This window comes from Hypanus sabinus, chromosome 17 (genome assembly GCF_030144855.1).
Source record: "Hypanus sabinus isolate sHypSab1 chromosome 17, sHypSab1.hap1, whole genome shotgun sequence".
NCBI classification, from domain to species: Eukaryota; Metazoa; Chordata; class Chondrichthyes; order Myliobatiformes; family Dasyatidae; genus Hypanus; species Hypanus sabinus.
This window is the reverse complement of record NC_082722.1, coordinates 53,397,385-53,469,473: the sequence shown is the minus strand read 5'-3', so window position 1 is coordinate 53,469,473 and position 72,089 is coordinate 53,397,385. Positions and strand designations below refer to the sequence as shown.

At 43.0% G+C, this 72,089-nt stretch overlaps 1 protein-coding gene across 4 annotated transcripts; it reads left to right on the top strand.

Annotated features, from left to right (window-relative positions):
• The first annotated feature begins 12,329 nt into the window (after nucleotides 1–12,329).
• Nucleotides 12,330–62,874, top strand: chst6 (carbohydrate sulfotransferase 6). 4 transcript variants are annotated; one of them, XM_059993095.1, is made up of 2 exons: nucleotides 12,330–12,676; nucleotides 61,012–62,874. In XM_059993095.1, the coding sequence occupies exon 2, from the start codon at nucleotides 61,041–61,043 to the stop codon at nucleotides 62,226–62,228; it is 1,188 nt and encodes a 395-aa protein (XP_059849078.1). In that variant the 5' UTR covers nucleotides 12,330–12,676; nucleotides 61,012–61,040; the 3' UTR covers nucleotides 62,229–62,874. The 4 variants fall into 4 exon arrangements, with proteins under 4 accessions (XP_059849078.1, XP_059849079.1, XP_059849081.1 ...); XM_059993096.1 differs by lacking the exon at nucleotides 12,330–12,676 and adding an exon at nucleotides 20,078–20,212; XM_059993098.1 differs by lacking the exon at nucleotides 12,330–12,676 and adding an exon at nucleotides 24,312–24,358.
• The last annotated feature ends 9,215 nt before the right edge of the window (nucleotides 62,875–72,089 follow it).

Sequence of the window (72,089 nt, the reverse complement as noted above, 5' to 3'; positions counted from 1 at the left end):
GAGGCTGAACTCTCTCAGTGCGGCAGGCCCTGAGGGAGTACCTGGTAAGGCTCTGAAAACTTGTGCCAACCAGCTGGCGGGTGTATTCAAGGACATTTTCAATCTCTCACTGCTATGGTGGGAAATTCCCACCTGCTTCAAAAAGGCAACAATTATACCAGTGTCTAGGATGAGCTGCCTAAATGAATATCATCCAGTAGCACTCACATCTATGGTGATGAAGTGCTTTGAGAGGTTGGTAATGCTAGAATAAACTCCTGCCTCGGCAAGGACCTGGACCCACTGCTATTCACCTATCACCACAATAGGTCAACGGCAGGCGCAATCTCAATGGCTCTCCACACAACCTTAGATCACCTGGACAATACAAACACCTACATCAGGATACTGTTTGTTGACCATAGGTCAGCATTTAACACCATCATTCCCACAGTACCGATCAATATGCTACAGAACTTGGGCCTCTGTACCTCCCTCTGCAATTGGATCCTTGACTTCCTAATTGGAAGACACCAATCTGTGTGGATTGGTGATAATATCTCCTCCTTGTTGGTGATCAACACTGACTCACCTCAGATGAATGTATCCAGCCCTCTGCTCTACTCCCTCTATACCCATGACTGTGTGGCTAGGTATAGCTCATATACCATCAATTAATTTGCTGATGATACAACCATTGTTGGTAGAATTTCAGATGGAGATAAAAGGATGTACAGGAGCAAGATATACTGGCTAGCTAAGTGGTGTCACAGCAACAACCTTCACTCAATGTCAGTGAAATGAAATAGCTGATTGTGGACTTCAAGAAGGTAAGATGAGGGAACACAAACTAATCCTCATAGAGGGATCAGAAATGGAGAGAGTGAGCTATTTCAACCTCCTGACTGTCAAGAATTCTGAGGATCTAACCTGGTCCAAGTATATTGATGTAGCTATAAAGAAAGCAAGATAGTGGCTATATTTCATAAGGAGTTTGAGGAGGTTTGGTTTGCCACCTAAAACACTCGATAACTTCTATAAATGTACTGCGAAGAGCATTCTGACAGGCCGCATCATTATTTGGTACGGGGAGGGGGTCTACTGCACAGGACCAAAAGAAGTTGCAGAGAGTTGTAAAATTAGTCAGCTCTAACTTGGGTACTAGCCTCCATAGTATCCAAGACATCTTAAAGGAGTGGTGCCTCAGAATGGCGAAGTCCATTATGAAGGACCTCCATCACCCAGGACATGTCCTCTTCTCATTGTTACTGTCAGGAAGGGGTACAGAAGCCTTAAGGCACACATTCAGTGATTCAGAAACAGCTTCTTCCCCTCTGCCACACAACTCTTAAATAGCCGCAGGCTTTTTCCACTGAGGCTAGGGGAGAAAAAAACCAGAGGACACGGGTTAAGAGTGAAGGGGGAATAGTTTAAAGGGAATATTAGGGGGGGCTTCTTCGCACAGAGAGTGGTGGGAGTGTGGAATGAGCTGTCAGATGAAATGGTAAATGTGGGCTCACTTTTAACATTTAAGAAAACTTGGACAGGTACATGGATGAGAGGGTCATGGAGGGTCATGCAGGTCAGTGGGACTAGGCCGAAAAATGGTTCGGCACAACCAAGAAGGGAACCCATGAACAATACCTTACTTTTTAAAATATATATTTTAAAAATATATTTAAAAATGCGTTACCTCAGGCGGAGCGGCCTGTGAAACGCGGCCAGTGAGTGAGTAGGCCAATGAAGGAGTGGAGATTTGAGGCTTTGACTCGAGAGATTCTGGCAGTTTTGGCGGTTGGACTGTGCAATCAAGTCAATCAAGATTTGAATAGCTCAGCAGAAAGCCGTTGATTAGACGATCAAGGTTTGAATAGCTCAGACTCAGCAGAAAGCAGCTGATTGGGCAATTGAGGTCAGGTGACCAATCAGTTTGGAAAGCTCAAACAAATAATTAGAGGGTTACCTCAAGCGGAGTGGCCTGTGGAAAATGGCCAGTGAAGGAGTGGAGATTTGAGGCTTTGGCTTGAGAGGCTTCAACGAGAAGAGGCGGAGGATGAGCTTGTTCCCAGTTAGTCTTTACAATGCCTCCTGTGAGATGTGGCAGTCTTGGGGGAGCTCCCCTCTCCTGCAGAGTCACATCTGCCAGAAGTGCATGCGGCTGGGTGATCTGGAAGACCATGTGAGGAATCTGGAGCAACAGCTGGATGACCTTCGATTCATAAGGGAGAATGAGGCAGTCATAACTGAGAGCTACAGGGAGGTAGTCACACCTAGGCTGCCGGAAGAAGGTCGTTGGGTAACAGTCCGAGGGGGGAAAGCGAAGGAGAGTAGACAGGTAGTGCAGAGCACCCCTGTAGCCATTCCCCTGAATAATAAGTTTACCGTCCTGGATGCTGTTGGTGAGGACGACCGACCAGGTGTGAGCCACGGTGGCAGGGCCTCTGGCACTGAGTCTGACCCTGTGGTGGAGAAGGATGGGACGGAGAAGAGGAGAGCTGTCGTCATTGGAGACTCTATAGTCAGGGGAGCAGACAGGAGATTTTGTGGACGTGAGAAGGACACCCACATGGTTTGTTGCCTCCTGGCTGCCAGGGTCCAGGATGTCTCTGACCGGGTGCATGACATCCTGGTACAAGAGGGGAAGCAACCAGAAGTCGTGATACAAGTTGGGACCAATGACATAGGCAGGAAGAGGGATGAGGTCCTGAAGTGTGAGTTTCGGGAACTAGGGAGAAGGCTGAAGAACAGGACCTCAAGGGTGGCGTTCTCAGGATTGCTGCCAGTGCTATGTGATAGTGATGGTAAGAATTGGAGGAGATGGCAGTTGAATGCGTGGCTGAGGAGTTGGTGCAGGGGGCAGGGTTTTAGATTTTTGGATCATTGGAATCTCTCCTGGGGAAGGTGGGATCTGTACAGATTGGATGGGTTGCACCTGAACTCGAGGGGGAGTATATCCTTGCTGGTAGGTTTGCTAGCATGGTTCAGGAGGGTTTAAACTAATTTGCAAGAGGGATGGGACCCAGAGCGATAGAGCAGTGAAAGAAGTGCATGGAGTAAAGCCAGATCTAACATATAGAGAGGCTTTGAGGAAAGAGCAGCAGAATAAAGAGTGTAAAGGTAGTAAGGTAGAAGGGCTAAAGTGTGTGTACTTCAATGCAAGAAGCATCAGGAACAAAGGTGATGAACTGAGAGCTTGGATACATACATGGAATTATGATGTAGTGGCCATTACCGAGACTTGGCTGGCACCAGGGCAGGAATGGATTCTCAATATTCCTGGATTTCAGTGCTTTAAAAGGGATAGAGAGGTTGGGGGGGGGGAAGGGAGGAGGGGTGGCATTACTGGTCAGGGATACTATTACAGCTGCAGAAAGGATGGGTAATGTAGCAGGATCCTCTTTTGAGTCAGTATGGGTAGAAGTCAAGAAAAGGAAGGGAGCAGTTACTCTTCTGGGGGTATTCTATAGGCCTCCTGGTAGCAGCAGAGATACCGAAGAGCAGATTGGGAGGCAAATTTTGGAAAGGTGCAAAAATAATAGGGTTGTTATCATGGGTGACTTTAACTTCCCTAATATTGATTGGCACTTGATTAGTTCCAAGGGTTTAGATGGGGCAGAGTTTGTTAAGTGTGTTCAGAATGGATTCCTGTCACAGTATGTTGACAGACCAAATGGGGCGAATACCATACTAGATCTAGTATTAGGTAACAAACCGGGTCAGGTCACAGATCTCTCAGTGGGTGAGCATCTGGGGGACAGTGATCACCTCTCCCTGACCTTTAGCATTATCATGGAAAAGGATAGAATCAGAGAGGATAGGAAAATTTTTAATTGGGGAAGGGCAAATTATGAGGCTATAAGGCTAGAGCTTGTGGGTGTGAATTGGGATGATGTTTTTGCAGGGAAATGTACTATGGACATGTGGTCAATGTTTAAAGATCTCTTGCAGGATGTTAGGGATAAATTTGTCGCGGTGAGGAAGATAAAGAATGGTAGGGTGAAGGAACCATGGGTGACAAGTGAAGTGGAAAATCTAGTCAGGTGGAAGAAGGCAGCATACATGAGGTTTAGGAAGCAAGGATCAGGTGGGTCTATTGAGGAATATAGGGTAGCAAGAAAGGAGCTTAAGAAGGGGCTGAGAAGAGCAAGAAGGGGGCATGAGAAGGCCTTGGTGAGTAGGGTAAAGGAAAACCCCAAGGCATTCTTCAATTATGTGAAGAACAAAAGGATGACAGGAGTGAAAGTAGGACCGATTAGAGATAAAAGTGGGAAGATGTGCCTGGAGGCTGTGGAAGTGAGTGAGGTCCTCAAAGAATACTTCTCTTTGGTATTCACCACTGAGAGGGTACTTGATGACGGTGAGGACAATATGAGTGAGGTTGATGTTCTGGAGCATGTTGATATTAAGGGAGAAAAGGCTGCTCCACAAGGCAAGGGAAGAGATTGCTGAACCTCTGGCTAGGATCTTTATGTCCTTGTTGTCCACGGGAATGGTACCAGAGGATTGGAGGGAGGTGAATGTTGTCCCCTTGTTCAAAAAAGGTAGTAGGGATAGTCCAGGTAATTATAGACCAGTGAGCCTTACATCTGTGGTGAGAAAGCTGTTGGAAAAGATTCTTAGAGATAGGATCTATAGGCATTTAGAGAATCATGGTCTGATCAGGGACAGTCAGCATGGCTTTGTGAAGGGCAGATCATGCCTAATAAGCCTGATAGAGTTCTTTGAGGAGGTGACCAGGCATATAGATGAGGGTAGGGCAGTGGATGTGATCGACATGGATTTTAATAAGGCATTTGACAAGGTTCCACATGGTAGGCTTATTCAGAAAGTCAGAAGGCATGGGATCCAGGGAAGTTTGGCCAGGTGGATTCAGAATTGGCTTGCCTGCAGAAGGCAGAGGGTCGTGGTGGAGGGAGTACATTCAGATTGGAGGGTTGTGACTAGTGGTGTCCCACAAGGATCTGTTCTGGGACCTCTACTTTTTGTGATTTTTATTAACAACCTGGATGTGGGGGTAGAAGGATAGGTTGGCAAGCGTGCAGACGACATAAAGGTTGGTGGCATTGTGGATAGTGTAGAGCGGGGGTCGGCAACCCGCGGCTCCGGAGCCACATGTGGCTCTTTTACGTCTGTGCTGCGGCTCCCTGTTGCTTTGGGAAATAATTGGTTGTGGCGACCCTTTTCCTGGCACATCCGAACCGACTCACAATTAGATAGCCTACGGGGTTTTGCAAGCACAGAGCTTTGGAGCCTCTGCGCCATGGGGGGGCAGGTTGAGGGAGGCTTAAAAGTGAGGCTGAAGATTTCGAATAAAGTTTTTTCCTTCGACTGCAGTTACCGACTCCGTGTCTTAATTTTAGCGCTGCGTGTAGCACACCGCTACATGGTCAGTATTTAATTAAAATATATTTTATGTTAGTTTGTTAGTTTTTGAAATGTAAATCTAAATTTGAAGATTATGGTGATCTTGTACAATCTAAATAAGACGTCGTGGCGACCCATTTCCTGACACATCCGAACCGGCTCACAATTAGCCAGCGTTCAGGCTAAGGGAGATAGCCTACGGGGGTTTGTGAGTACGTGTCTTTTGCAGCATCCGCGCCCATGGGGGGCGGGTTGAGGGAGGCTTAAAAGCAAGGCTGTTTAGTTCGAATAAAGCTATCTTTGACTGCAGTTTACTGACTGCGTGTAGCACACCGCTACAACGTGTTTTTATCGCTGGCTGTCCAGAGGGGAGGTGCTGAAATGCTTTGTCGCGTGTCTGGAAGAAGTGAAAACTTTCCTGGGCAGCAAAGGGCTCACCTTTCCTGAGCTGGAACAGCCAGAGTGGCTGGAAAAGCTACACTTCATGGTAGACATGACAGTGCACCTGAACACGCTGAACACAGCTCTTCAACGGGGTAAGGACGTACAGCCCTGCACATGTTGGAGGATGTTTTGGCATTCGAGCGCAAGTTGACAGTGCTTGCCAGAGATTTACAGAAAGGCACATTGTCTCACTTCCCCAATTTGAGAGAGTTCAAACAAGGTCACGACATGATAAATTCGGAGTATTTACATTCTGCAATCATCGCAATGCAAACATCGTTTGGGAAACGCTTCTGTGAGTTCAGAGAGGAAAAAAACACATTATCCTTCCCGGTCACTCCCCTAAGCATCGATCCATCCCTACTGAATACGACTGCATTGTCAGGTGTGAGTCAACCTGACCAAGTATGATAAATATTTTAATTGCCTATTATTTTACGTATATTCATATGTTTTCATTGTTCAGTGAAATAGACCATTTATTTTTCAGGTTGACAGCTGGCTGACGTTATTTTTGGTTTGCTGCTGGCGGCAAATTTAAGTTTGGCGTTTTTCATAAATAAAAGAAGGACTCAAATAGCCGTTGAGTATTTTACTTAAAAGTAACCTTCAACCCAACGTCTTTTTTTCGGAGTTCAAAATGTTTTTGTTGCATGCAGAAATGTAATTTCGTTTTCTCTGCAGGAGTTCATCAATTTCATAAATGCAACACATTATAGTTTGTTTATACATAGCATAAAGGCAAAACAAAACGTTGTATGCAGTGTTATTTCATTTTAAATGTCAAACGGGTTTTGCGGCTCCCAGTGTTTTCTTTTCTGTGGGAAACGGGTCCAAATGGCTCTTTCAGTGGTAAAGGTTGCTGACCCCTGGTGTAGAGGATTGTCGAAGATTGCAGAGAGACATTGATAGGATGCAGAAGTGGGCTGAAAAGTGGCAGATGGAGTTCAACCTGGAGAAGTGTGAGGCGGTACACTTTGGAAGGACAAACTCCAAGGCAGAGTATGAAGTAAATGGCAGGATACTTGGTAGTGTGGAAGCGCAGAGGGATCTGGGGTTACATGTCCACAGATCCCTGAAAGTTGCCTCACACTGTGCTGGGAATGTATTCCACAGATAAGATAATAGTCTGTATCAAGTCAAGTCACTTTTTATTGACATTTTGACCATAACTGCTGGTACAGTACACAGTAAAAGTGAGACATTTTTCAGGACCATGGTGTTACATGAAACAATGCAAAAACTACACTGAACTACGTGAAAATAATATCAGAAATCTTTCTGATATACCACAAGAAAACTAAAATCTACTTGATCAAGAAGGCACATCCAAAATCGACAGTGTGCAGTACAGCCCAATGAAGAACATGACTTTCTGAAGGTGCCTCTTTACTCAAGAAAGTACAGCAGCGTCTCTACTTCCTGAGTAGTCCTGAAGAAGGGTCTTGGACGGAAAGGTCAATTGTTCACTCTTTTCTGTAAATACTGTCTGGCCTGCTGACTTCCTCTAGCATTTTGTATGTGTTGCTTTGGACTTCCAGCATCTTCAGAGTTTGTCATGTTTGTTCGGATGGGATACAGCTTCTATCCCCAGGCTGTGAGTTTACTGAACTCCCTGCCACCACCCAGGTCTCGTTGCATATGAAGGGCCAGTGGCTTTTACTTTTTAAACATGTTTTACATGTTATGTGTGAGTTAATGTGTTGTGTACCTTGGTCTGTAGGAACATTGTTTCATTCGGTGGTACACATGTATATAGTTGAATGACAATGAGCTTGAACTTGATTATATTAGGTTTATTCGTCACATGTACATCATCAAAACATACAGTGAAGTGTGTCATCTGTGTCATTGGTTGCGATGTGCTGGGGGCAGCATGCTCACAATGCAGTAACCCTAACAGTATATCTTCGAAACTTGGGAGGAAACTGCAGCACCCAGAGGAAAGCCACATGGTCATCAGGAGGATGTACAAGCACCTTACAGAGAGCGGTGGGAATCAAACCCTAATCGATGATACTCATGCTGTAAAAAGATTGTGCTAACAATTATGCTAACTTGCAGCCCTTAGGCTTTTATGCTAAAGCAGCTCCTGAAGGAGTAACAGTAACAAGATTCATGGGGCTGTTGGAAACAATACACACTCTCTACTTATGAACCAGGTGAGATCTGGTTTTTAAAATTTCTGCAGCTTCTGTTAGACATTAAAGAGGAAGTTAGAAGATACTGTGCTGGGCATGTATTCCACAGATAAGATAATAGTCTGTATCAAGTCAAGTCACTTTTTATTGACATTTTGACCATAACTGCTGGTACAGTACACAGTAAAAGTGAGACATTTTTCAGGACCATGGTGTTACATGAAACAATGCAAAAACTACACTGAACTACGTGAAAATAACACAGAAAAAAACTACACTAGATGACAGACCTACCCAGGACTGCATAAAGTGCACAAAACAGTGCAGGCATTACAATAAATAATAGACAAGACAATAGCCACAGTAGAGGGCCGTAAGTTGGTGTCAGTCCAGGATCTGGGTAGTGAGGAGTCTGATAGCTTGGAGGAAGAAACTATTACATAGTCTGGTTGTGAGAGCCCAAATGCTCCAGTGCCTTTTCCCAGATGGCAGGAGGGAGAAGAGATTGCATGAGGGGTGCATGGGGTCCTTCATAATGCTGTTTCCTTTGCAGATGCAGCGTGTAGTGTAATTGTCTGTAATGGCAGGAAGAGAGACCCCGATGGTCTTCTCAGCTGACCTCATTATCCGCTATAGGGTCTTGCAATCAGAGATTATGCAATTTCCGTACCAGGCAGTGATGCAGTTGCTCAGGATGCTCTCAATACAACCTCTATAGAATGTGATGAGGATGGGGGGTGGGAGATGGACTTTCCTCAGTCTTCGCAGAAAGTAGAGTTGCTGTTGGGCTTTCTTTGCTATGGAGCTGGTGTTGAGGGACCAGGTGAGATTCTCAGCCAGGTGAATACCAGGAAATTTGGTACTCTTAACGACCTCTACCAACAAGCCATTGACGTTCAGAGGAGAGTGGTTGCTCCGTGCCCCCCTGAAGTCAACAACCATCTCTTTTGTTTTGTTCACGTTCAGAGACAGGTTGTTGGCTTTGCACCAGTCCGTTAGCCGCTGCACCTCCTCTCTGTAAGCTGACTCATCGTTCTTGCTGATGAGACCCACCACGCTCGTGTCATCAGCGAACTTGATGATGTGGTTCGAGCTGTGTGTTGCAGCACAGTCGTGGGTCAGCAGAGTGAACAGCAGTGGACTGAGCACACAGCCCTGGGGGGCCCCCCTGCTCAGTGTGATGGTGTAGGAGATGCTGCCTCCAATCTGGACAGACTGGGGTCTCCCAGTCAGGAAGTCTAGAATCCAGTTGCAGAGGGAGGTGTTCAGGCCCAGTAGGCTCAGCTTTCCAATCAATTTCTGAGGGATGATTGTGTTGAAGGCTGCACTGAATGCTGTGGCTTGGGAAAGAGAAAATAAACTGTATTTGCTTCTGTCAGACAAGTGTAAAGTAGAAGGGCAAAGCACTTCAGCACCTGTCTTGCCTCCTCCTTAAATTTTGTAATTAAAATAAAACATGGAAAGGATGAAATAAACTCAAGAGGTTCTGCAGATGCAGGAAATCAAGAGTAACACACACAAAATGCTGGCAGAACTCAGAAGTCAGGCAGCCTCCATGAAGAGGAACAAAGAGTTGATGTTTGAGGCTGAGATCCTGTGGTCCAGGTGTGCCAGGGTCAGGTACATTACAGATGCTAGAGCAGCTCTGTCAGCAAGTGTATTGGTGAGTGTCCAAAGCGGCAGGAATAGAGTTTTTGATATGTGGCATTACCAGCTGTTCAAAACACCTCATGGTGATTGGCAATAGCCACTTAGTTCTGAAGGTGTAGAGTTCTTTGGTACTGGGACAATGGTGGCTGAGTGAGTTGGTGTGCACACTCCCTGAGTGCTCAGCCTGGGATGTTGTCAGGCCCAACCACTTTATGAGAGGAGATGGGTGGGGGTACTCATTAACAGTTTGGTAGCCATAACTAAACTTTGCATCCATAAGGCTGTTTAATTGAACTTTGGAAGGGACATACTCAATTTTTAAACCAGATTATGTTATTTGAAATTAGCTTTATATTGATTTCTGGTTAAATAAATGCTACAATGGTCTGTAAGAGAATCGTAATCACCTTGACGATCACTGATAACTTGTCCTACTGTGAGTTTGGCAACAACCATTGTCAGGCATCAGAGGAAGAAACATGTTGTCTGCCAGATTGTTATTTAGATTCAGATGGGACAATTGTTCCATGAGCACCATGAATGATTACCCTTGTTTTGAAAGCCCTTTTCTTCCTCCCCATCTAGTAGGTGTTCTTCTTCTGCTTCTTTCTTTTTCTTGCAGTCATGCATTCTTCCAAGGAGAATGCTTAGTGATCCTCCTGTGTACCGTAACTGGCAATCTGCCTGGCGTTTCTGGGAATGCACCGTCACCAGGTTCGGAGTGCGGAGTGAGAGACTCTGAAGCAGGTCGATAGTTTGCAGGCTTTAATGTGAACAGTGTTACAGGGAAAAGAAAGCAATAAACGCCAGGCCAAACAGGGCCATTCACTTGAACTCTCAAATGGAAAATGAAGCCTACACTGCGGCTGAAAAGAACAACCTAGAATAAAATGAACACTGCTGGTCTTCAGAGTCGGTTGAATTGACAGTCCAATTTCTCAGGCGAGGCCGAATGCAAGCAGGCCGCAAAGCATTACTGTGCTGTGTCCAAGTCTTGACAAGCACTACAACGGAATGAATAGAGTTAAATACTATCACAATGAAATAATAATTAGCTGACATGTGCATATTCACAAGCGCAATTGCCATATCTACTGCTCTGCTGAATCTGTGGTTGTGACATGAACATTTGGGTGCCCTAGAAACTCCTCCCATTGTCCTGGTAGGCCCAGGTCAACAAACCTACTGACAGGAGACATTGAGCATAAGAAGTCCTTATGAAAAACTTCTGAAAACTTATGAAAAATTTATTCCACCACTTATACAGATGGTTTCTCTCAGCTGTACTGCTGTATTTACAAAGCAAAAACAAGATTTCCAGCAGGTAATGATGCTGGACAGCGGCCATCACTCATCTCCTACTTCAGTGACCTGGAGAGGTGGAAGGGTGCATACAGGCACGGGCCTTTTTGTGACATTTGAAGAAGCTATTATCTATTCCTTGTCATGCAGTGGAGTAGTGGCATTGGCACTAGTCCTGGCTTAAAATCTGGCCGGCTCCTTGCATGCTTTTCATCCAAGCTGGGTTGAGCATTGAGCTAGCAACTTGGCTTCATTAAAAAAAAACAGACAAATGCTAAGGAAACGGCAAGGTTACTGCCCGATGCACCACAAGGTGCAGAAAGGAACAACAAATTATCTATCCTAGGTTTTGAAATTAATGACAGAGATGATGCTAGTTTCTGCTGTCTCCAAAGACAACCTTCATTGCAGTTCACACGACCACATTGATAAGAAAGCATACTGCCTACATCTTTTAATTCAAATGATCATAACACAAAACACCTGAATACTGTCAATTTACATTGCTGAACTCAAATTGCTGTTCAATTTCATATGCAGAAGTAACTTTGGAGTTTGCAGAATAACTTCATAAAATCATTCCAGATAGGAGCAGATTTTTCAAATATCAAACCTGAGAGTCAGCAGAAAATGTTTGTCCACACCGTCTGCACTCAAAGGAGTTGGTGTTGACTGTGCTGAAGATTAAGAAATCCTTGGTTTGTTGATGGGATGATTTTTACATGAAATTATTTCAGACAGCATTGACCAGGCTCTTTGCAATGTTACCTTCAACACGGTATAAATTGTCAACCCCAAACTGCCCGGAGAGGTGGTGGAAGCAGATAGAGAAACAACATTTAAGCTTTATTTAGGCAAACACAGGAACAGGCAATGTCTGGAAGGATATAGACCACATACAATCTAAATTGCCATCATGGTCAGCACAGACACTGTGGGCCAAAGGGTCGGGCCCTCTGCTGTACTCTCCTATTCCCTGTGTTCTATGTTACCAGAGTTTTCGTACAAGTATGTGTCAGTGTAGGCAAGCCCTGTTGCTGAAGCGCTACAGTAAGTCACGTTTCCTTTAAAGATCAATCCCGCTCGCAATGGGAAGCTCATGGTTAGTGTTACCCTCAATAGCATGTTGTTCAGTGTTAGAAAAACCAGAGAAGTACATCTGAAGTGTTGTACTGCTACATAGAGAAAGTAAACTTGACTGGTTTAGGATATCAAAGCAAAAAAAAACACACTAACAATTAGTGTACTTAACACTTAAAACAGGAGGCTGTTTTCATTTTCACATTTGGAATGCCATACACGGAACTATTTTACAAAAAAAATATGGTGCTTAATTGCTGGCATTAGGTTTCAAAAGTGTAAACAAATTCCTTCTCCTCTTACAAGCACCGACATTCTTCTCATGAATAATACAAAATTATATGGAGCTCCCACACCTATCTAGAAATACTTACAGATTTTGAAGGGTGCAGCTACAAAGATAATTTGGGCAGGAGCGACAAGCTTTTTTAAAAATATTAAACTTGTAAGTTGCAAAATATCAATAAGTTTCCCCATCTCAGTGTGCGTTGCACCTCTCCTAAACACTGAAACAATGTTTTGCAGTGTTTTCCTCTCATTCAGTAGTTGAAAACCTTTCAGACTTAATGTCCGCCCCCCAACTTCCCTGACTCATGAGCAACATAGCCACGTCTGAAAGCTGCTCATTGTTTCAATTTGAGTCTGCTGGACTCCTTAAAGAAATACATTCACTCAACGTTCAAACCTTTGCAGTTGAAATCAGAAAGATTTCTGAGGTAAGTTTTTTTTTACAATATTTCTAAATCCTATAGCTTCAAAAAGGTCTTTAAAAATTATACAGCCTCTCAGAAATTCCACTTGTTTGCTGTATTTTTGAGTTGAAACGCAACTGCAAACCAACCATTACATTGAAGCCTGCTTGTGTTGCAAAACCATGCGCTGTTAAGTAGTGTAAATTAGCACAGCACAGTATTTCGGTTTTTGGACAACTATTACAAGTGCTGGTCAAGTATCATGTCAGTATAATGGCAAAGACAGAATCATTTATTTAAATTGATTTTCTACTGTGAATGAGAAAGGTGATTTGCTGTCGTCACTTGTCGATGATACAACACTTGCTGTCATAGCTTGATGATATTGTTACAATATGTGGTTGAAACATTGTAATCTGTTATTATAATATGTTTTGGAAAAAAAGATATGCCAAGAATTTCATCCAGCCGATCTGAATTGTCTTTGAGGCAACAATACTCTTAAAATTCCCCCAAAATATATAAAGTTAATGAATATAAGACATATTATAAGAGATTATTTTATTATGTTGATGTTTTGAGATATATAACGTATAGGGATTCTTCGGTTCATATGTAGATTCATGATTTTCATAACAAGTAAAGGTTGATATATTAAACTTTGAATATGTAGGCAAATATCCAACTGATTCTAGACAGAGGAATTCTGAGACCTGAGATAACATCTGCTGGGTGTGGCATCTGTTTCTGGTGTGTATATGAAGAGGAATACAGCTAAGGGGCAATCAGTTATTCGTGAAGTACTATTTCAGGAAGCTCTTTAACTGATTCAACAAACTATGGCCTTTAATCAAGATAGAAGTAATACAGGTAATGGCCGATCTGGCGTTTCTGCGATCTCCTGGGGGGCTTTGATATGGAGTTCAGCTACGGCTGTCACACGGGGTGTACGCTGCGTCGATTCCTCATGGTCCGAAACCCCTGGTCGGCTCCATTACTACTCACTAATTAGAGTGTCCAGCAAGATTAAAATGGACAAGACGAGAGCAGAAAACGAACGGGTCTTCAGTGCCGTCTCCCCACATTTGACCGGTCGCCCTGGCTACTGCCGGTGGAAGGTGAAGGAGTCTTGTTGCCTTGGCAGTTCGTGGTTGTGTACTCACTTTGTGCTGTGGTCTAATATTATTATCCTCAGGCTGAGCGCGCTTCACTATCTGCACAATTTGATTGAGTCTGTATCTATGGCTGCAACCTTCGATATGATGCTGAACTGACCGATTTGTGGCTGTGGTCCTGGCATCGGCTCCAGGACCGGCTTCACTCACCTCATCGCCGTGGACTTAACTTTTGGGGTCTCTGTTTGATGTTTGATGTTTAAAGTTCTGTGTGTTATTTGTTCCCTTTTTTGTTGCTTGTGCGGTTTGTTCTTTTGCATGCTTGATGGCTCGGTTGTGTGGGGTTTTCTATCTTTGTTTTGTGGCTACTTGTCAGAAGATGAGTCTCAAGCTTGTAAGCCGCGTACGTACTTCGAACATTGAATATTGTATGGTAAGCAGTTTCACCCAGACATAATCACTTTGAGGAAGAGTCATTGGCACTTAGTGCTGAGGGAGACAAGTACCACTTCTCTCACATTTGTCCTGTTAATCCTCATCAGAATCTTTTATTCACTGATATCCTAGGAGTACAGGCCTAATTCCTCTTCATACACCAATTCTTTCATTCTAAGACCAACCCAGTGAACCATCTTTGCATTGTCTCCAATATATGAATCTTCTTCTTCTTCATGCTTGGGCGATCATGGCTCTCCACATTGAACAATCCCAAGCTGCATCTCGCACACTTAGGTCTGTTAGTTCCTTCAGAGTGTCCATATATTTTCTTCTTGCCTTCCTCTTCCGCGTTTCCCAGGCACATGGCCTTGTAATGTAAGGCATTCTATTTCTACCTTTCTGATGACATGGCCCAGGAATTTAAGTTTCCTCTCATTTAACGTTCTCATTAAAGATCTTTTTCTTTATGTGAATATAGAGACCAAAACCCAATAACTTGTTGGGGCTGCTGAAAGAGCCTAAATCTGATAAATTACACAACTCTGTCAGAAACCAACAGAATATCCTCATCTTTGGAAATCTGGGCTCTCACCAACCTACACTGAAATCCTCAGGCCTTAAGCAAGTAACATCTTCCTGCATGTAAAGAGATAAATGTCTTGTTGAATAATTGTATCTGTTTCTTGATAATTTGGAGTGACAGAATACTTTTGCCTGTGGCAGAAGTAAGGGAATATATTACACTTTTTTGGATCCATCCTGAATGTTGTCTCGGGTGTTTGTTACCGCTCCTGTAAGTGTTCCAAGTGTCAGACATTCAGACGTGTGCCTAGAATGTCTAATTGTACTTCGGCTTAATTTACAACCGAACCATAAAAAAAACCTACTTACCACAATGGGTTGAACTTTATTTCATTACTAATAACATGCCAGAGATCCCCTTATCTCCCATTGTTATTTACATAGATTGCTGAAGAGTGAGACAGCCTATTGTGTGTCAAGTTGTCAGGTGAACAGTAGTTTTTGTTGGACTGCAGAACATGGAGGGCTTTGCCATTGCTTGCCTGATGGGCGGTGGGTGCTGATGCTCCCTGGTGAAGTAAGTGGGGGAGTGGGAGGGGGAGGATCGGTGCTTTGCTGCTGTTTGTGCATGGGAGGGGGAAGAGGAGACTTTTGGGGTTCTAACGTTTTTCTGTCATTCTTTCTTTGGGGTTCTATTCTGTTTTCGTGAATGTCTGTGAAGAATAAGAATTTCAGGTTGTATACTGTGTACATTTTCTGATTTTAAATGGATCATTGAAATGAAAGTAGTTGCACTTGCATCCTCTCTGGAGTGTCTGTCAATTGGACTCCAAAGCTATGGCAGGAGGTTGGGAAATCTTTACAACAATGGGAGACAGCGCACGTTTTGCACATATGAGGTCTCAGGTTCAATCTCCAGCATCTTCACACTACCGACTGTAAATTTTGGCCTACCACAATAGCACATTGGTTAGCTTAATGCTGTAACAGCACGACTGACCCAGGTTCATTTCCGCCGCTGTCTGCAGTAAGTCTCTACATCCCCCTCCCCCCCCATGACTGTGTAGGTGTTCCCTCCCACTTTCTAAAGATATATGGGTTGGTAGATTGATTGTTCACATGGGTGTAATTGGGTGAGTGGAATCACTGAGCTTGAAGAGCCTGTTTCCATCTTGCCTGTATAAATAAACAAAAAGATCCATATCTGCTGACTTCTATGATTGGTTTAAAGGTGAACTCAAGCTATCACTTGTCAAACTGCATTATTTCAAAATTTGTGCCGAGTTTATACTAATGAAGCTGTCCTCACAGTGATTTTGAAGGTATTATGATTTATAACCAGATTAGAATCTAAAACCAAGAACTTATTTCCCATTTTTACAAACTATGAAATTAAACACACGTAAATTGGAAATGAACTGTAAATGGTTGATTCTCCCTCCCTCCCTGGAGAAGTCAGTGGGAGCAGCCAGCATTCTCAACCAAAAAATCTGAAACTTTGAGAGAAATTGTTCAGTGTTTTCATATGTTATGCAGACAGCAACAGTTGGCAAACTCTAACAGAGCAGCTTGCCAGCAGCAAGAGGCTTCCAGCATCTAAAAAGTTGCAGCTGCAGAGTAAATCAAAGAATAGTAGAATGGTAGGGAACTGAAATGTGGCCATTTGGCCCATTATGCTTGTGATAGACAAGCATATCTCTGGTAGACAAATCTAAAGTCTCCAGCCTTTACTCTTTTTTTAGAATCCTGTTTTTTTGTGCTCTTCCTGTCTTTAACTGAATTTCATTTGAATTTCTTCCAATGTGCTGTCAAAGAGCACCCAAACCATACAAAAATGCTTCTTTGTGCAGCAACTCATCAATCATTTTTATTGTGTACTCTGGTTACTAATCCTTCTGTTGTCACTAATTAACTGAAATCTTGAGCAACATGCACAAAATGGGGGAGAAACTCTGCAAGTCAGGCAGCATCTATGGAGGGGAATTAACAGTTGATGTCTTGGACTGAGACCCGTCATCAGGATATTCCTCCAGAATTTTGTGTGTGTCATCTACTTCTAGATGGTTGTTTGGTCTTGAAGGTTTGATCACGTAGAGGATTGATTTTTAGATTTGAGGCCTATAACCAGCGTAGCATAGCTAATCTGCTTTTATATATGATTCCGTTTAATAAGAGTAAAAGTTTCCTTTTTTAAAAAAAAAATCTGTTTGTTCAGCTACTATTGAAGATTTCCATAAAATTCCAGGGTACCCTATACATAAAAATTCTTTAAACCTGTGCTGTTTATTTCTTCTGTAGCATTTGATATTTTTCTAATGTAATTTTCATTTAAAAAGAATATGCAACAAGACACAAAATGCTAGAGGAAGTCAGCAGGCCAGGTACCCTCAATGAGGGTAAATGGACAGTCCATGTTTCAGGTTGATACCCTTCATCTGGTTTGACATTTATGTAGCACCTTTGATGGCCTCATAATATTCCAGTTGATGAAGTACTTTGAAGTGCCGGCACGGTTGCAATGCCAAGGTCTCTGTATGTCTGCTGTGGGGAACGACACTGATATAGGTTCTGGTCTCCCAACCTAAGGAGTGCAACAAAGTTTCACCATTTCATTTTCGGGGGCAAAAAGGCTTCCCATGTGAATTAGATCAAATTTAGCATACTAAATATTATATTGAGAAAATAGGCAGGTTTTATTATTTCAACAACATTATATATTGTTGACACAAGGGATACTGCAAATGCTGGAAATTCAGAGCAACGCACACAAAATACTGGAGGAACTCATCAGGTCAGGCAGCATCTGTGGAAGAAAATAAACATTTCTCTTTCTGATGAAGGGTCTCAGCCTGAAACTTCAAATGTATATTTTCCTGACCTGCTGCATTCCTCCAATATTTGGTGCATGTTACATTATCTATTGCTTGCAGCCTTGCTGAACCAGCACATACCTACCAACCAATACCCAAACTTTCTGGTTTATGTTTGTGTGTAGTTTTTCATAAGTGCTATTGTATTTTCATTTTTTCTGTAACAGGAATCTCAAGGTAGCATTTGGTAATAACCACTTACTGGTCACTTTATTAGGTACACTTATCAATGCAAATACAATTATCTAATCAGCCAATCATGTGGCAGCAACTCAGTGCATAAAAGTATGCTGACATGGTCAAAGAGGTTCAGTTGCTGCTCAGACCAAACATCAGAATAGGGAAGAAAGGTGATCAAAATAGTTTGACCTTGGAATGATTGTTGGTGCTAGTCATGATAGTTTGAGTATCTCAGAAACTGCTGATCTTCTGGGATTTTCACAAACAGTCTTTAGAGTTTATGGAGAATGGTGTGAAAAACAAAAAAAACCCATCCTTTTAAAGGCAGTTCTGTGTTCAAAAGCGACTTGTTAATATTAACGTCAGAGGGGAATGGCCAAACTAGTTCAAGCTGACAGGAAGGCAACAGTAACTCAAATAATCACCTGTTACAGCAGTGGTATGCAGAAGTGCATCTCTTAATGCACAGCACATCAAACCTTGAAATGAATAGGCCACAGCAGTAGAAGACCATGAACACACAATCAGTGACTTTTTTATTGGGTACAGAGATACTAATAAAGTGGCCACTGTGTGTCAGTACCTTGATAAAAAATTTTACTTTCATTTGGACTTTGGTTTTGACTTTAGCTCAGTTTCTCATTCCACAGGTGCTGCCTGAGTTTTTGTAGTAGCTTTAGTTTTTATTTCAGGCTTCAAGCATCTGTAGTGATGCACCATCAATAACTCACTCTGAGACGTAAAGGCGAGATATCGGCTTTTATTGACTGGAAGAAGGAACAAGCAGTGAGTGACCACCATACTACATCCTGGAGACTGAGAGGCCGGGCTCAGGCCTTGATCGCCTTTATACCGGGGTCTGTGGGAGGAGCCACAGGAGCAGTCAGCAGGAGGCGTGTCCCGACAGGTATACGTAGTTCGCCACATTTAGCTTATTCTTTTGTAAATAATTAATTATTAAGAAACACGAGCCGGCCAAAAACCAGTCAGCAACTAGACAAAATTCCCTGTTGTAAACAATTACAACTTAACTGTATTCCATACCCTTCTCTTCCACTCAAACTGATTCATCATTAACCTTCCTGCAATACAGATTCTTGTACAAAGATTCTACACTATCCAATACAATCATTCAAACCCACTGAAGAATTCTTCTACAAGCACAAGAAAATATGCAGATGCTCTAAAACCAAGCAACACTCGCAAAATGCTGAATGAACTCAACAGGTCAGGCAGCATCTGCAGAAAAGAGTAAACAGTCGACATTTTGGGCCGAGACCCTTCATCAGGACCTCAAAGTCTCAGCCTGAAACATCGACTGTTTACTCTTTTCTATAGATGCTGCCTGGCCTGCTAAGCCCATCCAGCAGTCTGTGCGTGAAGTTTTTTCTCTCTCTGCCAGACTGTCTGACCTTCAAAGATAGCACAGAATCTCTTGCTCCTCACTGATTCATTTGCACAATGCTCACACAGAAAATTCAGATGATTCATCATCAGCACATGGCTCCATTTCCTTCATTAGTAGTCATCTCTGATACTAGAAGGTGGCCAAGAGCATCTGTGTTTCCATGATATTTCCCTGTTCTGGAAACAATAATGTATTCATCTGCTCTCAAGCTCAAAGCCCTTCTGAGGCACTGACTTCATTTTATGAAACAGGGAAATTAGAAGCCTTTGTTACATCCATAAAGGTACTTATATGTGAACATAATAGATAGACCTCTTATCTAGCTGCTGTTTGCTTTCTTGTTCAATTTTTCATTTTTTCATATTTCCTTCAGGCAGAAGAGAAAGCTCTTCTGTCCACAAGCTCTCAGAGCAATCTCATCTATCCCACTCCTCACTTATTTCTCTCCACCTATGCTTTCACACATTCCTCCAATTTTCCTATCCCCTACCTCTTCCAATAAAGATAAAGACAATCAGCCTAATGGCCTGAAAGCAGAAACCAGTGCACCCTGAAAACCTACAAGATCACAACAGCATGCAAAGTCCATATGAGAAAAAGGAGCCAAGGTTCAGTTCACTGAAGCACTTAGACAACAAATCCATCAGTTAGGCCACTGTTTCAAAATGTTTGTCAACTTGATGCTTGTTCCTACAAGCCTTTGTTTACTTTTTGAAAGTGATGTTTGGTTTGCTGGTCCCTAGTTCGTGTTGTTACATGAAAGGCAGTCTAACTTTCAAGTCCTGAATAGTTTTGTTATGTTTTATAACTCCAAAAATTAACACTAATGAAAGAAGAACATGAGGAGCCTGGGGATAAATCTCTGTACTTTGTTTTACTTTTAGTGAGGGACGTACATATGGCACGATGGCATAATTGTTAAAGTCAAATCTGAATAAAACTTGGGAGACCAGCTTCTTATAGTTACAACAGTTTATTGTGCACCCTCCTGCAGGAGTTTGAGACCCAGCTGTCAAAGGGAAGGCACGTGAGTACTGCCACCATCTGACAAGTGGGCCCACTCTCTCCAGTTACAGCCATATATTTATACATAGTAAACCCCATACACTACTGTTGCACAAGTCACTTGAACTGGTATGCCCACCGTCTGTTGGTGAGAAACTTAGTTACAGATAATAGAGTCTGTTAGATCAAGGCTTAATTACAGATGGATGTGCTGTCCAGTCTTTATCAGTATTCCATTTGCTAGCCCTGACTTAATTACAGATGGATGTTCATTCCTGTCCTTATCAGTGAGTCCTCCTTCTCCTACTCAAACGAGGGTACAATGTACAATGTTATCAAACTCTCAATGTCTCTCTGCAAACCAAGGGAGAACTAGTATAAGCTGGTTTTAGCTAACTGCTGAAGACAAACTTTACTTCAGTTCAAAAATTCCTATTCAGTCCCATTTATTCTTTTAACCAGAGGTTACATAGGTTTAAAATGATTTTTTTATATCCTCAATTCCTCAATGAGGAATGCCATTCACATACTTTTACATATAATCCACAATTAATTATATAAATAACAAAGAATGTTTACTCAAGCAATATATTTACAATATTACTCAAGTATTACACACCAGTCCTCCCTGCTTAGCTATAAACCCCAACCCAGAATAGGGTTGCAACTTATATGCAGTATATCTATAAACCGGTATGTATAGATAACATAGAGGATTTCTTACCCTTGTGGAATACGCCTTTCTTGACAAGGGGTTTACTTTGCTTGGCATGTGAAGCTTGTGGCTAGGAAACAACCTCAGGTTCTAGGGCCTCCTCCATGGTGGTTGTAGAGTTGACTCTGGGATTGCAGGAAGTGGTTGACAATCAGTAGTTGGGTAAATTCTGTAAACTCTCTCCCACATAAGTACGTTGAAATGTTTCACACCCCAAACCAGACTCAAGGCCTCTCTGTCAATCTGTGTGTGATTTCTCTCTGCAGTGGTAAGGGTACGTGATGCACAGGTGTTCACTTCCATCACTCATGACATGTGACATGACTGCACCTATACAATAAGGGGAGGCATCACAGGGCAGTTTCACGGGACGACGTGGCTTATGATGTGTGATTTCCTCTGTCTTTTGGAAAGCCACCTCACACTGCTTTGTCCATGGCCACGTCGTCCCAATCTGTAGTAATGAGCTCAAGGAGTGGAGCACAGTAGCCATGTTTGACAGGAACTTGCTATAGTAATTGCCAAATCCTAAAAGGGACTGCAACTAGGACATGTCCTTTGGCCTCGGGGCATCCACCACTGCTTGAATTTTCTCAGCACACTTGTGTAATATTTGTGCATCAATGGTGTGACCACAGTGAGTGATGATTGGTTTAAAGAAATCAGACGTTGCATTGTGATCTGAGTCCACAATCTTCTATTTTTTTAACACGGTCTTGAGAATTTGGAGATGATCCTTGTCATCCTTACCAGTAACAATGATGTAATTCAGGTACCACTGAGTGCCTGGGCAGCCTCGCAGCACTTGCTCCATAGCTTTCTCCCAGAGTGCAGGTGCTGATGCAACTCCAAAAATATGCCTGTTATAGCAATAAAGCCCTTTATGAGTGTTTATGGTGTGAAATACTTTGGACTCTTCTTCCATCTTCATCTCTTGTGGGCCTCAGCTAAGTCCTCTGATATATTTTCCCTCAGAAAGGTTTGCAAATATATCCATTATCCTGATCAGAGGGTACTGATCTGCTTTCACTACTGTGTTGATAGTGACTTTAAAATTACCACTGACCCTGACAGACCCATTCTTCTTGGCTACTGGGACCATTGGTGTTGCCCGTGGACTTCACTGAACCTTTGAAAGAATTCCTTTAGCCTCACTGGCTACTTTATCATAGGTGGTATAAGGAAACAGATGGGCTTTGTAGTGCTTGGGTGTGGCATTTTCACTTAACACTACCCTACCCTTCATATGTTTGAGTTTTCCAATTCCATCCCTGAATACAGCTACAATATCATCCAGAACCTACCTTGATTCTCTTTCAGTTTTCTGTGGCAGGGCGTCCAGCATGCAAATTGCCAATTTATTTGTAATTGTCTCAGCCAATCACAGCCCAACAATGCTGGCCCTCCTGTTTTCAGTCTTCTGAAATTTCTTATTTCACATCGATGTAGTAGTTTGCATGTTTGTTTGTGTAACAGACCATGTAATTCAAATTAGTTTGCAAATGTGAAGTGGTTGCAATGAAAAGAAAGAATGTGACAGCTTTTCTTGCGATCCTATATAATTGTGAGCTTCAGTGTGACTGAACACTGAACTGTACACAACAACAGGCCCAGTTGTTGTGCTGTACAGTATCCTTCCCTTTTTGACTGTTGGCAAAATATTCCATCACCCAAAATCCCTGAACTTTGCCATACTCATCTTTTTCCCTCAGAGGAACATAAGAACATAGGAGCAGGAGTTGGCCATTTGGCCCGTCGAGCCTGCTCCACCACTCAGTAAGATCATGGCTGACTTGGCCATGGTCTCATCTCCGCCTATCTGCCTTTTTCCCCATAAACCTTAATTCCTCTACAATGCATAAATATATCCAACCTTGTCTTTACTGAACCTATCACCCTTTGCTGCAAATATACCCAATGCCTTGGCCTCCACGACTGTCTGTGGTAATGGCTTCTCCAGGTTTACCACCCCGGTTAATGCTCCACATTTCTGTTCTAAAGGGAATTCCTTCTATTCTGAGGCTGTGTCTTCTGGTTTTAGAGCCCCCTACTTTCCATTAGGACAATCCTACTTGTAGCAGTCAAAACCACAGAGTTTCTGAAAACAGCCTCTGATGGGATTCTTGTATTAGAAAGCCCAGCATGCAGACATCTACAATCTTATCAACATGCACAACTATGTAATACATTAGACATTGGCTACTTTTATTACAAATTTAAACAAAATGCTCCAGAGCAAACAGTGCATCAGTTATCCACTGTTAATGGAGGCTTGTCAATGTGCAGCTCTGGAACTGGAAGGCAGTAAACACTTCAGTTTGAAGAAGACTAATTGTTGCTTCAATCAGCATTAAATATCTTTGGTGGGTGTTACAAGTTACAAAATCACATCCTGACTTCATACTACATTGTTAAGCAGTGATATTGTTGCTGGAATTTCACCAAATTATAATGAGATGTTAATGGCATTAGGACCAACAAGCACAGGCACCTGGAACAGCACCCTCATTGAATTTCTTGGCCATTGGTTATACGAACCCTTCCTGTGCCTCATTCTCTCTGAGTGGATGTTTTCAGTACTATTCCTGGCTCTCGCACAATAAAAGTCATTTTCTGATTTCTGAAATCTTAAATAATCCTGATCCACTTATGAGTAAAGAAGCAGACAATGGAAATGGAAGTGCCGAGCAGTAATAGCCTAAAGGCTGGGCATTGAAGGTGAAATCTTAGGACAAATAGCCCAATTAGTAGTTTTTTAAAAATGAATTTATCTTAGTTTTTAAATTAGTAAACCAGTTAAATATTAAAGTGGCAGCTTTTTAGGGTCAGTCTGTATAAATTGATTAATCTTGTCATAATGGTTAGAATGACCTTAGTTGCAGTAATCACACTTTGGGAATGAAACCAGTTTTATAGAATTTCAAACATGCTTCAGCAAGTTGATCCACAGCAGACTGTCCAAATGGATTATTATGGTCTCAGTTTAAATTAATTGCTTATCATGGGTGAGCCAACCAGAGAAATGAGTTAACAGTTTCAAGAGGCCTGCTGAAGGGTCTCAGTCTGAAACGTCGACTGTACTCTTCTCCATAGATGCTCCCTGGCGTTCTGAGTTCCTCCAGCATTTTGTGTGTATCTCAAGATACTCAAACCTGATTTATGTTAGGAACGTGTTGGAAAGCCCAGGGAACAATGGGGCAACCATCACGCTAGAACAAATATTTAAACTGACTTCCCCCCACCCCCAAATTACACTTTATTGTTAAAATCTGCAATTACACAGTTTAGGGGAGTCAAATGCCATTGCTTGCTTCTTTCTAGGCAGTCCCTAGGATGAAGCAACACACACAAAATGCTGGTGGAACACAGCAGGCGAGGCAGCATCTATAGGGAGAAGCACTGCTGACATTTTGGGTCAAGATCCTTCATCAGGACTAACTGAAAGAAAAGATAGTAAGTGATTTGAAAGTAGGAGGGGGAGGGGGAAATCTGAAATGATAGGAGAAGACCTCCTCCTGTCTTCTGCGCGTCCCATCAGCATTTTGTGTGTGTTGCTTGAATTTCCAGTGTCTGCAGATTTCCTCGTGTTTGCCCTAGTATGAAGGATGGCTTGCTTCCACTCTGATGTTATGGGTTATGTGGTAGCTGATGAGCAACTGCAGATTCTTCCACAGGTGACACGGAGGGTGCCAACAGGATGGCGGGTGGCAGTAGGGGGGTAGTTTGTGAGGTGCTGCATTCCTTTTGCCACTTGCACAGAACCTCTGGGTGCTCCTGATGCATGGATTTGACGTTCCCAATACCACTGTAAATGCTCCTTCTCTGCTTTGTGCAATTATAGAGCAGAAATTCGCAGGAGATTGTGTGTGTGTGCGTGTGTGTGTGTGTGTGTGTTTTTAGGAAGGTTTGAACAGATTCATGAATCTTTCCCTCAATCCAGCCGGAAATCTGTTCCCAGGACTAAATTCAGCCAAATCAAAGGTTAACATATTGAAGGCAATGTTGAATTTCATCATCGATGTCTACCTTCACTTTGAAGACATGGGAAGGTCTCATCATTTCATGGATCTTTACTGTTGGTGGGCAGTATGTAGGAGGGGTTTACTGTGTATAGGAGGCATGTCTTGATAGAGGACCTTTGGTTTGGGGATACTGGGTAGAAGGCCCACACAGAAGCATAGAAGGCCTATGTTTTTATGAATAAATGAAGAAAGACTTTGAGTTTGGCTTCCATTTCCACAAATACACTAGCATCCAACATTTCCAAAATTAGTTCTGCTCAGACAAGCAAGACTGCAGTGTTGTCCTGGAATTCTGTTCAATCTTTCCCTCAGCAGCGTGGCACCCCATTTTCAACAAACTTGTGAAATTTGTTGTCTCGTGGCAGCAGTGCAGTGCAAAGGCATGCTGTAAAAATTACTATAACTTGCAAAATAAATAAACAGTGCAAAAAATGACACAAAAATACTGGAGGAGCCCAGAGGTCAGGCAGTATTTATGGAAGGGACTAAGTAGTCGACACTCCGGGCTATGACCCTCCATCAGGACCAGAAAGGAAAGGGGAGAAAACAGAATAAAAATGTGTGGGGAGGGAGGGGAAGGAATTCAAGCTGGGAAGTGATAGATGAGCCAAAGTGAGGGATAAGGTGGGGGTGATGAAGTGAGAAGCCGGGAGGTGAGAGGTGGAAGATCTAAAGAGCTGTGGAAGAAGGAGTCACATAAGAGAGGAGATCTGACCATGGGAGAAAGGGAAGGAAGAGGGGCATCGGAGGGAGGTGATGGGCAGGTGGAGAAGGGGAGCTAGAATGGAGAATGGAAACAGAGAAGGGGGAGGAGGGAGAATTTACCAGGAATTAGAAAAATCGCTGTTCATGCCACTAAGTTGGAGGCCATCCAGGTAGAATATGAGGTGTTGCTTCTCCACCCTGAGAGTGGCCTCACTGAGGCATTAGAGGAAGCAAAATGAGGTAGTATTCAAGGACCTTTTAGACACTTGTTGGCAGAGAGGATATTTCTGAATAGTTGGCGTGGGTCTTCAGGATTCCATACTGCTGTACAGAAATCAATATTCACTACTGATGGTAGTGACCCAGGAGGATTATGGCATGGAACTAATCTAATAGTAATAAATTAAAAATAATAAACTAATCTTTTGGACTAATAGGAAAGATTTAAACCTACACCATCTCTTCTCCAGATGAAAGGCCACATCAACCTGGCCTTGCTGAAACATGCTTGCAATATTTAGATAATATGCATTTGGAGGCTGAACTCCATCCAAGTCATAATCAACTCCTCACAACACACTCAGGCTCAACCCTGAGAAAGAAAACCTGTTTCTCAAGGAAATAGTACATGTCATTCATTTTAACACTTTTGAAAGTTCAGCCTCGATTATTTTACCAGTAACTATTTTTTTTAAATTGCTTAATAATTTTGAATTTATTAATTGAAATGTGTTTGATTATTCCTGCCCAATTTTCCTAATTGCCTTGTTGGGGAGGGTGGTAGTGGGCGGGGGAGATGCGTGGAGTTAAATGCAGACTTTGTGAAATTGTAGAGCATTTCCGAAACCATCTGAGTTAAAGAGAGCGAACACATCAATAATTTTCAAATTAAGCACCAGCGAGAACCTTCAATGGAAAGTATGTCAGTGAATAGCTGGCGACTGAAGCTCCAATAGCGTTTTAGAGTCAAAGACTTTCTGGCAAGTCACAAACAAGACATGAAGAAATTACAGAATTGCTTCATGCTGTTCTTAAAGTAGCAAAATTCACTTTATATGTGACACAAAATTAAAGAAAATGGAAAATACAGGAAACTTGGCAGCGTGTATAGAAAGACACAATAATTCAGACTTCACAGTGCAAGGTTAAAATACAAATTGATCTCCATTCTGACAGAATCAGAACACCCATCGTTTCTTGCTTGCCAATACCCTATCATTGACGCACGACTCCGTAAAAAGAGCCGGCGCGCTGTGGGCAGTGTTAGTGGCAGAGGCAGCGAGAGGCAGTGTGTGGTCCGACGAGCAGCGTGCAATTTGCTGAAGCGGGGTTGGATCCTGGGCCACTGGGTGCGCAGCGTGTCAGTGCTCGGTGGATGGGACTTTCAAAACAGATTCCAGTTTAGGCTGAGCTCATTTTGACGGAACCAGGGATAAATTCCTTCACAGCCAGGCGAGTAGTCTTAGATTTCTTCTTAAAGCTATTTCGTACTTCCTGATTTTGCCTGTCGAAACCTGCTTCATTTTTGTTGTGTTTTATATCGCATTGTTTGTAAGAACATATATGTTATAAATCAAAAGGTAGCTTTCCTTTTCCATGAGCGGGGGATGATGACCTCGCTTAAAATCAGTCTAACAAGGCGTCGGAAACTTGCCCAACGGTATCCTTCTCTGAACCGCCACATGTAACGATCTATCAGAACGGGGGAAATCGTATACAGTACGTCAATTTTCAAGTGTAGCCACTTGTATTCCCTTAATTCGATCATCATCAGTTTTAACAAGTCAAAATTGGAGGTGATTACGGAAGTTGGTTTGACTAAAAAAAATCGCATGGCAATATTTATGTTAGAAATATTATAAGTTATCTCAGTTGGGGTTCAAAAGTGTGCAGCCTCTGTCGCCCAGAGAAGTCAAAATGATCGTAAGGGGACGTGCGATCTGAGTGGAGGGGGAAATTCAAATAAACTGGATACACTGATTTCGTCAGCTGTGTAATCGCCATTTAAAATTTGCATCCCTAAATTATGAATAATGTAACTCTCCCTTCGCCTAGCGGCTTGATATAGGGGGTGATACCTCCTGCCCGGCCAATTTTGGCTGGATGCTGCGCGATGTGTCCCTTGTTACAAATCAGTACCCCGAAATAACAAACGGTACACAAGATGCGATTACTGTAAACGACTAAGCTTTATAACTCTTACTTTGACTATACGGTTAGTAGAGAAACAAAATTTTTAAAAGGGCCAAAATCTTATTAAACAGTCTGTGCGCAAAGTTGAAGCTCACTCATGGGCCGATCGCTGCCCATCGACCTCCTCGGATTGTCGCTGCCCTTCGGACCCTCGCTCCGAGTCCACCCCGTCGGGCGGTCTACCAAATCTCTCCATTCGCGTCTTCTCTGCTCATCGCTCTCTCTCTGGCAAAAGCCCGCGAAATCCACTGCTTCCAGATTCACAAAACAGGGCAACACAATCCTGATTGGCTAACATGCATCCCACAGTCCTGTTATCTCCAGCCATAACCCAAACATTGTTGCTACAGAGAAACGGTTGCTTCAGCAGTGAACATAAAGCCATTACGTTAGCAGTGAAACCTTACAGCGTGTTACAGTAAGTTATAATATGCTGTTAGTGATCTAGTTAAGCAAGTTGTCCCAGTGGTCAAGATGTTAGGAGACAATGCTGCCTCTTCTGGTAGTTTTAGTAATGTTCAACTGACGGGAGTTGCAGCCAAGCCCTGTTCAGTTCACCTAACAATATGGGCATAGCCTCTGTTTGCGATGATCAAACTTTCCACATTCAGGACAAGTCTGATTCATTAAATTACCTGTCGATCAGTCTTCCCTTTAATCATGTGAGTGTCGGACGATAATGGACCATTATTGCACCTGTTATTAGTGTATGGTTTTAGTTCCGCCTGATCATTTAGTTTCAGACATTTTTATACCAAACGTGAACAGAATTCCAGATGTGAGACACTACAGAGCATGGGGCCACTGAACCCTAGGAAAACTGCAGTCTGGTAATCTCTCCATTGGTCTTTATGCTGTATATCAATGACTTAGATGATGGAATAGATGTCTTTGTTGCCAAGTTTGCAGATGATGCAAAGATTGGTGGAGGGGCAGTAGTGTTGAGGAGACAGTTAAGATGCAGAGGGATGTGGACAGATTAGGAGAATGGGCAAGAAGGACAATGTTGGAAAATGCACGGTCATGTACTTTGGTAGCAGGAATAAATGTGTGGACTGTTTTCTAAATGGGGAGAAAATCCAGCAATCTGAGATGCAGAGGGACTTGGGAGTCCTTGTGCAAAGCACCCTGAAGATTAACTTGCAGGTTGAACTGGTGGTGAGGAAGGCAAATGCCACTTTAGCATTCATTTCAAGAGGTCTAGAATACAAGAACAAAGATGTGATGCTGAAGCTTTTTAAGGTACTGGTGAGGCCTCATCTTGAGTATTGTGAACAGTTTTGGGTCCCTCATCTTAGAAAAGATGTGCTGGCATTGGAGAGTGTCCAGAGGAGGTTCACAAGATTGATTCCAGGAATGGAAGGGTTATCATACCAGGAACGTTTGATGACTTAGGGTCTGTACTCACTGGAATTCAGAAGGATGAGGGGGGGATCTCATTGAAACCTTTTGATTGTTGAAAGGCCTAGACAGAGTAGATGCGGAATGAGTGTTTTCCATGGTGGAAGAGTCTAGGACAAGAGGGCACAGCCTCAGGATAGAGGGCCACCCTTTCAAAACAGAGATGCAGAGAAATTTCTTGAGCCAAAGGGTGGTGAATTTGTGGAATTTGTTGCCACATGCAGCTGTGGAGGCCAAGTCATTGGGTGTATTTAAAGCAGAGATTGACAGGTTCTTGATTGGACATGGCATCTAAAGTTATGGGGAGAAGGCTGGGAACTGGGGTAAAGGAGGAGAAAAAAAAGATCAGCCATGACTGAATGGTGGAGCAGACTCAATGGAAGAGATGGCCTAATTCTGCTCCTGTGTCTTATGGTCTCATGGCTGGAATCAAAGGAAAATGATAGGTAGCAGGTGGCAGCTAATCATCTCCTTCCAGTGTATTGCTGCAGGAGTTCCTCACAGCAGCACGAGGCTCAAACATGTTCAGCTATGCTATTAATGGCATTTACTCCATCATTAGATTGAAAGTGGAGATTACATAGCACTCAATTGCATGGAGTGATTCATAAGATAATGAGGCTCTGCATATAAGTATATAGTTTTTACTATTAAGTGCAATCATGAACAATAGCCAGAACAGAAATGCTGATCAAGTGAACTAGTTCCCAAAGAGAACTCTGATAGGCCAATCAGATGGTTCACTGCTGCTCAGCAATAGAACATAAAAAATCATATGTACAATTAAGAAACATTAAAAAATAGTAGAAATACTGGAGTCATGAGGATCATGACGAAGTCTGCTGGAGAGAGACATTTATACACATCCTGTCCTCCATAATTCAGGGTTGAAGGGTATGCCTTTCAATCCTTCTTGACCTCAATTTGTTTATGGGAGCTTACAGACCTTTAAGGATTGCATTAATCCTTAAGAAATTCATCTATGATTCAGGAAAAAATGAAAGTTAAGAAAATGCAGAATTTTGACACTTTTAACTAAAACAGTAGAGAAAAAAATAATAATTTGCTGTGTTTACAACCCCATAATTCTATGCTGTGTACATTAACGTTATATTGACATTAAAAAAGTAATACATAATCATGCAGATTGGGTAGAATTTTAATCACACAGTCAAACTGTAAAATAATATCTATCCTGTATGTTTGGCCCATAGGAAAATGTTTTAGTTTAATCGAATATTCTGTTCAAATGTAAGTTTGCTCGTACCTCCATAACTGCCTCCAGTCTGCTTACTGTCAGATCTTAGCATTCCTTCAGTTTTGTCCCCTTGTGCATTCCTGGTTTCCCTGGCCTGAGAACCCTACTGTCAGGAAGCCTTGTTAAACACAATCCTAATATTGTCAAGTAAGGAATTTGCTTTGTATGAGGTAGTTCTTGGAGAGGGTAATGTTTGAGATGTTGCTTGATGGCAATTATCCCACAGAAGCATTGTGAAAATTTATTGTTCTGAATCCTGTTCTTGGCTGTTGGTATACACAATTACTTGATCTGCCCATAACAAATTGAGAAGTCTAGATTTGGACAAGCTTATCATATATAATAAATAAAATTTAAAAATCTAGGTTGCTTAGGACTTTTGCACAGTACTGTATTTGTCGATGTGAAGCTAAGAGTGAGTTTGTAAACTCGGCGGGAGCAACGAATGTTGGGAATAGTGAGGGTGGAGCGCAGTGTGAGGAGTGTGGGACAGGTGGCAGAGAAGTGGCGGGGAGGGGAGGTTGCAGGTGCAGATTCACCCAACTCTGAGATGCCAGGCAAGGTCGTTTGATTAAAACAATTGGCTACAAATCAATGTTCAAACAAACATTTCAAAATGTCTCTCTGGTGCTTCCTGCTCCCTCTCCTCTTTGTTCTCCTTTTCCCAACTATGATTCCCCTCTCAAGCTCCTTTTCCACTCTCAGTCCACAACAGAGACACATATTAGGTTTATCATCACTCACATCTGTTATGAAGCTTATTGTTCTCTTTTGAGGCAGTAGTACAGTGCGATACATAGAATTACTACAGTACTGTGCAAAATTCTTGGGCTATATATGTGTTGTTAGGGAATCTTGTTATTTTAAGGTCATCAGATTCAAATGTCAAAAAAACACAATAAACACACCTTAAGATGTCATTTTATTTATGTGATAAATTAGCATTCATGACTAACAGAGCAGGTTATACCTTGAGAATTTCATGGTGGCTTTCTGAATCCTATGATGTATGGGGCAGGAATGTGATAGTGAAGGATCAGATGACTCTTTGACATTAAGACTTGCTTTACTGATTGAGGCACCTATGTTAATCTCTCTCTGTTCATAACCATTCTTTAGGATAAATAGAAATTCTTTCTATTGTTAATTTCCTTTGGGCCTTAACAAGTACTATTGCAACATGTCTTTAAGGAGAGAAGAGGGAAATAGTCGTGAAAAACAATTACGCATAAATTCAATGTTATTTAGCAATATCCATTTAACTTCAATTTCTGGAACTGCTTTGAGCTATCTGTGGTAAAAGGCTAAAATCAGGTGCATTATCCTTCTAGAGAAAAATGTTTTTGTGTTTTGACTGGAACGTTTGTGCAAAGAGGTCGGCAGATTGTGTAGTGGCATCAGCACCAGACTTTGAGGCAAATGGTCCTGAGTACCTTGCACATTTTCCATCTGTGCTGGGTTGAGCATTGAGCTAGCAACTCCACCTCATAGAAACCAGATGGAAATGGCAAAAATGCCACCCACTGAGCCACAAGGCGTGGAAAGGAACAGCAACGATTTGCGCTGAGAGTCGCCAATGACTTGGAGCTCAGCCTCGGAATTCATGCAGATGTGAGCATCGTACTGCACAGCCTCTGGGGTTGAGGGGGCCATAATTCTGGTGAGGAGATATGATGTAGGCTTGAAACATTTGCTGTTTATCTTGTGGGTTCCCCCTTCAGCAGCAGGCCTGTTGGTGGGGCAATGCAGCTTTGCAGTGAGATTGAAAAGAGTGTGGCATAGTGAAGCAGCCTTTCTTGACTCTGGAGAGAACTGATAATGAACTGGTGGCAAGGTGTCATCTATGAAATTCACTATAAACTTCAGTGCTCTTAATTGTTTCAGATTAAGATATGAAATCCAGGAGAAAGTCCTGGTCAAATGAAAGCTTCATTCCCCACTTTCCTATATGCCTTGGGACTAGGATATCTATGGAACACTTAAGCGGACTGGCAGGATAATAACAACAATGTATCTGCAAAATCCTTGGTAATTACTGTAGCAAGGGTAAATCTATAATTATGTCTCTCCTAGGACAACACACCCAAGGTTTGAGGCTCCCTCGGGCAAGGCACATCACTGCTTAACCATCTGATTCAATTCAAGTTTAATTGTCATTTAATCATACATGAATATAGCCAAACAAGACAGTGTTATTCTGGGGTCAAGGTCCAAAGACACTTTACCAATGGACACACACAGTCAGCACACCCAAAACACAATCTTGTAATGAGTTCCAACGCCATCCCACCTCCCCTCATGACGCTGTGGCTTGATGTCCAGTCCTTGCACGTACAAGCCAACAAAACCATAAACCCATACAGAATATCAGTAAAAATACAACGACGCAGAACATGACCCCTCCTGCACAGTGATATCATCTGTCGACCTGTCCCTGACACTCACTAGGCAAATCCACGGCATTGAGGCCTAGTCCTTCATATATTCAAGCACATATTAGTAAAAACACAACCAAATAAATATGGATATAGTCCAGACCTCTCAGTCTATTTGAGATCTTCAGTCGCCACAACTGCAAAACCTTCATGGGAAGAGATTATCAGGTGCATAGAGAAAAGATTCAAGAATGTCCTCAATAGTTGCTTGAAAAAATTGCAGCATTTCTACTTGTTCCTGGGAATCATTGGTGCTTGACTGCTCAAGTGCAAAGGAGCATTTAGAATAGTACTGAGAAACTTGACTTAGTGCGTCTGAGGCACAGAGAAGCTCAGAGTAAATCACCTCAGCGGGCCAGGCAGCATCTATGGAAAAGAGTAAACAGTCAACGTTTTGGGCCAAGACCCTTCAGCAGGATTGTAGAAAAAATATGGGCGTAAGAAGGTGGGGGCGGGAGGAGAGGAGGAAGAAACACAGGGTGATAGGTGAAACTCGGGGGGAGGGGTGAAGTACAGAGCTGGGAAGTCTGTTGGTGAAAGAGATACAGGGCTGGAGACAGGGAAATCTGATAGGGGAGGACAGAAGGCTATGGAAGAATGAAAAGTGAGGAGGAGACCAGAGGAAAGTGATGGGCAGGTAAGGAGACAAGGTGAGAGAGGGAAATGGGAATGGTGAAGGGGGGGAGGGGGAAGTTCGGGAAATTGATGCTTATGCCGTCAGGTTGCAGGCTACCCAGATGGAATATAAGGTGTTGCTCCTCCAACCTGTGTGTGGCCTCATCACGATAGTAGAGGAGGTCATGGATTGACATGTTGGAATAGGAATGGGAAATGGAATTAAAATGGGTGGCTACTGGGAGATCCAGCTTTTTTGCTTCATCGAGCACCTACGCTTCGTTGTTCAGTGCGTAACTCTCTGTAACTTCTGCCATCCCCAGCGTGATCCTACCGCCAAGCACATCTTTCCCTCCTCCCCACAACCCTCCCCCACCACACGTTCTGCTTTCTGCAGGGATCTCTCCCTACGTGACTCTCTTGTCCATTCATCTCTCCCCACTGATCTATCTCCTGGCACTTATCCTTGCAAGTGGAACAAGTGCTACACCTGTCCCTACACCTTCTGCCTCACTATCATTCAGGGCTCCAAACAATCCTTACAGGTGAGGTCGCACCTCGTGTATGAGTCTGTTGGGGGTCATCTATTGTATCCAGTGCTCTTGGTGTGGCCTCCTGTCTATTGGTGAGATGTGACATAAATTGGGAGACTGCTTCATCGAGCACCTACGCTCCATCCACCAGAAAGAGCGGGATCTCTCTGTGGCCACCCATTTTAATTCCACTTTCCATTCCTATTCCGACATGTCCATCCATGGCCTCCTCAACCGTCACGAGGAAGTCACACCTAGGTTGGAGGAACAATGCCTTAGATTCCACAGGGTAGCCTCCAACCTGATAGTACGAACATTGATTTCTTGAACTTACGGTAATGCCTCTCACCTCTCCTTCACCATTCCCCATTCTCTTTTCCCTCCCTCACCATATCTCCTTACCTGCTCATCAGCTCCCTCTGGTGCTCCTCCCACTTTCCTTTCTCCCATGGCCTTCTGTCTTTTCCTATCAGATTCCTCTTCTTTAGCTCTTTCATGGATTGACTTCCCCGCTCTTTACTTCATTCTTCCCTCTCTCCTGGTTTCACCTCTCACCTTGTGTTTCTTCCTCCCTTCCCCCCACCTTCTTACTCTCAGGCTACGTCCACACTACGGATAAATGCATAACCGAAGCTTTTTCTCTTTGTTTTTACCCTCTGTCCACACTAAAATGGTGCTTTTGTCTCCTGAAACCAGAGATTTTCAGAAACGCTGTCCAGAGCGTGTAATTTTGAAAACGCCGCTTGGCCGGAGCAGTGTGGACGGGGTAACTGGAGATATCTAAAAATGTCGTGATGTGCCAGAACAGTTGGTGATGGCAGCGCACCATTTCATTGTTTTCTTGAATGCAACCTAACAATTTCAGAACAGACGGCAACGAGACTGAAGCCAGAAGAGTTAGAAATGTACTCACCAAATACTTTGACCCATAACTTACTGAATAAATAAGTATACTCACTTTGCCCTGTTTTCTATCCTTGCTTGTATGAAGATGGTTTACCTATTTATGCAAGTACTTCTCTGACAATAGATGTGTAACAGCCTAATGCACCATTGTATGGAAATACAAGATAATACTGATGCAGATATGTTTTACACATTTAACAAGGGACTTTATTAATGCAACAGAGTTCGTCAGTTTTTTAATGTTCGTCGTCAGCTGGGTCATAGTGTCCATGAACTCCCTGTCGGTTGCCTCCACACGCTCCAGTATTTGTTTTTTTTTAAATTTTAAGTCCTCCTGAGTGAGAACCAACAGCTGTCCGTTGTTTAAGTTTTTCTAGTCTGTAACTGAACAAACGCGCGCACCAAGTCTTTCACGGCGAGATTCGACACCAAACATGTCACTTGTTTTCGGTAGATGTATCGCTGAAATATCCATTTTAATGTGGACAGAGATACTTTTAAAAATGCCTGGTGTGGATGCCTATCATTTTTATGCGAAACCGGCGTTTTCGAAATCATCCGATCTAGTGTGGATGTAGCCTGAGTCCTCATCTTTTTTCTCCAGTCAGTCCTGATGAAGGGTCTCAGCTGGAAATGTTGACTGTACTCTTTCCGTAAATGCTGTCTGAGCTGCTGAGTTCCTCCAGTAGTGTGGGTGTGTGAGAGAGAGTGACAATGCTCATGCAGTCCAGTGGATCACATGGTTTTCACCAGAATAGTGCCATGCACTTGTTGTGGTGCCACAGCTGTGGAATCTGCCTGTAGGATTTCCTAGGTAATGGATGTTTTGATCCAATGCTGAAAGCCTTTCAGTGAAAAGAGGAGTGAGGCGTCACTGTTGGTTTGGAAGGCAGAGGCTCTGTGTGCCTCCCTCACAGAGACAGGACCCTGAGAGTATCCAGGCTTCACTCTCAGATTTTGCTTGTGTGTGTGTAGAACTGACTTGCAGATACATCAGAGGAACAGGAGAACACACTGACATTAACACCTTCTGTGAGATCCAGACAAACAACACTGTTACTGAAGACATTGGTGTGATGCAAAGAAAGACAGTTTCAGAATTGCAGAAGATTCTGGCTACAAAAGACTCTGCACATATAACAAACCGGGACATATGGTGGCCACCTGTGCAGCTGAAATATGCAGATATTGCAAGCAGGAAGGTCAAAGGCCAGACATTGCTGGACAGTAAGAACTGTAATCTGTGCGTTGAATTTATCAGCTTTATGGAGTCAACCCTGAACAACTGATCACCTTGATGGAGTCTACCCTGAACAATTGATCACCTTGATGGAGTCTACCCCGAACACTCTGATCACCTCGATGGAGTCTACCCTGAACACTCTGATCACCTCGATGGAGTCTACCCTGAACACTCTGATCACCTCGATGGAGTCTACCCTGAACAACTGATCACCTTGATGGAGTCTACCCTGAACAATTGATCACCTTGATGGAGTCTACCCCGAACACTCTGATCACCTCGATGGAGTCTACCCTGAACAACTGATCACCTTGATGGAGTCTACCCTGAACAATTGATCACCTTGATGGAGTCTACCCCGAACACTCTGATCACCTCGATGGAGTCTACCCTGAACACTCTGATCACCTCGATGGAGTCTACCCTGAACAATTGATCACCTTGATGGAGTCTACCTTGACACTGTGCAGCTCTAAATGTGCAATTGGAGGAGAGATTGACAACAAGCCCTTCGATCCTCACTCTGAGAATACTAGAGTTACACAGTATCCTCTACTTCCCAGCTTTGGAAAACTGGGAATATTGCAGGATCAAATACTCTTCAGCTGTGAAAATCTGAAAGCAATGTGGCACCAAAAGCTATTCATGACCATAAGTGGCAGACTGTCATTTTTCAAGGTACAGCACCAGACACTGAAGATTAGTGCAGCTAAGGAGAAATTTTACAGTTAAGGGTCCACCCATAATTTCTGCAATGAAATATTAGTAAGATAAAATTACAGTACAGTCAAATAAAGGATTTAGCTCTAACCTATCATTGTTATTTCACCCAGACAAAAGACATGTAATAGTACTAAGAACTTTAACTCATTAATTCACCAATTCTTAAAGACTGTATGAAGTAGAGGAGCATTTCCCTTCATCCACTGTGGTAAGCACGAGATTTACAAATGTATGTACATACTGCATCACTGCTTGTGGTTTTGCAGATGTGAAATCAAATTTAAATTTAACCATCAATGATGTCCTAAGATGGAAACTAGCTGGTCTCAGATATGAAATTTTAGCTCACTTTTAAAGTTACATATTTTTCATTAATTTAACATTGATGTTATATTATTTGTGGTGAAACAGCACAATTTGGGAAGAAGACTTCTTGGAGTTTAGAAATTTGCTGCTTTATGAACCAAGGAGTTATTTGATGCTGGTAGAATCATGTATCTTCAGAGTAACAAAGTCAGTTTTTGTCAGAGCAATTAGAATGGGAAATTCCACATCAAAGTATGACAACCACTAATTAAGTGAAACAGGAAACACTGCAAATAAAGGTTTTAAGATAAGTTTAATATTTAACTTCTTGTGGCAATAAAACGCCATATGTTATTACTGTAATCACGAACTTCCTGCTTGGGTCACTTTTGACTGATTAGCTACATTAACCAGTGGAATGAGACATGGACTGATCCTATCTGTGACAAGAGGCTCATCAGACCATGTAATCCATTTCCATCATCTGCAGAACTGAATTCTGTAAGACTTCCGACCTGCTGCATGGAATCAGCAACAGACAAGAAATGTGACATCCAACTCACAGCTGTTTTCTCCAAATAGACCCTACCACTGGGCTCTGTCTCCTAGTTTGACCCACTATGATTACGATATGAGTGATTCAGAGGCTAAACAACAAAACCCTTCAAGTTTACTTTGAAAGGACATCCTTACTTTGTGATGTGCTGCATACACCACCAAGGTAGACAAGAGTGGCAGTGCTGAGAAAACGATACCATTTGCAAGGTTCCCTTGAAGTCCCTCATGGCCTTGAATTTCATTGTTCCAGATTGGCTTCTTTAATTTCCTCCATAACATGGCCGTGGAGAAAACCAGCATCACGGGGTGGCTCCTCTTCAGGGAAAAGACCCCACCACCTTAAAGGCAGCAAGGGACAAGCATTGCAATAAACATGCTCACTGGTGTACAAGAACAATGAGAAAATGCATCATTAGAATGTTTACATATATAACTTACAAGCTGATTTAGAAAGAACCATCTGAAGATTTCTCATATAAATTTCAGTGATGTTCTAGTACGTTGAATTTCTGTTTTCTGCTTTCTTTACAAAGGGCCCAGTATTAGTACAGGAACATTGTTCCACAGGTATACAGGGTTCTGAAGAAGATGGTTGACATGCCTGCCTTCATCAGTCAGCGTTCTGAGTACAAAAGTGGCCATATTGTGTGGCAACTGTACAAGTTGTTGTGAGACACACTTGGAGTACTGTGCGCAGTTCTGGTCATCCAGTGATAAGAAGAATGCCATTAAGCTAGAAAGGATGCAGAAAGGACTTGCAAGAGTTCTACCAGGACTGGAAGGCTGGATAGGCTTATCTTGCAGTGTTGGATTCTGAGGAGTAATCTTTTAGGTTATAAAGTCATTTAGGTTTAGTTTATAAAATCATGATGGACATAAATAAGGTGTTATTTCCCCCAGGTAGGGAAGTTTAAAACTAGAGGACATAGAGTTAAGGTGAGAGGGAACAAATTTAAAAGTATCCTGAGGGTCAACATTTTTCATACAAGAGTTGATGAATAGATGAAATTAGCTTCCAAAAGAAACTGCAGAGGAGGGTACAACTACAATGTTTAAAAGAGATTTGGACTGAATGAAATGGTTTAGGGGTAAATGAGTTAGGAGCAAGCAAATGGTGCTAGCCTAAATAGATATTCTGGTCAGAAGGGATGAGTTGGGCTGAAGGGCCTGTGTACCCATGCTGAACACTCTCTATGACTCTAACCTGAAGCTTTGCTGATCCTAGCATCCTGTAAAAATCACTATTTGATACAGTTTTATTACTCACAAATAATTTCAAGCTCTCCCTGAAAAATTTAGCTACCATAACCTTTCACTGGAATTGAAATAGGGTGAGGATTTTACCTTGTCTGGTGCTTAGATTTGGTTGTCTGATCTTATTGCTCTTACTTTCATTCATCTCAGCATTATTGCAGCCATTTCAGAAGGCAGAACAAAGGTACCTATATTATTTTAAATCTGGATTTATATATAGGTCAGATTGGTTAAGTAGGAATGAACTATATGCTGGAATGCAGGCACAGACCTCTTTCCAATGAATACTATGTGTGGTAAGACCATGTGGAAGTATCTGGTAGCTTAATCAAATGTTTTGTCAATTGATTAGGAGATAAAATTAATTTAATAATCTTTCTACGTACAAACGTTTGTAATTAGAAGGCTAGTGGTAACAGCAGTATTTTACCTACATTTTGAAAGCACTATGAAAGGATGAAAACTCACTAGTGGTCCACCCTTTGGTGACATTTCAGAATGTATTGGCCAATATATTATTTTGCTGATCAAGTAGCAGTAGCTTTTAAAGACCAAGCACTGTTGAACCCTAAGGCCTTGTAGAATCTTTAGGATGGCACATTCAGGCTGTAGGAGTCAAAATTTGCCAGAAACTGAAATAGCCCCAGAAGCCCTCTCTCACACATTGTACATAGATTCTCGAGACACAGTGTAGGCCAGGACATTATTTTTGTGTTCCTCTGCCATCAGCTTTCTAAACCATCAATTCATGAACTTACGAACACAACCTTGCAATTCCTCTTCAACACTATTTATTTATTGATTGATTTATGAGATATAGCGTGAAGTAGGCCCTTCCGGGCCTTCAAGCCATGCCTCCCAGCAATCCCCCAATTTAATCCTCGCCTAATCATGGGATAATTCGCAATGATCAATTAATTTACCAATCTTTGGATTGTGGGAGGAAACCAGAGCATCCCAGATGAAACCCACGCAGTCACGGGGAAAACGTAGAAACTCCTCACAGGAGTTCAATTCAATCAGTGTCTCAGCTGGAAAGGGTCCCAACTGTGTGGGAAACATCATGTGTGTTCCCAGTACCCAAGGAAGGCCAACTGAAAGTCTTGAGTGACTACCATCCAGTGGCCCTGACCTTACATATCATGAAAGTCGCAGAGAGGCTGGCCCTGACTCACCTCCGACCCCTGGTCAGATCAGCCCTTGATCCCCTGCAGTTTGCCTACCAGGAGCACACTGGAGCCAACGATGCTGTCATCTACCTGCTGGAGGGAGTATACTCCTATTTGGATTAGCAGGGCAGCACTGTGAGGATTATGTTTTTGATTTCTGAAGTGTCTTTAATATCATACAGCCCTCATTGCTGAGGGAAAGCTCTGTTCAATGCAGACTGGCACTTCCACTGTATCCTGGATAATGGACTACCTGAATGGCAGACCACAGTTTGTGCGACTTCAGAGCTGTGTTTCTGTGGTAAAGTATGTATACCTGTCTGGACAAGCCCCTCTGCTGACTGATCCTGTGGCTCCTAACCACAGGCCCCTGTATAGAGGCGATTGGAGGCACTGCTCCTCCCTCAGTCTCCAGGATGTAGTGGTCACTTTTGCAGCTAATAAAATTGATGCACCATCAATAACTCTTGGAGACGGGAGGCAAACGACGGGCTGAGAGGGGAGTGTGCGCGGGGTCTCGTGGGTGTGTGTGTATATATATATCGGTGGGTACGGGGTTCATAGTCACCGTGGAGTGTTCGGGGTAGGGGTCTGGTGCTCCTGCGAATCCCCAGTATGCCTATGTGGTCTTACCTGATGGGCGGGAGGACACGGTTTCTGTCCATGACCTGTTGCCCGCAGGAGCACCAGACCCCTACCCCGAACACTCCACGGTGACTATGAACCCTGTACCCACCGATGTGTGTATATATATATATATACCCACGAGACCCTGCGCACGCTCTCCTCTCAGCCTGTCGTTTGCCTCCCGTTTCTGAGAGTTATTGATGGTGCATCAGTGTCAGACATAGCTATAAGCAGCACTGGGGCCCCACAGGGGACTGTATTGACTCTGTTCCTGTTTATCCTGTACATCTTGGACTCTAGATACAACACTGTCGTGTTACCTGCGGAAATTCTCTGATGACTCAGCAATAGTTGGGTGTATAAAAGGAGGATGAATACAGGGTCCTCGCAATTCTAGACAATGTTTCTCACCCTCCACATGCCACCTAAGCTAAACAGAGGAGCATTTTTAGTGATAGACTAAGACAACTGTGCTCCTCCGAAGAGGGCTATATGAGGTCATTTTTACCCTCAGCCATTAGGCTGTATAATGAGTCAACCTATAGCCGGGAAATGATGACCCTCCCTCCTGTTAGACTGTTTGAGTCACTTATTTTTTTATTTTTTATTACTTCTCTTCCAATATTTGTATATCTGTGCACTTGTACACTACTGTGACACTGCAATTTCCTTTGGGGTCAATAAAGTATCTATCTATCTACAAGCAGTGATTGGAATTGAACTCAGGTTGTGTACTGTAAAATATTGTGCTAACCAGGCCACTAAGCCGCTTGATTGTAATTTATGTCTTGCATTGTCCTGTTGCCTCAAAACAACAAATTTCATTAAATACATCATGTGATAATAAACCTGTCTCTGATTCAGATTCAGATGTACTGTTACTGACACCATTATGTATCCTGAATGTTTTTCATGCCATGGCCTTCTGTTGGAATACCCCTTTGGTACTCTGCTCTTATGAGGGGTGATTGATAAGTTCATGGCCTAAGGTAGAAGGAGTCAATTTTAGAAAGCCTAGCACATTTATTTTTCAACATAGTCCCCTCCTACATTTACACACTTAGTCCAGTGGTCGTGGAGCACATTGATCCCTTCTTTATAGAAGTTGGTGTCTTGGACCTCCAGAAGTGCTCCACAGCATGGGATGAGTTACTAACTTCAAACTTTCTGCATAATCACTCAAAGAGTTGAGCTGCACGTGCATATAAGGAGAGCTGTATATTTCATCTCCTTCTACCTTAGGCCACGAACTTATCAATTGTCCCTGTGTGGACCACCTGGAGGTCCAAGACGCCAGCTTCTACAACCGCTGGACTAAGTGTGTCAATGTAGCAGGGGACTATGTTGAAAAATAAATGTGCTTGGTTTTCTAAAATTGACTGCTTCTACCTTAGGCCATAAACTTATCAATCACCCCTCTTATAAAAGAAAATGCATGCAGATATTTTTGTCTCATGACACACCCTTAATTCTGATTTAAGCATGCTTTTTTGCCTAGTTCCTGGTGATTCTGGTTGACATTAGAGAATGGCTGTCACACCTATTGTAATTTTGAACCAAATAAATACTGGAGCTGAAAAAGATCATGCAACACTAGCAGATGTTTAGGAGGAGGCCTGGTGTACAGACAGACAGACATACTTTATTGATCCTGAGGGAAATTGGGTTTTGTTACAGCTGCACCAACCAAGAATAGTGAAGGAACATAGCAATATAAAACCATAAATAATTAAATAATAATAATTTAATCATGCCAAGTGGAAATACGTCCAGGACCAGCCTATTGGCTCAGGGTGTCTGACACTCCCAGAAAGGAGTTGTAAAGTTTGATGGCCACAGGTAGGAATGACTTCCTATGACGCTCAGTGTTACATCTCGGTGGAATGAGTCTCCTGGTGAATCTCCTAGTAGAATAAGAAGAATTTCCCTGAAGTACTTGAGTTTTTATATTTCTTTACCACAAAGGTAAAAACAGAAATTTAGTGTTTCAATGGTTTCATTCCTATGGTTTGCTTTAATATATTGCTGAATTCTATATAAAGACATATTTACAATAGGAGTACATGTCAACAGGACCATCCTGGAATACTCAAGCATCTTTATGAGAAAATTAAACAGTTTTTTTGGATCAACACAAATACTGACTGATAGAACAAATGTCTCCATAATCATGGGTTACATGGCAAGTTGCCGGTCTGGACTCATCTGAGTCTCATCCTGGCTATTTCCATTAGTCCAATTGCATAAACATTTATATATATTGTGTTTCCTGTCTGATTTTCAATGGTGCCAATTGCTGGATGCCCCTTGCCTTGTAACTACATTTGAACAGTTTAATGATGAGTTTTATTTGTCACACGTACATCAAAATATTCAGTGAAACGTGTCATCTGTGTCAAATCAAATCATCAACAGTTGGGCAAGTGTCACTGTGTTTCCGATGCCAGCTTACCATAACCATACGATTTTGGAATGTGTAAGGAAACCAGAGCACCCAGAGGAAACCCGTGCGGTCACGGGGAGAACGTACAAACTCCCTACAGGCAGCAGTGGGAATTGAACCCCAGTCAGTGAAAGCTGGTGCTGTAAAGTGATGTGCTAGTTGCTGTAACACAGTACCACCCAAAGACTGGTTCTAAGACCAATTCTTGTTTGTATTGCTTAATTCCTATTTACTGTCTTACCTCTGTTGATGAACTATTGTTCTTATACCATAACATCCTGGAGCAGAATTAGGTCATTTGGCCCATCAGGTCTGCTCTGCCATTTCATCATGGCTGATTCATTTCCCTCTTAGCCCCAGTCTCCTGCCTTCTCCCCAAATCCCTTCATGCCCTGACTAATCAAGAACCTATCAACCTTCGCCATAAATATACCCAATGACTTGGCCTCCGCAGCCGTCTGTGGCAACAAATTCCACAGATTCACTCCTCTCTGGCTGAAGAAATTCCTCCTCACCTCTGTTCTAAATGGACACCCTTCGATTCTGAGACTGTGTCCTCTGGTCCTAGACTGCCCCACCATAGGAAACATCCTCTACTGGGCCCATAAGACCGATTAAATTAACAACACAGAGCAAACACCGAAAGTAACAGGGACAATGGAAAATACTTTGGGTGGGAACTTCAGTAGCAGTCAATTAGAATGGTCTTGTCGCACCACCATAGACTTTGCTGATGAAGTCCATAGTTTCCAAAGTGGATCTAACACAAGGGATAAATCTACTTAACCTTATTCTTTTTTTTAAATTAGTTTTTTTATACATTTTCTACATAACTACAGATAAAAAAAAACCGCAGATCAAAATGAAGAACATTGATACAGTGCAAAAATAAGCATACAATAACAATCTGATACAGAGAAAGATAATTGAAAAAGCACCCAAATTGAAGACGAGTAAAATTAGTGTCCTCCCCAAGCCCCACAACACAAAACAAAAAAAGGAAACTCCAGACCACCTACAACACAATATAGAGAATATAAATCAGGACAATCAAACCCCCAAACTGTGAATACACTTAGCAACAGAAGATATCAATGCCTACTACCAAAAGAAAAAGGAGCTGAAAGCAAGGGACCGAAAAAATAACCTTAGTTAGGAGGAAGGTTATGAAAGTACTCAATAAAAGGAACCCAGATCTTATGGAACTTTAAGTCCGAATTAAGAATTGAATAATTAATTTTTTCAAGGTCCAAACAGGCCATAATATCATTAAGCCATTGAGCATGCGTGGGCGGGGCAACATCTCTCCATCTAAGAAGGATTAAACGTCTAGCCAGAAGAGAGGCAAATGATAATATTCGACACTTAGATGAACTCAGACATAACTCTGTCTCACCCCAGAAACCGAACAGAGCAATTAAAGGGTTTGGTTTTAGGTGGTGATTCAGAATATACGATAATGTTATAAAGACATCTTTCCAAAATTTCTCCAAGCTAGGACATAGCCAGTACATTTGAATGAGAGAGGCCTCGCCCCTTTTGCATTTATCACAAAGTGGACTGATGTTAGGGTAAAATCGAGATAGTTTAGATTTAGACATATGGGCTCTATGAACAATCTTAAACTGTAAGAGGCAATGGCGAGCACAAAGAGAGGTTGTATTAACTGATTTGAGAATCGAGTCCCAAGTCTCATCAGATAAGGAGGTATTTAAATCCTGCTCCCATGCCATTTTAATTTTATCCACAGGGGCACATCGTAAGGCTGCTAATTTATCTTGAATACATGATATTAAACCTTTACCTAGTGGATTAATGGAAAGAAAAATGTCCATAACATTTTTCTCAGGCATTTCAGGGAAGTTAAGAATTAAAGGATCAATAAAGTGTCTAATTTGGAGATATCTAAAAAAATGAGCATTGGGCAGATTGAACTTAGCAGACAGCTAACCTTATTCTTGCCAGACTATCAAGCTATAGTACTACAGGTGGCAGTAACCGTCACATAATCTATGTGGGAGAGAAACAAGCCCCTTGTCATGCCCCAAGAACATCCTCCAGCCTGTGTGATGCAATCATCATAGTACAAGGGATAGGCTTAGAGACAGACCAATGGAAGGCTGTGGACCATCATAAGCAGCAGAGCACGCCACTATCCCTTTTGGTAATTAATAGCTGGATGATTCCTTCACTGCACCATTATAATCAAACCAAGGGATAACCCCCAGTTCATTGAGAAGTACAGAAATGTATATTGGGACAAGAATGTGACAAATGTATATTGTGAACAAGAAAATGGCGGCGCACATGGACGCAGTGGCCCCTCGGGGAGCGATAAGTGTATCTAGTGTTTGCTCTGTTTGTCCTAGATGCATAACGTACAGTCAAAATATGCTCGTTAACATCATAACTCTGTCGGAAAAACTGACGAGTTCTGGTGTGACATGGACAGTTTACACCGCTACGGACTACTATCTGCTACCAAGCCGGCTGCTTCCCAAGGGAGGAGGAAGTGAAAGCACCATGAGGGAAGACAGAGGAGGGGTAAGAGGGCCGGCATCCATGCTAGGATAAAAGCTAACCCCACCGGGCCAGCGGTACCATTCCTCCTGCTCTCAAATGTCCGCTCCATCCACAACAAGCTGGATGAGCTGCATCTGCTGAGAGAAACACGCAAGGAGTTTAAAGACTGCTGTGTGTATGTCTTCATGGAATCCTGGCTCCATGACAACATACCGGATGCAGCGATACAGTTAGAGGGAATGACATTGTTTCATGCAGACAGAGAGGCAGCTACCTCCGGTAAGAGCCAGGGAGGGGATCTGTATATTTACATCAACAAAGACTGGTGTGTGAACGCTATGGTAGCTGCTAAACACTGCTCACTGCTGGCTGAATTTCTCATTGTGAAATGCCGGCCGTTCTATCTGCTGAGGGAATTCACCATCATGCTTGTGGCAGCTGTTTACGTAGCTCCCAGTGCCAGTGCTGAGGCTAATGCTAACGAAGCACTGGGAGGCCTACATGAAGCCATCAGTGAGCTACTGACTACACATCCTGACAACTTTGTGGTGATTGCTGGGGACTTTAACCACACCAGCTTAAAGACTGTTCCCCAAATTCCTGCAATATGTGGATTTCAAAACCAGGGGAGACAACACACTGGACTTGGTTTATACCAACACCACACAGGCATATAAAGCAGCCTTCGCCTCCATCTTGGCCACTCTGACCATATATCTGTCATGTTAACACCAGCATATAAACCACTGCTTAAACGTGTGAGGGCAGAGAAAAGACAGATAAGGGTCTGGCCAAAAGGAGCAACCTCAGCACTACAAGACTGTTTTTTGCACACAGACTGGGACATATTCAAGACAGCAGCCTCCTATGATGACCATACAGACATTGAGGAGTATGCGGACTCAGTAATCAGCTACATAGCCAAATGCACGGAGGATGTCACTGTGATGAAAATCTTCACCGCACGTGGTTATCAAAAGCCATGGATGACAACAGCGGTGCGTTTGCTACTGAAGGCCCGTGACACAGCCTACAGATCGGGGGACAGGAGTGTGCTTCGCTCAGCCAGGTCTGCGCTTTCACTAGGGATCAGGAAAGTGAAAAGGGCCTATGCGGGCAAAGTACATGGACACTTCTGTGACACAGGTGACACCAGACGGATGTGGCAGGGAATTCAAGCTCTGACAGACTACAAGATCAGGCAGAAAACTGATGACAGTGATGCCTCTCTTCCAGACAAGCTCAACAATTTCTTTGCACGCTTCAAAGCATCAAAAACTACAGCAAGGGGGAGAGCCAGTCCCTTCTTAACATCTGACCAGCCGGCTCCAATCATTGATTCAAAGCAAACACGAGGACCCTTACCAGGGTTAACCCACGAAAAGCGGGAGGTCCCGACAACATCCCTGGATGTGTGCTCAAGGAATGTGCTGATGTATTAGCAGATGTCCCGACTTTCAAAACCTCCACAATCATCCCTGTAACAAAGAAATCAGTTGTAGCCTGTCTGAATAATTACCGTCCCATCGCCCTGACCACCATAGTGATGAAATGTTTTGAATGGTTTGTCAAGCCTCATATCACAGCCAGCCTCCCCTCATTGTTGGATCCTCTACAGTTTGCTTATCGTCCAAATCGCTCTACGGAGGACACAATATCCACCACACTGCACACAGTTCTCTCTCACTTGGACAACAAAGACACTTATGCCAGAATCCTGTACATTGATTTCAGTTCAGCGTTCGATACCGTCATCCTGCAGAGACTAGTGGAGAAACTGGCGCTGCTTGGCTTTAACACTGCCATGTGTCGCTGGATTCTGGATTTCTTGACAGAGAGACCACAGTCAGTCCATGTTGGCAGGAACATCTCTGACTCCATCACACTGAGCACTGGATCCCCACAAGGCTGTGTGCTCAGCCCACTGCTGTTTACACTGCTAACACATGACTGTGCAGCCAGATTCAAGGAGAACCTGATCATTAAATTTGCTGATGATACCACAATGGTGGGGCTCATCAGCAAAAATGATGAAACAATGTAGAGGGAGGAGGTCAAACACCAAGAGAGCTGGCGCAGTGACAACAACTTGATGCTTAATGTCACCAAAACCAAGGAGATGATCGTCGATTTCAGACAGTCTCAGCCTGAGCACACACCCCTCAGCATCAGCGGCTGCACAGTGGAGAGAGTGGAAAACATCAAGTTCCTTGGGGTGCAGATCTCGGACAGTCTCACCTGGTCCAGGAACACTGAGATTTTGAAATGAGCCCAGCAGAGATTGCACTTCCTGAGGAAGCTTAAACAAGCATCACTCCCCACTAACATCTTAACTACATTCTACAGAGGCATAGTCAAGAGTGTGCTGACCTTTTGCATCACAACCTGGTACTCCAGCTGCAGTGCTGCCGACAAAAAAGCCTTACAGAGGGTGGTTAAGGGAGCAGAAAAGGTTATTGGGGTCTCCCTACCTTCTGTCCAAGACCTCTTTCAGAGTCGATGCCTCCAGAAGACATGGTACATCATTAAAGACCCCTCACACCCTCTCCATGAACTGTTTGTTCTTCTGCCATCAGGTAAATGTTACGGAGCATCAGAACAAAAACCACAAGGCTACTAAACAGCTTCCTCCCACAGGCAGTCAGACTGCTAAATAGTTGCTCTACCTGACTCTGCTTTGGACACTTTTAACTTGCACTGGACGCTTATAACGTGATTTTAACCAACATTTGGCTGTTGTGTTTTAATATTTATTGCTGTGCTTATTATTTAGTGTTGCATTTTTTATGTTATGATTGCACTTGCCCCAGGGAAACGCTGTCTCATTCTGCCCTGCAGAGCTGATGTATGGTTGGAATGACAATAAAGTTTTTGAATCTTGAATCTTGAATCTTGTGACCAGCTCCTGGTGTATGCCTGAATATCAGGCTTTAACCCAGTGAACACAGAATTACTTTGCATTTATGAGCAAAAACAACACCCAGTAGACAGAGCTAAATGGTCTCACAATTCAGGTATAAATGTTATAGTCCTGCCACATCTATTTGCGCATGATGGTGTGGATTGGGAGAATTTCAGAATGCAGCACAGGGTATTCATTCATTCATCATTTAATAAAGGGAATGCAGACTAGAACTAGGGGACATGGCCTCAAGATTCAGGGAGTAGATTTAGGATGGAGATGAGGAGGAACTGCTTTTCCCAGAGAGTGGTGAATCTGTGGAATTCTCTGCCTAGTGAAGCAGTGGAGGCTACCTCAGTAAATATATTGAAGACAAGGTTGGATAGATTTTTGCATTGTGGGCGAATTAAGGGTTATGGGGAAAAGGCAGTTAGGCAGAGATGAGTTCATGGCCAGATCAGCCATGATCTGATTGAATGGCGGAGCGGACTTGAAAGGCAGCTGGCCTACTCCTGCGTCTGCTCCTTATGTTCTTATGCAAAAGGGGGCTAGCAAGAAATATGGGACTTGTAGGAATTCTATAGATATGTAAAGGATTAACAACGAAAATTGTATTGTGGAAATAAGGAAATGGCAGAGAAGGTATACAAAGAACTTGTGTAACACCTACAAAATGTTAGAGGAACCCGGTAGGTCAGGCAGCATTGATGGAGAGAAATAAACAGTCAACATTTCAGGTCGAGAACCTTTTTCAGAAGCTGATGGAGAAATGGTGAAGGCTGGATGTGGAGAATAGTGGGGTGAAAGATCAAGACCAAGGGAGGGGAGGTGAAAGCCAACACCCATGAAACTTGATGAAAGTGGAAAGAATCAAACACAAGTTATTGAGACTAAGTACGTTCTGCCAGTCAGATAACTGTGTTAGTATGCAGAACACCCCTGTGGCCATTCCCCTCAATAATAAGTATACCATTTTGGATACTGTTGTGGGGGATGACCTTTTAGGGAAAGCCACAGAGACCGGGTTACTGGCACTGAGTGTGGGTCCGTGGCACAGAAGGGGAAGAGGGAGAAGAGGGGAGTGGTCGTGATAGGGGACTTAATACTCAGAGGAACGTACAGGAGATTCTGTGGACATGAACAAGACATCTGGATGGTATGTTGCCTCCCTGGTGTCAGCGATGTCTTGAATCGCGTCCACAGGATTTTGGAGGGGGACGGAGAGCAGCCTGATGCCTTGGTACATATTGGTACCAATGACATAGAAAGAAAAAGCAAAGGGATTCTGAAGAGAGAATTTAGAGAGCTAGGCAGAATGCTGAGAAGCAGGACCTCCAGGGAAGTAATTTCTGGATTGCTGCCTGTGCCACGCGCCAGTGGAGGTAGAAACAGGATGAAACACGCACAAAATGCTAGAGGACCTCAGCAGGGCAGGCAGCATCTGTGCACAAAAGTACAGTCGACGATTCTGGCCAAAACCCTTCAGCAGGACTGGAGAGAAAAAGCTGAGGAGTAGATTTGAAAGGTGAGGAGAGCGGAGAGAGAAACGCCGGCTGATTGGTGAAATTTGGAGGAGGAGGGATGAAGCAAAGAGCTAGGAAGTTGATTGGTGAAAGAGACACAAAGCCAGGAAGAAAGAAGAAAGGGGAGAGAGGAGCAGCAGAGGGAGGTGATGGGTGGGCAAGGAGATAACACGAGGGAGGGACAAGGGGATGGGAAATGGTGAGGGGTGCAGCTTGGAGGCATTACTCTAAGTTTGAGAAATTGCTATTCACGCCATCAAATCGGAAGCTATGCAAATGGAATATAAGGTGCTGTTCCTCCAACCTAAGTGTGACTTTATCATGATAGTGGAGGAGGCCATGGATGGATGTATCAGAATGGGAATGCAAAGTGGAATTAAAGTGGATGGCCACTGGGAGATCCTGCTTGATCTGGTGGGCAGAGCGTACATAGATTCTCGGTGAAACAGTCTCCCAATCTGCGTCGGGTCTCATCAATATACAAGAGGCCACACTGGGAGCATTGAGCACAGTACACGACCCCAAAAGACTCACAGCTGAAGAGTCGCCTCACCTGGAAGGACTATTTAGGGCCTGAATGGTAGTGAGGGAGGAGGACTAGGGGTAGGTGAAGCACTTGTTCCGCTTGCAAGGGTAAGTGCCACGAGGGAGAACTGTGGGGAAGGATGAATGGACAAGGGAGTCACATAGGGAGCAATCCCTGTGGAAAGCAGAAAGTGGGATGCAGGGGGAGAGATGTGCTTGGTGGTGGTGGAAGTTTCGGAGAATTATGTGCTGGGCGCGGAGGCTGGTGGTGTGGTAGGTGAGGACAAGAGGAACCCTATCCCTGGTAGCGTGGTGAGAGGATGGGGTAAGAGCAGGTGTGCGTGAAACGGAAGCGATGCAGTTGAGGGCAGTGTTGATGGTGGAGGAAGGGAAGCCTCTTTCTTTGACAAAGGAGGATGTGTCCTTTGTTCTGAAATGAAAGCCTCATCCTGAGAGCAGCTGCAGCGGAAACAGAGGAATTGAGAGAAGGGGGTGGTGTTTTTATAAGTGGCAGGGTGGGACGAGGTAGCTGTGAGAATCCGTTGGTTTATAATGGATATCGCTAGATAAGCTGTCTCTGGAGATAGAGGCAGTGAGATCGAGAAAGGGTAGGGCAATGTCGAAAATGGAGCAGGGTGGAAGTTGGGGGCAAAGTGAATGAAATTGACAAGTTCAGCACGGGTGCAGGAGGCAGCACCCATGCAGTCATCGATGATAGGCTTGCAACATAGACTGTTCCATGTAGCCAACAAACAGGCAGGCATAGCTGGCACTCATTGCCCATGGCTACCCTTTTTGTTTGAAGGCAGCGGGAGGACCCAAAGGAGAAATTATTTCTAGTGAGAACAAGTTCTGCTAGGCAAAGGAGAGTGGTGATAGAGGGGAACTGGTTGGATCTGGAGTCCAGAAAGAAACGGAGAGCTTTGAGGCCATCCTGGTGGGGAATGGAGGTGTATAAGGACTGGACATCCATAGTAAAAATAAGATGATGTGGGCCAGGGAACCTGAAATCCCTGAAAAGCTCAAGAGTGTGTGAGGTATCACGGATATAGGTAGGAAGGGACTGAACTAGGGCGGATGAAACTGAGTTGAGGTATTCAGATATGAGCTCAGTGGGGCAGGAAGAAGCAGAAACAATGGGTCTACCTGGACAAGTGGGTTTGTGGATTTTGGGTAGGAGGTAGAAATGGGAGGTGCAGGATGCGGGAACAATGAATTTGGTGGCAGTGGATGGGAGATCCCCAGAGTCGATAGGTTTGATGATGGTGTGGGAGACAATGGCCTGGTGTTTCTTAGTGGGGTCCTGTTTGAGGGGTAAGTAAGAGGAGGTGTCTGAGAGTTGTCACTGGGCCTCAGCAAGGTGGAGGTCAGTTTGCCAGACTACTACAGCACCTCCCTTATCTACAGGTTTGATGGTGAGGTTAGGATTAGTGCGGAGGGAGTGGAGAGCCAAGTGTTGGAAGGAGTGAGGTTGGAGTAGGAGAGAGGAGTGTTAAAGTCTAAACATTTAATGTCCCGTCGGTAGTTGGCAATGAAAAGGTCCAAAACAGCCAGACCAGGGCGGAGTGTCCAGGAAGAGCAGGAGGGTTGAAGGCGGCAGAAGGGAACATGGGTTTGGGGTGGAGAGTCCTTTCCAAAGAAATAGGCTCGGAAACGGAGGCGGTGGAAGAAGAGCTCAGGGTTGTGGTGGGCACAGAGCTCACTGAGGTGTGGGCACAGAGGAACAAAAGTGAGGCCCTGACTGAGGACAGAAGGTTCTGTCTCAGAGAGGGGAAGGTCAGAGGGAATGGTGAAAACCCAGCATGGATGAGAGCTGGGATCAGAGAGGGGAAGGGGGTTGGTGGTGTCTGAGGAACAGGGAGGTTTGGAGTGTTCAGGGATAGTGGGGTGAGAGGAAGATGGAGTCTCCGAGGACCCAGGAGCTGATGATGGGTCTTGAGAGAGAAAGGATTGTGGAATGGTGGTGGGGGAAGAGGAGACGGAGGTCCCAGCGGCAGTGCATGCAGATCCGGTTTGGAGATCAAGGCTGGAGACAGAGTTGGAAGTTGCACAATTGGAGATGTCTGAGGTCGTTGGAACCCACATTGATGGCGGAGGAGTCTGGGTTTTAAGTCTGCTCTGGATTATTAGAGCTGTTGAGATCAGCAGCTGTGAGACCTCGTCCCACCCTCCTACTTGGAAAAATGCCACCCCTTCTCTCAATTCCTTTGTCTCCGCTGCATCTGCTCTCAGGATGAGGCTTTTCATTCTACAATGAAGGAGATGTCTTCCTTTATCAAAGACAGGGGCTTCCCTTCCTCCACCACCGATGCTGCCCTCAACTGCATCCCTTCCATTTCATGCGCGTCTGCTCTTACCCTATCCTCTCGCCAAGCTACCAGGGATAGGGTTCCTTTTGTCCTCACCTACCAGCATCTGCATCCAGCGCGTAATTCTCCAAAACTTCCACCAACTCCAACTGGATCCCACCACCAAACACATTCCCCCATCCCCTCCCTGACTTTCTGCTTTCTGCAGGGATCAATCCCTACGTGACTTCCTTGTCCATTCGTCCCTCCTCACAGACCTCCCTCTTGGCATTTATCCTTGCAAATGGAACAAGTGCTTCACCTGCCGGACTAGTATTTGAATCAGCAGACTGACATAGATAAAGGGATGCAGTGGATGTTTCAGAAAACCTTTGACAAGATGCCACACATGAGGCTGCTTACCAAATTAAGAGCCCATGATATTACAGGAAAGTTTCTGGCATGGTTAGAGCATCAGTTGATTGGTAGGAGGCAGCGTGGTGTTCTGCAGGGGTCAGTGTTGGGACTGCTTTTTAAATTTTGTATATCAGTGATTTAGAAGATGGAATAGGTGGCTTTGTTGCCAAGTTTGCAGATGATACAAAGATTGGTGGAGGGGCAGGCTGTGTTGAGGAAACAGGTAGGATGCAGAAGAATTTAGACAGATTAGGAGAATGGACAAGAGAGTGGCAAATGAAATACAATGTTAGAAGATGCATGGTCATACACTTTGGTAGTAGAAATAAATGTGCAGACTGTTTTCTAAACGGGGAGAAAATCCAAAAATCAGAGATACAAGGAGACTTGGGAGTCCTTGTGCAGAAAACTCTAAAGGTTGACTTGAAGATTGAGTTGGTGGTGAGGAAGGTAAATGCAATGTTAGCATTTATTTCAAGAGGTTTGGAATACAAGAGCAGGGATGTGACATTGAGGCTTTATAAGGCACTGGTGAAGCCTCACCTTGAGTATTAGATGTGCTGGCATTGGAGAGGGTTCGGAGGAGGTTCACAAGGATAATTCCAGGAATGAAAGGGTTATCATATGAGGAATGTTTGATAGCTCTGGGTCTGTACTCGCTAGAATTTAGAAGGATGGGGGGGGGCTCTCATTGAAATATTTCAAATGTTGAAAGGCCTAGACAAGTAGATGTGGAAAGGATGTTTCCTATGGTGGGGGAGTCTAGGACATGAGGGCACAACGTCAGGATAGAGGGGTGTACATTTAAATCAGAGATGTGGAAAAATTTCTTTAGCCAGAGGATATTGAATTTGTGGAATTTATTACTACAGGCAACTGTGCAGGTCAGCTCATTGAGTATATTTGAGGCAGAGCTTGACAGGTTCTTGACTGGAAATGGTATCAAAGGTTACGGTGAGAAGCTTGAGGATTGGGGCTGAGGAAGGGATAAAAGGATTAGTAGCTATGTTTGAATGGTGGAGTAGACTCCATGGACTAAATGGCCTAATTCGGCTCCTATGTCCTATGTTGTGTCTTTGTTCTGGAAAGAACTAGAGCACCCTAAGATAGGGGATGGAATTGCGTAAAGTCTGAAGGTCCGTGATGAAGGTAAGGTAGTTACAAAATAGTGGATGATGTGAGAGGTGTCCCAGTGTGAAGGGTGAATTCCAGTGAGAAGTATTCATTTAGAATCCCAATCATAAATTCTGGCTCAGGATTTAGATTTTTTCCTTTTAGTCCCCAAGTTGTTCTGCTCTTTTTCTTGCTGCCCTCTTGCTTCTATTTGTAAAAGGTTGGGATTCTCTTTAATCCTACTTTCCAATGTCAATTCATGTCCAATTCATGCCCTCCTGATTTTTCTTCACTCCTGTGTCTCCTGTAAGCTTCAAAAGACTCAAATGAAATCCAATGCCTAAACCTAGCATATGCATATCAAGCTTCTATTTCCTTTGTAAATCAAGGTGCCCTAATTTTGCGATCTTTGTTTGTAACTCTTATAGGGACATGCTGAATCTGAATCTGAGATCTCAATATAACCATATAACAATTACAGCACAGAAACAGGCCATCTTGGCCCTTCTAGTCCATGCCGAACGCTTACGCTCACCTAATCCCATTGACCCGCACTCAGCCCATAACCCTCCATTCCTTTCCTGTCCATATACCTATCCAATTTTGCTTTAAATGACAATACCAAATCTGTCTCTACCACTTCTATTGGAAGCTCATTCCACCCTGCTACCACTCTCTGAGTAAATAAATTCCCCCTCATGTTACCCTTAAACTTTTGCCCCCTAAGTCTCAACTCATGTCCTCTTGTTTGAATCTCCCCTACTATATAACAACTATAATATAACAATGCTCCCTCCCCACCCCCACTTACTGTATGTTTGTTCCCCATTCAGCTGCTCACAATCTTCTTTCACAAGGTTTGTTGTGGTAAAATCAGCCCTCTCCCAATTTATGACCTAAACTCTAGGACCAACCTTTTCCAGAAACCAATCTCAGTTTTACTCTAGTCCACTCTTAAACATCAACAAAATGATGGAAGATGTGGACAATAGTACAACAATTAACACTTGCTCTTCACCTTGACATTATCGGTCTTTAGCCAAGGAGTGGTGAACCTGCAGAATTTGTTGCCACGAGCAGCTGTGGAAGCCAAGTCATTGGGTGTATTTAAGGCAGAGGTTGATAGATTCTTCATTAGTCAGGGCATGAAGGAATATGGGGAGAAGGCAAGAGATCAGAGCTGAGAGGGAATTGGACCAGCCATGATGAAATGATGGAGCAGACTCGAAGGGCCAAATTCTTTTCTCCTATATCTTTTGGTTTAAAAGCCGGCTCGCCAATGCCCAGTTTGGACTTTGCAGGATAATTAGTTTAGTGTTTTCATGGACTGCGGAGATGAACGTCAGAAATGAAATGATAATGGTTATCCTGACATTATTGGTATTGGTTTGTGATTGTCCCATGTTCCAAAATACGGTGTCTTGCATACTGTTCGTCACACAGTGTATTGAGCTAGATTAAGTTAAAGCAATGCAGAATAAAGAGTAAAAGCTACCAAAAATAGTACATTGCACATAAGCAATAAAGTGAAAGATAGTAACAAAGTAGATTGGGAGGCCAAAAGTCCATTGTCCATCTTGTTATACAAGAGATTGGTTCGAGTCTGATGACAGTGGGGTAGAAGCTGACCTTGAGTCTGGTGCTACGTGCTTTCAGGCTTTTGTATCTGCTGCCTGATGGAAGAGAGGGGAGAGAACACATCCAGGGCAGTGGTGGATAGAGTCTTAAATTATACTGAATGCTTTAGTGAGGCAGGGAGAGATATAGACATAGCATATGGTGTATGGTCCTTCATCAATCGTTGAATTGAATTTAGGAGCCGAGAGGTAATGTTGCAGCTATATAGGACCCTGGTCAGACCCCACTTGGAGTACTGTGCTCAGTTCTAGTTGCCTCACTGCAGGAAGGATGTGGAAGCCATAAAAAGGGTGTACAGGAGATTTATCAGGACGTTGCCTGGATTGGGGAGCACGCCTTATGAGAATAGGTTGAGTGATTCGGCCTTTTCTCCTTGGAGCAATGGAGGATGAGAGGTGACCTGATAGAGGTATACAAGATGATGAGAGGCATTGATCATGTGGATAGTCAGACGCTTTTTCCCACAGCTGGAATGGTTGCCACAAGAGGACACAGGTTTAAGGTGCTGGGGAGTGGGTACAGTGGAGATGTCAGGGGTAAGTTTTTTACTCAGAGAGTGGTGCGTGTGTGGAATGGGCTGCCGGCAACGGTGGTGGAGGTGGCTATGAGAGGGTCTTTTAAAAGGCTTTTAGATAGGTACATGGAGCTTAGTAAAATAGAGGGCTATAGGTAAACCTAGTAATTTCTAAGGTAGGGACATGTTTGGCACAGCTTTGTGGGTCGAAGGGCCTGTATTGTGCTGTAGGTTTTCAATGTATCTATAGAGGGGAGGCTGGTTCCTGTGACATGCTGAGCTGTGTCCACAACTCTGATAAAACAAATGTCTCCATAATCATGTGTTAAGTGGAAAGTTGCCGGTCTGGACTCATCTGAGTCTCATCCTGGCTATTTCCATTAGTCCAATACATAAACACTTATATATATCGTGTTTCCTGTCTGATTTTCAATGGTGCCAAGTGCTGGATGCCCCTTGCCTTATAACTACTTTTGAACAGTTTAATGATGAATTTTATTTGTCAAACGTACATCAAATTATTCAGTGAAATGTGTCACCTGTGTCAAATCAAATCAGCAACAGTTGGGCAAGTGCCACTGTGCTTCCAATGCCAAAATAGCATCACCATGCCAACTTACCCTAAACATGCAATTTTAGAATGTGTAAGGAAACCAGAGCACCCAGGGGAAACCTGTGCAGTCACAGGGAGAACGTACAAACTTCCTACAGGCGGCAGTGGGAATTGAACCCCAATCAGTGAAAGTTCTGTTCAATTCTCTGCAGTTTCTTGTGGTCATATGCAGAGCCATAACGAGCCATTATGTATCCAGTCAGAATACTTTTTATAGTGCATCAATAAAAAAAATTAAGAGTTAATGGGGGCATGCTGAATTTCTTTAGGCTGCTGAAGAAGTGAAGGCATTAATGAGCTTTCTTGGCTGTGATTGGACCAGGACAGGTGATTGACAATGTTCACACCAAATAGGAACTTGAGGGTTTCAACCTGCTCTGCCCCAACAGCGTGGATGTAGTCAGGAACATGTGCACCCCCGCCCCTTTCTGAAGTCAATAACCAGCTCTTTTGTTTTGCTGAGACGAGGGAAAGGTTGTTGTCATAACACCATGTCACTATCAAAATTCCCTCTCATTTTGTTATTTCTCTGAGCAGGAAATTGTTGCATGGCCTGAAAACTGTGCTGCTCTTTTTGTCATATGCACACCATGAATATTTAGAATGACGACAGAAAAAATACATACTTTTAAAATTTATTAATTGAAATACAGTACAACAAAGAAAATCTTTTACGTTTTGTAAACTTTTTTCAGCTGCGTGGCAACAAAGGCTATGTGCACAGGAGCATTGGGGTTGATTGAAACATATAAGATTATTAAGGGATTGGACGCGCTAGAGGCAGGAAACATGTTCCCGATGTTGGGGGAGTCCAGAACCAGAGGCCACAGTTTAAGAATAAGGGGTAGGCCATTTAGAACAGAGTTCAGGAAAAACTTTTTCACCCAGAGGGTTGTGGATCTAGGCCAATTCTCTGGATGCTTTCAAGAAAGAGTTAGATAGAGCTCTTAAAGATAGTGGAGTCAGGGGAGAAGGCAGGAACAGGGTACTGATTGTGGATGATCATCCATAATCACATTGAATGGCGGTGCTGCCTCTGAATGGCCGAATGGCCTACTCCTGCACTTATTGTCTATTGTCTATACTGCACTGCCACACACCCATGCAGCTTAGAGGAAACAATGGTCACTAAGATGTCCATCTCCTTCCTGTACTCTGACTCATCATTATTTGAGATGGGCATTAAGGTTTGACATTATGGAGCCCTGGTAAAAGTGAAGTGAAAAGGGATCGTCAGATTAACAATGGGAATGTTCACTGATGGTAGCATAATCTTCAAATCTATTAGCAAAGGAAGAATTCCATATCTCTGTGCAGCAAAACCTAGATAGTGTTCAAGCATGTACTTATAATTTACAATTAATAATGGAACCTCATAAGAGCCAGATAATGGCTATTATTTTCTAAGGCAGGGTTTAATTACCTATGCCTTTGTATTCATAAGCGTTACAATTCCAATGCACCACACAATCAACATCCTGAGCTGCCACTGACCAGAAGCTCAATTAGATCTACCACATATATACCCTGCTTAGGAAAGCAGGTCAGAGACGACAGTGGCATGCAAAAGTTTGGGCACCCCTGGTCAAAATTTCTGTTATTGTGAATAGCTAAGTGAGTAAAACATGACCTGGTTTCCAAATGGCATAAAGTTAAAAGATGACACATTTCTTTAATATTTTCAGCAAGATTACTTTTTTACTTCCATCTTTTACAGTTTCAAAATAACGAAAAAGGAAAAGGGCCCGAAGCAAAAATTTGAGTATCCTGCACAGTCAGTACTTGTAACACCCCCTTTGGCAAGTATCACAGCTTGTAAATGCTTTTTGTAGCCAGCTGAGAGTGTTTCGATTCTTGTTTGGGGGATTTTTGACTATTCTTCCTTGCAAAAGGCTTCTAGTTCTGTGAGATTCTTGGGCCGTCTTGCATGCACTGCTCTTTTGAGGTCTATCCACAGATTTTCGATGATGTTTAGGTTGGGGGACTGTGAGGGCCATGGCAAAACCTTCAGCTTGTGCCTCTTGAGGTCGTTCATTGTGAATTTTTAGGTGAATTTTGCGTTTAGGTTCATTATCCTGTATTTCTCTCCAAACATACCTTTGCTCATTGCGGCCCAAAAGTTTGATTTTAACTTAATCAGTCCACAGGACTTGTTTCCAACATGTATCTGGCTTGTTTAGATGTTCCTTTGCAAACTTCTGATGCTGAATTTTGGCCGCAATGGGCAAAGTTATGTTTGGAGAAAAAAGAGTGCAGAATTTCATGAAAAGTACACCTCTCCAATTATTAAGCATGGGGGTGGATCAATCATGCTTTGGGCTTGTGTTGCAGCCAGTGGCATGGGGAAGAATGAATTCAATTGAATACCAGCAAATTCTGGAATCAAACATCACACCGTCTGTAAAAAAAAACTGGCTGTGAAAAGAGGATGGCTTCTACAACAGGATAATAGTCCTAAACATACCTCAAAATCCAGAATGGACTACCTCAAGAGGCACAATCTGAAGGTTTTGCCATGGCCCTCACAGTCCTCCGACCTAAACATCATTGAAAATCTGTGGATAGACCTCAAAAGAGCAGTGCATGCAAGATGGCCCAAGAATCTCACAGAACTAGAAGCCTTTTGCAAGGAAGAATAGTCAAAAATCCCCCAAACAAGAATCGAAACACTCTCAGCTGTCTACAAAAAGCATTTACACTTGATACTTGCCAAAGGGGGTGTTACTAAGTACTGACCATGCAGGGTGTCCAAACTTTTGCTTTAGGCCCTTTTCCTTTTTTTTATTTTGAAACTGTAAAAGATGGAAATAAAACAGTGATCTTACTTAAAATAGTAGAGAAATGTGTCATCTTTAACTTTATGCCTTTTGGAAATCAGGTAATCTTTTAGTCACTTAGCTATTCACAGTAACAGAAATTTTGACCAGGGGTGCCCAAACTTTTGCATACCACTGTATCTTTTGACAAGTGATTCATTACGTGTTATGGAAATGATGGAACACCACAGACAGGACAGGAAATGCCTGGCTGGGCTGGCAAGTGGGTCATTGTGGAAGGTGGTGCATATCCTATCGTTTATAATTCAGTCTTCTGAATCCTGGAAATACCCCAACAGCAGAATGTATACTGTAAACTTCCACGTAATGTATACTGTAAACTATTTTGCAGGTTTACTGCATCAGCAAATTTTGTTTTCAGTTAGAAAGCTTACCTGTTCCTTGGCTGGTTACATTTGCTGCTTCTGGCTTTGGACTGAGCCAAGTTGTCAATCTGGTTAGCTGCTAGCTGTTGAAGGAAAACAAAACATGCATGCTTCCTTTAGAACCTGATCCAGGAAGGATCTGGGCCACGAGCTTATCAACAAGACACCTTATATGTGATGTCTTTCACTACAGGAAATACCTTGCTTGTGAAGATAATTTTACTAATGATATTCCCTTGAGCGGCCTTGGTTTTCAGTTGCAATACGGAAATTACAAGAGCTCATCCCAAAATAATAAGAACTTTATATAACTTTAAATGTCTAAACCAAGGAAAATTGAGTCTGAATATGGCTCTTTCCTCTGCTGTCTTGCAATTCCCTTTCAGTTTTAGCACATCTTTGATTAATAACTGAATGGCTTTGAGATAAGTTGTAACATGTCTGTTTTATCTTACAGATTGATACCGAATCGCAACCATTGCCACGATGAGGTTGACTTGCTTTTCTACCAGCATTATCGCACTTATGGCCATTCAGGTTCTGGCTCTTTTCTTCTTGTATTCCAAACAAAGCGTGACTGTATATCCATCGAGTGAACAGAAAAACAAAGTTCACATCCTTATTCTTTCTTCCTGGAGATCAGGCTCCTCCTTTGTAGGACAAGTGTTTAGTCAACATCCTGATGTCTTTTATTTAATGGAGCCTGCCTGGCACGTGTGGGTACAAATGAATCACAACAGTGCAAAGGTCTTGAAAATGGCTGTTAGGGATCTCATACGATCCGTATTTTTGTGTGACATGTCAGCATTTGATTCATACATGTCTGAAGACAGACTTGTATCTCACTTATTCCAGTGGGAAGTCAGCCGAGCCCTCTGCTCACCACCGATGTGTAACCGCTATGCAAGAACGGACCTCAGCAATGATTTAACCTGTAAGAAACACTGCAACAGGACCAATTTTTTCAAAATGGAAGATGCCTGTAAAACCTACAGTCATGTTGTCATCAAAGAAGTGAGATTCTTTGAATTAAAGTCACTCTTCCCTCTCTTCACAGACCCCCAGCTGAACCTCAAAATCATCCATCTTGTTAGAGACCCAAGAGCTGTCCTTAAATCTCGTGAAAAGTCACTTTATGCTCTGGTACGAGACAATGGTATTATTCTAGGCACTGCCGGTAAACAGTTAGCAAAGGAAAAAGCAGAGGCTTCAAACTATGATGTCATGAAAGAGATTTGTAAAAGTCACATACTGATTCATGAGCTTGCAAATGAAAATGCTCCTGAATTCCTAAAACAACGCTATATGATGGTACGGTATGAAGATGTAGTAAGAGATCCACTTAAGGAGATATCAGCAATGTATAAATTCACTGGTTTAAATCTGACTCCAAAACTTGAGTCTTGGGTATATAATATCACACATGGGGAAGGAACTGGAGCTGCTTTCAAAATAACATCTAGAAATGCCAGAAGCATATCAGAGGCATGGAGGACTGCAATGCCATATGAAAAAGTTTCAAAAGTACAGAAAATCTGTGGGAGAGCTATGGACATGCTTGGATATGTACAGGTTCATTCAGAGTATGAACAGAAACTCTTATCCCAGGACCTTCTGCGTCCACAGAGAAAATATCAGTTCACCTGGTTGAATTCTGATGAGGATGCCAGGTAGTCAAGACCAACTTTAAGGCATCCAATATATTTTTATCAGTTTGTATTTATCTGTTATTTCTGATTTTAACCTTCTGAAATTTGTATGGAATACAGAATTCCTTACATGAATAATTTTGGACAAATACTTTCAAAAATTGTAACTGGCTTTGAAAGTAGGGCAGGAAGTATTTCTATGTTTAACCTTCGAGATGATTTAAAGAGGAGTTTAGGTGTAGTACTGTAGTTGTAAGGTAAACAAGTGGAAGGTAATAATTCATGATATGCTTTGCAAATAATTTTTCAGTAGGATAATTCATTTTTGGGAGGATTATATATCCATTAAAGTCTATTTAATATTATTATTTCTTCAGATTAATTAAGATAATTTATCTTTTTCAAAGTCTGATTTTAACTTTGATGTGAAGCCAATAAGAAGTCTCATTTATTTTACACTGCCTGAGTACTTCTGATTTTATGTCTCTGAATTTTTGACTGGACCTAATTATTGAAATTTACTGGCACATATGTGAGGGTGTTCTAACAAAACAGGCATAAAAGTGCATTAATTGATGCACCATCAATAACTCACTCTGAGACGTAAAGGCGAGATATCGGCTTTTATTGACTGGAAGAAGGAACCAGCAGTGAGTGACCACCATACTACATCCTGGAGACTGAGAGGCCGGGCTCAGGCTCTGATCGCCTTTATACCGGGGTCCGTGGGAGGAGCCACAGGAGCAGTCAGCGGGGGTGTGTCCAGACAGGCACACGTAGTTCACCACATTAACAGATTCCCATTATACATGTGCAACCAGAAAAGCTTATTCTTTTAATTGCAGAGTTGAATTTAAAGTTTACAGTTATACTTGCTTTTACCTTGAAAATAAGATACAGTATTTGCCAAGTTCTTAGAAACCTTTGGTTCTACAGGTTCAACGAGAGAAAGAATATATAATTCAATATTTTGTTTTGCTTCTTAATGGGAGTGAAGCACCATGATCCAGACATGAAGAAACATTTCCACTTTGGGTGCCCAGTGCCAGCAGAACACACTATGTCATCAGCACAGCTTGGCCAATACAAAGGAAAACTCCTTTTCTTTTGCGCAATATTGTGAATTACTTCATGTTAAAAAGGAAATCTCATAATGCAGTTTGCCTTCATACTTTTTCACTGCAACAAATGCTCTTACAGTGTAGGACCATAGATGTAGAAGTATAATTACAGCCATTTGGCCCTTGAACCTACACCTTTCTGTCATGGCTGATTATCTTCCCTTTCAACCTCGTTCTTCCCTCTGCCTGTAACCTTTGACACCCTTACTAATCAAGAGCCTATCAACTTCCACTTTAAATATACCCAATGACTTGGCCTCCACGGCCGTCTGTGGCAATTCACCACCTTTGGCTATGTGGTGAACTACATATACCTGTCTGGACATGTCCCTCTGCTGACTGCTCCTGTGGTTCCTCCCACTGACCCCGGTATAAAGGCGATTGAGGCCTGAGCCCTGCCCTCAGTCTCCAGGATATAGTATGGTGGTCAATTACTGCTTGTTCTTTCTTCCAGTCAATAAAATTGATGGTGCATCAAGCTAAACTCTGGCTAAAGAAATTGCTTCTCATTTCTGTTCTAAAGGGACGTCCTTGTATTCTGAGGCTGTGCCCTCTGATCCTAGGCCTTCTGAATATCTAAGTAAGCAATATCCACTTGTTGAGCACCTCCGCACTCCCTCCACCTAAAATGTAACCACTTTAATTTCAATTCACATTCCCATTCTGAGATCTCGGTCCACAGCCTCCTCTTATGCCACGATGAGGCCACCCTCAGAGTGAAGGAGAAGTAGCAACTCCTTCTATTCCATCTGGGTAGTCTCCAACATGATGGCATGAATATTGATTTCTCTCCCCCTTCCCTCTTCTTCTAAACCCACTCAGGCCTCTTACCTCTTCTCACCCCTCTATCACCTTTCCCTGGTATACCTTCACCTTCCCTTTCTCCTGTGATCTACTCTTCTCTCTTATCAGATTCCTTCATCTCCAGCCCTTTACCTTTCCACCTGCCTGGCTTCACCTATCACCTTCTAGCTATCCTCCTTCCCCTCCCCCCACCTTATTATTCTGACATCTTACCCTTTCCTTTCCAGTCCTGAAAAAGGGTCTCAGCACAAAGTATTCACTGTTCGTTCATTTCTATTCATGCTGCCTGTCCTGCTGAGTTCATCCAGCATTTTATGTGTTGTTTTGGATTTCCAGCATCTGCAGAATCTCTTCTGTTTAACATACACTAGCTCTCCATTGCTTCTCCTGCCTTTTATTTCCTCAAACAATTCCAACAGATCTGTTGGGCAATATGTCCCTTGGAAACTATGCTGACTTCGGCCTATTTTATCATGTGCTCCAAAGTACCCTGAAACCTCCTCCTTAGTAATGGACCCCAACATCTTCCCTACCACTGAGGTTAGGCTAACTGGCCTATAACTCCTGTTTGTGCCTCCCTCCTTTCTTAAAGAATGGAATGATGTTTGCAAATTTCCAGTCCTCAGAAGGTAGAAATTCTTGAAAGATCATTATTAATGCCCTCAGAATCTTCTCATTTACTTCATTCAGAACCCTGGGATGTAGTCCATCTAGTCCAGGTGACTTATCTACCTTAAGCTTTCCAGGCTTCCCAAGGTTCAGCTTCCCAAGCACCTTCACCTTTGTAATACTGACCCTGACTCTGGTATACTTTTGGCATCTTCCACAGTGAAAAGTGACACAAAATACTGGTTGAGTTCGTCCAGCATCTCTTTGTCCACCATTACTATCTCTCAGGCGTCATTTTCCAATGATCCAATATCCACTCTTACCTCTCTTTTACTCTTCATGTATATGAAAAACATTTGCTTTCCTTTTCTAGATTATTAGCCATCCTACCGACATATTTCATCTTCCTTATCCCCTTTCTAATTACCTTCTGTTGGTTTTTAAAAGCTTCCCAATCCTCTGTAGTTCTCTTTACTCCACTATAATACCTTTACATCTGATTTTAGCTTCTCCCTCTCAACTGCAGGGTGAATTCTATGACCACTGCCTCTAGATCTTCTGCAGACTGCACTCACAAAACCAGTTAAACTTCTGAAAGGACACTGGGATACCTGGAAATAATAAAGGCAGCAATTTATATCCTAAACGCTTCTCAGAGTTAGATCCCACTTAATGGTGAAAGATTTACAGAAAAGGACACAACTATGGTTAGGAGAGGATCTCAAGAAAAGTCAAAATGAAAAGAAGTAGCTAGCTGTGATAATTTATAGCTTCAGATTATCAAGACAGTTTTGAAGTTTTGATTATGGAGAAGTAGAGGAATACATGGTATATATAGACACCAGTGCGAGATAAGCTAGAAATACTGAGTGAACACAGCCACAAAAAAGAGGATGCAAAGAACAGAAACCCAGAGTTCACTTATATAAGATTCAAAAGTTGACTGATGCACTGAAGATGAGGTAGTGAATTGGATTGGATATTGCCTTTGTGGGAGAAACCAGAGAGTGGTAGTAGACGGTTGCCTCTCTGACTGGAGGCCTTTGACTAGTGGAGCTCTGCAGGATTCAGTGCTGGGTCCATTGTTGTGCGCCATCTGTACCAACAGTCTGGATGGTCATGTAGTAAACTGGATCAGCAGATTCGTGGATGACACCAAGACTAGGGGTGTAGTGGACAGAGGGGAGGTTTGCAGCAGAATCCGGACCAGCTGGAAAAATGGACTGAAAAATGGCAGATGGAATTTAAAGCAGATAAACGTGAGGTGTTGCACTTTGGTTGGGGGAAACTCACTGTAGAACTTGTGTGGTGAGCAGAAAGGCCCTGAAGAGTGTGGTAGAACGGAGAGGTATGGCAATACAGGTCCATAATCCTTTAAAAGTGGAGTCACAAGTAGATATGGTTGTAAAGAAAGCTTTTGGCACACTGGCATTCATAAATCATAGTACTGAATACAGGAGGTGGGATGTTTTGTTGAAGTTGGATAAGACATTGGTGAAGACTAATTTGGAGTATTGTTTTCTGTTTTGGTCACCTACCTACAGGAGTAGGTCAATGAGATTGAAAGAGTGCAGAGTAAATGTATAAGGATGCTGCCAGGGCTTGACTTCATTCTCTGGAGCATTGAAGAATGAGGGGATATTTGATAGAGTTATGAGGGGGCATAGATTAGGGTATGTGCAATCAGGCTTTTTGTATTGGAGTTGGGTGAAACTAGAACTTCTAAGTTCTCCTATAGAGGGTGTGGCTTATTTTGGTCGAAAGCCACTTCCATTATGCTGATTGGTTCATTTAAAGTCCGAGATGCTCTTTACCCATTGGTTAGTTCATGTGCCATGGCACCCATTTCCGGTTCCGGGCACCCTGGGGGTATAAAAGGTAGCACATGCGGAGGGTACACCCTCCTTCTTTCCTGCCATCCACGGGGCCCACTTCAGGCTGAGCGTTGTGACCAGTACCGAAGAACCAATGCGAAAGAGCATTGCAGATGTAGTCGTGCTCCCCACCCCCACTCCCCCCGTGTTTTTCTAGTTAAGTATCTGTTCATAGCAGGCTTACGTCTTGTGTTTTTATGAATCAGGGAGGTTTAGTAAAGTATTCATTCATTTAAAGGGTAACTGAATATGCAGTGTAGTGGTTTTGAGTTGCTTAGATGAATACTTGCTAAGATAGACACCGACTTAGTGTTTCACTGTTCATTTTTAAATAAATACCTGACATACCCATTTTTAAATCTATGTCTTCTGTTTCACTTATTGGATCCTCAAATCTATTCTTCCATGTCACAAGAGGTTATGGGTTAAGGGTGAAAGGAGAAATGTTTAAGGGGTACGTGAAGGGGGACCTCTTCACTCAGAGTGTGGTGAGAGGATGGGATGAACTGCCAGCAGAAGTGGTGGATTTGAGTTCAATTTCAACATTTAAGAGAAATTGAATAGGTACATGTATAGGTACATGGTACATAGGTGAGAAGGATATGGAGGGCTATGGTTTGGTTGCAGGTTGATGGCACTGGGCATATTAATCTTTTGGCTGGGGCTGTTTCTGTGCTGTGGGTTCTGACTCTATAGCTCTATAATCAAGTTGATCAATTTGTATTCTGAACAAAATAAATACGACACATAATGTTTGGTGTTTTCCCCACTGCATGCAGCTCAAGTTTCCTGTGGTGAAAACACAAGAACAAAAGAAAAAGGAGCAAGAGTAGGCTATCTGGCCCAAAGTGCCTGCTCCACCATAACTAATCTGGCTATGGACACAGCTCCACTCAAGATTGTTTAATGCCATTTCCTGAGTGCAAGTGTAAATGAAAATGAGGGAATTGTTACTCTAGATCTAACGCAGCACAGAGAAACATGAAAGATAAAGAAAACAATAATTGTCTTACTCTGCAAAAAAAAATCTAATGCTGTCTTAAATATATTTAATGAGGTAGTTCTATGGTTTCCTTGGACAGAGAATTCCACAGATCCCTCATTCTTTGGGAAAAACGGTTCCTCCTCATCCCCATCCTAAATCTACTTCTCTAAATCATGAGGCTATCAGTGAAAATGACTTTCCTGCCTCTATCTTATCCACCTCTTTCATAATTTTATGTATTTCTACAAGATTCCCTCTCATTCTTCTGAATTCCAATGAATGTAGGTCCCAGGTACCTCAGCATCCCCTTCTCCAGAATCAACTTAGTAGAAGTCGTCCACACCACCTCCAAAGCCAGTACATCTTCTCTAGTAAGTAGACCAGAACTGCCGTCAGTACTCCAGGTGCAGCCTCACCAGTATCTTGTACCGTTGAAGTATAACCTCGCTGCTTCTAAATTGAATCCTTTAGCGATGAAGGCCAAAGTTACATTTCCATTCCTGTTTTACCAGCACTCCCAAGCTGCTCTGCTTAACACCATGGTGCAATCTTTCACCATTTAAATAATAATACAATCTTCTATTTTTTCCTTTCAAAGTGAATGACCTCGTATTGACTAGTGTTTTACTCCATATGCCAAATTGTTGTCCACTCACTTACCCCATCTATACCTCTCTGCAGACTGCTTGCTTCCCTCGCACAATTTGCTTATCCGCTCAATTTAATGTCATCAGCAAACATAGATACGCTACACTTGGTCCCCTCTTCTGGATTGCTAATGTACTGTATATCATGAACAGTTCCAGGCCCAGCACTGATCCCCATGGCACCTCACTCACCACTAATTACCACAAGAAGCAACCATTTACCCCAACCCTTTGCCTTTTCCCCAACCCCATGCATCCTTATTTTATGGATCAGTCTTTCATGCGGCAGCTTATTGAATGACTTCTGGAAATTCAAAGACACAACATCCACTGCAGTTGTTATATACGTAAAGAACTCCGGTAAGTTTGCTGAATAGAACTTGTCCTTCCTGAATCCATTAGGCCAGGCAGCATTTATGGAAAAGAGTACAGTCAACATTATGAGCTGAGACCCTTCAGAATGTCCTGCCGAGGGATCTCAGCCTGAAACGTCGACTGTTTATTCATTTCCATAGATGCTGCCTGGCCTGCTGAGATTCTCCAGCATTTTGTGTGTGTTGCTCGGATTTCCAGCGTCTGCAGATTTTATCTTGTTTGTGCTTCCTGAGTCCAAGCTGTGTCTGCCTGACGGATCCATTTCCATGCAGGTTTCTTCCTTGCGCAGTACGGTAGCGTAGTGGTTAGCACAACGCTTTACAGTACAGGCAACCCAGGTTCAATTCCTGCCACTGCCTGTAGGAGTTTGAACGTTCTCCCCATGTGGGTTTCCTCCCACTGTCCAAAGATGTACCTGTTGGTAGGTCAAGTGATCATTGTAAGTTGTCCTGTGATTAGGCTACAATTGGAAGGCTGGCAGCAGTGCAGCTCAAAGGGCTGGAAGGAGTTACTCAGCTCCACGTCTCAATAAATAATACAAATGTTAAGCTGGGGGCGGCATAGCAGTTTGTGTAATGCTATTACAGCACCAGTGACACACGTTCAATTGCACTACTGACTGTAAGGAGTTTGTACGCTCTCCCTGTGACTGCATGGATATACTTCCACATTGCTAAGACATATGGGTTAGAATAATTGACCACATAGGTGCACTAGGGAAATTGCTAGTGAAGCCACTGGAAGTTGCCTATCTTGATATTGGATGATGCTGTGTCTGGAGGTCCCAACATCGACAATTATAGAGTTCGAGGCTTGAAGTTCAGGGTCCTCATCTGTCATCATCGGCAAGTCCTGGGTTGATATATTGGAAAATCCAGATTGAAGACCGAGGGTCGATCGGAAGTCCAGATGTTGAGGCCTAATGGCCAAAGACTGCAAACCTTTGCAGGTCCACTGGGGACTGGAAGCAAAAGAAGGCGGCCTGCCCTGTGTTAGATGAGTGTGGATATACATGGGTGGGAGATTGGAAGGGAGCAATGGGGTCTACTTTTGCTGTTGTTGCTTTGCTGCTTCTTGTGTTCTGTTTTGTTCTGCCAAGCATGGAAGGCAGCCTATGTTGGCAATAGAATGTGTGACAACACTTGAGGGGTGTCTCAGGCATATCTCTGAGAGCATTGGTTGTTAACACAATTGGTGCATTTCACTGTGTATTTCAATATACACATGAAAAATGAGGACATAAGAAATAGGAGCAGCAGTAGGCCATCCATTGGTTAACCAATCTACTATCCATGCCAATACACTTCCTCTGACCTCATGCATCCGTATCTTATTTATAAGTCTCTTGTGTGGCACCTTATTGAACACCTTCTGGAAATCCAAGTATACGACATCCATCTGTTCCCTTCTATCCACTGCACTCATTATGTCCTCAAATAACCCCAGTATCTGAATCTGAATCTCTGAGAAAGAATTCATAGAACTATAGGTGTATACAGCTCTAGAGAAATCATTCAGTCTTGTAGTCAACGCAGCCAAGCAGAACTACTTAGAATAATGTGGGTTATCAGTTCTCTGCCAATGGTCTTCCAAGTTATGGCTCATTAGGTAGTCAGGAGTCAAGTTTGAAAGTTTTTGCACATTATCCTTTCAAGTACTGAATTTCTAACCCTCACTATTCTTTAGACTAAAAGCATTATTCTCCACGCCCTTCTAAGACAATGCTTTACATGAGACTGCAAGGAACCACAGAGAGTTGTTAGCACGGCTCAGCACATCACAGAAACCAGCTTCCTCTCTGTGGTCTCTGCTTACACCTCTTATTGCCTTGGTAATGCAGCTACCATCATCAAAGATCCCTCCCACAGCACACATTCTCTCCTTTCACCCCTCACATTGGGCCAAAGATCCAAAAGCTCGAGAGCTCATACCACCAGGCTCAAGGACAGCTTTGATTCCACCATCATAAACTATTGACTATTTCCCTTAATACAATAAGGTGGTCTCTTGATCTTACAATCTATCTCATTATGATTTGTACCTTATTGTATGTTTGCATTGCACTTCTTCTATAACTGTGAGACTTTATTCTGCATTCTGTTATTGCTTTCCCTTGTACTCACTCAAAGCACCTTTTGTAGTGAAATGATCTGAATGAAAGGTGTGCAAAACCACGTTTTTCACTGTACCTCGGTTCGTGTGACAACAATAAACCAATTTATCAATTTACTATCAGAACACGGAACAGTACAGCCCTGTACAGGACTTTCGATCTACAATGTTGGGCTGATCTTTTAACCTACTGCACAATGTTTTCAGAAACTGCAAGTAGAAAGGTGAACCAGCAGCTGCAGCAGGAGTACATGGTGAGGTGTTAGGTCACATCCACAGCGGTAATCATCAGAATCGGAATCAGGTTTATTATCACTGACATATGTCCAGAATCAGAATCTGAATCACTGGCATATCACTGTTTAATATCACTGGCATATGTTGTGAGATTGTTGTAATTGCGGCAGCAGTACAAAGTAATACACAGTAATAGAGAAACATGCAAATTACAGTAAGTATATATGTATTGAATAGCTACGTTTTAAAAAGTAGCACAAAAATAGAATTAAAAATGTAGTTCATGGGTTCAATGTCCATTCGGAAATCAAATGGCAGAGGAGAGGAAGCTGTTCCTGAATTATCAATTGTGTGTCTTCAGGCTTCTCCTCCTCGCTGATGGTAGCGATGAGAACAAGGCATGACCAGGGTGCTGGGGGCCCTTTATGATGGATGGTACTGCTCCTTAAAGTAGTTTTGGATTCGATGGAGGCTAGTGCCCATGATGGAGCTGACTAAGTTTACAACTCTCTGCAGCTTGTTTCGATTCTGTGCAGTGTCCCCTCCATACCAGACGGTGATGCAGCCATGTTGTGAAACGTGTTGCTTTGCAGCAGTAGTACAGTGCAATGCATTAGAATTACTACAAATTACAATAAAATATATAAAAATAAATTAATAGTGTAAAAAGAGAGCAAAATTAGGAGGTAGTGCTCGTGGTTTCATGGATCGTTCAGAAATTTGATGGTGGAGAGGAAGCATTTGTTCCTAAAATGTTGAGTGTGCATCTTCAGTCTCCTGTACCCGCTCCCTGATGGCTTGAACCAAGTGGCGGGTGTCCTTCATGATGGATGTCACCATCTTGAGGGATCGGCTTTTGAAGATGTCTTCGATGACGGGGAGGCCAGTGCTCTTCCTGGAGCTGGTTGAGTCTACAACTCTAGCATTTTCCGACTCTGCGTTGGCGCCTCCGTTCCAAATGTTACTCTCATTATGCACCAGCAACAAGAGACAAAGCTGGCTGCAAGTGCTCCACAGGGGTTAGAGGGCCAACAGCAAGCTGCCAGGCCCCAAAGTGTCAGCCCCCTGCTTCTACCTCTGCTGAGAGATCAGTGCAAGTGTCAGTACGCAGCAGGGCAACTG

Bases quoted from the DNA above. Each gene is read 5' to 3' on its own strand.
- chst6 (XM_059993095.1), top strand. From the start codon at position 61,041: ATGAGGTTGACTTGCTTTTCTACCAGCATTATCGCACTTATGGCCATT.